General features: G+C 36.7%; 1 long non-coding RNA gene and 1 pseudogene across 2 annotated transcripts; one reads left to right on the top strand and one right to left on the bottom strand.

Moving 5' to 3' along the window:
• The first annotated feature begins 16,663 nt into the window (after window positions 1-16,663).
• On the top strand, window positions 16,664-20,138 carry LOC113273898. Of its 2 annotated transcripts, none has more exons than XR_003322658.1 (7): window positions 16,664-16,772; window positions 16,870-16,922; window positions 16,990-17,044; window positions 17,322-17,611; window positions 18,283-18,592; window positions 18,948-19,048; window positions 19,784-20,138. It is a non-coding gene; the product is annotated as an uncharacterized LOC113273898 (long non-coding RNA). The 2 variants fall into 2 exon arrangements; XR_003322657.1 differs by lacking the exon at window positions 19,784-20,138 and adding an exon at window positions 19,273-19,768 and having other exon boundaries at window positions 18,857-19,048.
• A 17,083-nt stretch (window positions 20,139-37,221) lies between these two features.
• Window positions 37,222-37,321, bottom strand: LOC113276688 (annotated as a pseudogene).
• Window positions 37,322-72,089: the final 34,768 nt, after the last annotated feature.

Below are 72,089 nucleotides of genomic sequence, written 5' to 3'. Positions count from 1 at the left end.
AAGAAGGTGATCCTAAAACCTATGCTGAGGCAATGAGTTCCAGAGATGCTAATTTATGGAAAGAGGCTTATAATGATGAAAAGCATTCACATTTGATAAATGGAACTTGGGTATACTGTAATTCACCTCCTGGTGCTAAGGCAATAGGATGTAAATGGATATTCAAGAGAAAGTTGAATGCAGATGGTACCATTTATAAATTTAAATCCAGATTGGTTGCTAAGGGTTATAAACAAATACATGGTATTGATTACTTTGATACATATGCTCCTGTTGCACGAATCACATCTATTCGTTGCTTGATCGCACTTGCTTCTTTTCATAAGAGAGTTGTGCATCAGATGGATGTCAAAACCGCTTTTCTAAATGGTGATTTAGAAGAAGAGATATATATGGAACAACCCGAAGGTTTCATATTACCAGGACAAGAGAAGAAAGTATGTAAGTTAGTGAAATCTCTCTATTTCTTGAAGCAAGCTCCCATGCAATAGCATGAGAAGTTTGACAAAGTGGCTTTGTCATATGGTTTTGTTGTGAATGATGCTGATAAATGTATCTATAGTAAACAAGATAAATCTGGATGTGTAATTTTTTGTTGTATGTTGATGACATGCTTATTTTTGGGTCTGACTTTTCTATTGTGGGAGATACTAATAAGTTTCTTAGTTCTAATTTTGAAATGAAAGATCTAGGGGAGGCTGATGTGATATTAGGTTTTAAAATCCTAAGAAAGGGAGATGAGTTGGTTTTAACCCAATCTCATTATATTGAGAAATTTCTCAAGAAATATGGTCATTTTGATGACAAACCAACCCCTAGCCCTCTAGATCCTAGTGTAAAATTAATGAAGAACACTGAAAGAGCTCATAAACAACTTGAGTATTCTAGTGTTGTTGGTAGTCTTATGTATGCTATGCATTGCACAAGACCGGAAATAGCCCAAGCAGTGGGAGTGCTATGTCGTTTCTCAAGTAACCCGGGAATTGAACATTGGAAAGCAATTTCAAGATTGTTGGCTTACTTGAAGGGAACCATAGATTATGATTTACGTTTCCAGAGTTATCCCGTTGTATTAGAAGGATATAGTGTTGCGAACTGGAACGATGTAGAATCCAAATCCAAGTCTACAAGTGGATGGATATTTACATTGGGAGGTGCTGCTGTGGCTTGGTGTTCCAAGAAGCAGACCTGCATTTCTGATTCAACAATGTTGTCAGAATTGATTGCACTTATAGATGCATGTAAGGAGGTAGAGTGGCTTAGAAACTTACTAGTAGAAATCCCATTATGGAAGAAGCCAACTCCTTTAGTCATGATTAACTGTGATAATCAGGCTACGATTTATAATGTCTCAAACAAGACTTATAATGGAAAGTCAAGACATGCTAGTCTTAGACATCATATTGTAAGACAATTACTCAAAAGGGGAGTAGTTGCAGTGAACTATATTGAATCGAAGAAGAACCTGGGAGATCCTTTTACAAAGTGTCTACCAAAGGATGTGTTTTCAATAAAGTGTAAGGAGATGGGACTCAGGTCTGTGAAAGAAGTTCGATCACCAATAACGGAAACCCAACTTATGTCTTGAAAAAATAGACTAAGTTCAATGTGGTACTAACAAGTTATTGAAGTGGTTATGGTACACTAAACTAAAACTTCACATTGTACTTCTAGTGTAGTGATTCTGCATGATCTTAAGGATGGATGAAAATCCTTAATAAGTCTAATTTTTATCACAAGGTGTCTCGCAGAAACACCTTCGAGACTTACCTATATGAGTATATGGAAATAAAGCCGTTTCATATGAGAATAAGACCGTTCTCAGAAAAGGACTCATGAATCCAGGAGAAAGCACATGGCCATTAATGTGCGAGCTATAGAATACACTACTATCGGAAATCAATATGTGTGGAGGTTCCGGTTTTATCACAAAGGGTACTTGGTTCAAGATTAAATTCATCATAGGACCTCGATAAAACTTTGAATATCTTACACTAAGTGAAGGTTCAAACCCAAAAGATACCTATCGTTTATGTATTGGTTCCAACGATGATGTTTTGTCTCAACTTAGCTTGAACTACGTTGGCTTGATCCCACTCGGGTACGTAGGCAGTCACTTGAGTGATGCAGCCACTCCAATTTCAAAACTTTTTATGCTTTGTTTTGTTTTTTTTTTTTGAAAATAAGGGGAGAATGTTGGATATTTTCAACAAACCCTTAATTTGTAGGCGCTACACAGAGTTTTGACCTTAATTTGTAGCAGAGTGCGAGACAACGTCTCGTAGGAATTTTTCTGTTTTAGGGTTTCTGGTGACAGTTAGAAAACCGATCAGAAACTTCGTTTTCCCAACATACACCATTGTTGGAAGAGATGTTTGTTCTCTCTGAAAAGATGCATGTTGGAGATGAAGAGTCATCTTCAACAGATGTGAAACTCTGTATAAACAGCGTCCTTGTTTTCATTCAAAACACATTAAAAAAAAATTCAAAAACTCTCTCTGTTTTCTCTCTAACAAGCATCATCAGAATCAAAACCTGTGTATTCTTGGTTGGGTCAAGGTTGTACAATCTATGAATCCAACATTGTTGTAGGGATTCAAGTGTCCTGACAGCAATATTCATTGACCTATTTGTACTCGTCAATTCAATTGGGAAGGGTCGAATAATTGTCGAAAAGAATCTATTTTAGAGCCTTGAACCCAGAAGACAACATTCTTTTCTTCACCCTGATTTAGTGTCAATTTTCCAACAAAGCATTACAAAATAGAGAAGAATTTAGACCCCAAGAATACTCCATAACGACCTTTAAGGACCGTGAAAGGTTAGGGGACGCTAGATGAAAAGCAGAGGCATTTATAATTCCTCTCTTGATAACATAACAATCCTCGTGAGAAATAGAAGAACGAATATTGACACCATCATATATTTAGATCCATGAACCAAAGACCATCACAGTGCGATCCTGCCAATCTTCTTCGGGATACTCGTCCATATCAATACCTCAACATCAGGTTCGAATACAGACTTAACACATGGATCTTAATTTGTAATTAACTCAACGTCAGCGTTAAAATTAGTGAACATTTGTAACAATCACTGTAAGTCTCATTGGCATGATTAACACTATATATCCAACCTACTATATTCCAAATCCATAGTTGTTTCTCTTGTGAGAATGTAATTTTCTCTTTACTTCATTTGCATTTGGCTTATTATCTCGAGTATTTATACTTGTGTGTGTTATATAATATTTCTAGTAGCTACACTTATGAAGGATGCTCCTCCAACTCTGGAAGTATTTGCATCGATTTCTTGTTAGTTTTAATATCATTATGCTTTGATTTTGTTTGCTTTAAGTGTCTGAGGTTTTTTGTAGTCGTATCAACCAAACAAGAAGAAAGGAGCTCGTTTCGACATAAAATGAACAAAGAAGTAGAACATTACAAGTGAATATTGATCAAGAACCAAACGAACTAATTCAAATACATGATTTCTACCAACTTGTAAAGAATTAAATTACGAGGACAATGCAAAAAGAATGAAGTCACCCTGAGTTCATATGAAGAAGTTATATATGGGTAAAACAACATTGTAAAAAACTTGAGTTTACAAAGATATGTTCGGCTAATAACTCATCATCTGGAGTCAACCGAACATGAATCCTAAATTTCAAGTGTTTGAAGTATATCCAGGAGAATATTCGACAAGGAATTAATTCAAAGGTGATAACCGAACTTAATAATGAATTTTAAATAAGAACATGGAGATGGACAACTAATAAGTAAAACACATAAGTAAAGTGAAGTTTTTGACGAAAAATACAATTTTACAGCAGGATGTTCGGCTCACAACTTCCCATCTCTTATGAGCAAAACCTGACACTCGTCTGGAGCAAAAATTAATTTTCAAGTCCGACTGGAAGGTCCATACACGGTTCAGCCGAACCTGACATCATTTTGGACATATTTGACGCGTTTGGCTCTACATTGAGGGTCCACAAGGATCCTAAATACCTATTTTCATGAGTACTACATAAGAATTCTTATCAATACTGATAATACGCGCACTATATACTTTACAAGAAGGAGAAAAAAAAGGGCTTGGAGTTGCGATTGATCATAACGATTTCTAAGGTTTGCTTATTTGATTTTTTTCATACTTTTCATGGATTTTGAGACACCCATGAGTAACTAAACCTTTATTACTGGTTAGAGGTGAAGTCCGAAAACATGTTTACTAATTGAAGTATTCATTTTCATATGTTCATAATCTCTATTATTTCGTCTTTGTTTTACCATTTATAACTTCATATATGAATGATTGCTAGTTTGTTTAAGTCGCGATTTAAATGAGAAATTTTTCATATCTAGAGTTAGACTAAAGTTTGAGATCCAAAATTGTAAAAGAACTATAGTCACAAGTAGCACGGTATAATTTCTAGCGATGGGATGTTACCATGCAATTATGTGTAGAATCATAACATATGTTAAATCCGTGTGGCTCTTGCGTCGGATTACTTAGAATACCATCAACTCATATAGCTTATTGGTTTCATTGGGTTAACCTGAGCGGTTCTTAGCCAAGTTATTTAGTGAAAATATTTAAAGAATGTATCTTGCGCCTTTGATGATAATAGGAGTTTTGTCGGAGAAGCCCTACAATATGATGCTCTAGGGTTATTAATATTGAGAAAAAAATGAATATTCAGGTTGAATCAGGCAATACATGTTGGAAGATAGAAGATAAAACCTTTAACCAGTATTTGTTACCTCTGATATTTGAGTTAATTTACTTGTTTTAGTACAACTTAGTTACAATCACAATCAAAAGCCTCATGTCTCCATAAGTAATCAAAATAAATTGACAACTCATACCTCCCTGATGAACGAACTTGTTCTTATTACTATACTTTAATCTATATTTGTGAAGTACATAACTTGAGAATAATTTTTACTTGGCGGATAACCGAACCAACCTATAATAGCATTAGTTCAATCTCTCCCTTTAGCACCATTACATAAAAATTGTCTTATATATTTATCAATATTTTTGATCACTCTTAGAGGAAACTTTATGAAATTCATGATGTAAACAGAAATATGGCCAGTAACACTAAATAGCTCTAACTGCAAAGTTACTAATATTAAGTTTCCACCCTTGTGTTTCGTGGTTAACTTGTCCACACGGTGTTAGCATACATATCTATACTTACTCTACCTCATTGAATAAGATTTCTAAGATGCATACTAGGTCAGAACTAAACTTAACACACATGGTTTGAACAAGATTTCAACCCTTCCTCTTGTTAAGGTTAGTAAACGTGACAATAAAGGACTTTTAAAGACTACACTCCTGCCAAGACCAGTTGTAAAATTATCAAAAATTATTCTAAAAAATCAATTGTAGAACTTGTCGAGAATTATTTTAATATTCGTAACATATCATAATCAGCAGAAAAACAATGAGAAACTTTAGAAGCCCCACTGAAAATATCATAATTTTTAGTTCTCACATTATGATCCAGAAGTCTAGAAAAAATCTCAAGACACAAAATAAAAAGATATGGGGACAAAGGATTATCTTGCCTTAGCTTCCTAATAACAAAATATAATATCTACCAACAACTAACAGCTGGAGAATTTCGGAGCTGAGATAGAACTCAGATTTAGTTGTTTAAAAGACCTAAGTTCTAGACCTGAGAACTCATCAAAACCAGGTAAAAAGCACGAGAAAGCTTGAGTTGTGGAACATGAATCTAAGACGAGATCTGAAGCTGTCAGAGATTGAGACCTAAAAATTGATAGTATAACGAAAGAAATTGGCTAAAAGTCCAGTAATACTAGGGGGAAAAGAGTGATCTATGTGGATCAAAGATGCCATCAGCACGTGAACATAAGGGATCCCTTATGTTCACACCTTTAGTGTGAGAATTATATTTGTATTATTGTACATATATCCAGAAAAGCTCATTTTGTAACCAGAAGATTTCATAATGTAAGAATTTACACTTTCAGTATTGTTTCTCTTCTGAAGATTTTTTTTGATTAGTTATTCTCGAACCAACATAATAATTTTGCAAGGATTCCTAACTGAAACTCTAATCAATCAACTGGATTCAGATGATTATGTTTAGGTTGGTGAATTGGACATAATGGATCCAACTAAAGAAAGTAGGATCAGATATTTTCCAAGGGATGTACAAAGGATGAATACATCTTCTGGGGACAAATGGGCCTACTAGGAAACTCATTAAACTATATAACATTTCTATCGTGAGGGAGGATCGGTTGATAAACTCCTTTTTTACGAGATCGGGATCGTTGAAGCCTTAAATTTGGACAACTAAGATACACTGTTAGATCTTGTAAAAAAAGAAAAGAGAGGTTGTGAATGGATCCTCTCTCTTCTATTAATATAAGATTTTTGAATTACATAGGCCTATTTTATTTCTGCAACACAGTGTAACATAACAGTTTTTAAAAATAACATAAAATGCGACCCATCATTTACCTTCCTAGTTTAATGTCTAGCCATTTTATTTGGGGCCTGCCGCTACGAGACAAAAATAGATATTTAAAAGTAAAATGGTAAATCCCTTATTCAATTATTTTACTTAATAGCTAATATATCCCTGACTAATTAGTGTTAGTTCGAGTGATTAATTGATGTTTAATCATGTTAACCAAGAAATCAACTAATCTTTCATCATCATCAAAACATGTAAAAAGTTTGATTTTTGTTTATCTTTTTGAAAAATCTCAACCCAGAAACGGTATATGTTCATGCATTTGTAAACGGATTCTAGGAATCGGTTTATAAGACTTAGAACATAGGCCGATGGTAAAATTTAACATTTTTTTCTGTGATTTTTCTTCGCTAGAACGGTTTACATAAATTCCCACGTAAACCGATTGTAAATCTGGGCATTTCTTCGACTATTTTGCTCATAACTACTTCGTCTGATGTCGGAGTGACCTCATTTTCTTTTGCGTTCAACTTGTATTTTCATGCTCTATGATATAAAGATAAAAATTTCAGGCTTTGTGCAAAAATTCAAACATGGTTAATGAATCGGTTGATATATGCATTAGTGTAAACCGATTGTGGTTGATGTTCATCATATCAACCCAGCATCGGTTTATGTAGGTGTACCATATCTTCTGATTTTGGAGAACATCAACAGTACAATCTGTTTATGTTAATGTCCATATCACTGATTCTGCTTGAGTTTCAGAAAAATTGATGAGAAATTTCAGAGATTCGTAGTTGAATCATTGATGAATCTCTCTCAAAAGGAACATATTAAAGGGATTTAACTCAATCACTTGTTTGTCGCCGAAAAATATTGTTTGAAAACCCAAAAATGGAGAATTGAATTGTAGTTTGTGATTAGGTTTTAGTTTTTGATTATCATGGAAATTGAAAAGAAATTTGGTTTTGATTAATGATTGTTAGTAAAAATGATTAAGGTATTATATTTGTTTAAGATAAATAGAATTATTAAAGGTTTATGTAGAGGGTAATTTAGTATTTTACACACTTTAGATACCCCTTATCCTTCTCTTTTGGATAAATGAAGAAATCTATAGGCCGTGAATAAACACACTACGCCCCAAACTAGGAAGGATTATTTACTTTCCCATATTTTATCTCATCAAATTTTTCCCCAAAAGCCTTAATTTCTTCTTTTGTAGAACCCGGTAAATTTAAATCACAGCATCACCCTTACTTGTGTTTCTAATTTCTAAACCCTTAATTACTTTGATGTGCCACATAACTTGGCAAATACACTGGCGCAATTGTTCAGTAAACTAGCGGACTAATTCAATGCTTGCTGGAGCCTGGAAGGTCACCCCGTGAAACATAGATGGAAATTCTAAATTTTTGATTGCAATACGGTAAGTAAGCAGACATAATTATTCATGTTCCACGAAAAACAATGATTATTCATCTGTCATTGCTTAGATAGCTAGATGACGAAGACCTCTACATCACTTTCTAATGATGCAAAATTGGAGTCATGCATTATGAGATGAATGAGCTATTAGCCAGCACCTTTGATTGCAAATTGTGGCATTTATGGTTCTCCCCGTACTTCTCTATCATACAGGCTACAGCGTCGATGCTGCTATGTCGACCATGGTTTATCACATTCCGAAATGCACACTCTTGGCAATCAGTTTAGCCTATTCCTTTTCTGATTTTACCCTGTATATCCTAATCCAAAGAGAACGCTGACGTGCTCCACTACGCGGGTTCAACTGAGAAATTTGGCATACATTTATTAGCCAAAAGAACGCTCCATCAGTCATCCATTCGAAGTCCTACGAAAATACTGTTGTCTGCACCTATATAACCCAGAATCTTGACAGGCGATTCGGCCAATACCGATTCGAGCGTTCATTCATTCATTCCTTCCCCAACTTCCCAATTTTTTGAATTCGTCATCCTACGCCTACAACCGAGGTTTTGATACAAAATTCGACATGATTCTGACATCCAGTCAACATATAGTATCTTTACGTCCGACATGTGATACGTGGATGTCAAAAGAATTCCTTTGTTTTACTAATTTATGAAAATATATCAAAAAGATATTCAGGCGAGCTGAAGCCTACTTTTGAGGCTTCGAGTTATCTACAGTCTGCTGATGAAATAAAAGTCATCTTATTCTAAACTGCCTACACGCATGCCACCGGCAAACACCCCCCCTTAAAGAGTCGAGATCAGGCCTAAATCCTAGTTGCCCAAACGGCCCGCTACAATGAAGGTGGACAACTTGGGATCAGTGGCAGAGCTTGGGATCAGTAGAGAGCTCGACCCCTGTCCAACTTGGACACAAGGCGTGATTGCTTGCATCATAAGGCATTGACAAGTAATAGTTGCATCATATGCAGTAAAAAAAAAGATTATACGAATGAAAGCTGCAAGTAATTATTTTAATTGGCATTGACAAAGAAAAAAAATGATTTAATTGGCATTGACAAAAAAAAATGATAACTAACGGAGAATAATAGCCCGGTTGACCAGGGGTCGAGCTCCCAAGTAACAGTTTAGGGGTTCGATTCTCGCAACTGATCGTGTCAAAAAAAAATTGATAGAAGGTGACAGTAGTGGATCCAGGATTTCATAAGAGAGGAAAAAAAAAGATCTGTTACACATGGAGGGTCTGTAGGCATAAGAAACACGATTACAACTAAATTACTTTGAGGGTTAATTCTATCCCAACTACATTCCAGCCCTAAGTCTGAGAGTATGCTAGTGTCTGTAGCGATTTAATATAGCGTGGTGCTCAAAGATGGATGAGCTTCTGAGATTTTTCAGCCGTTGTAGTTTTTCTCGTTAACAAAATTTCTGGTGTCTTGTATTTATCCTTTTCTGTATTATATTGTTTTACCTTTATAACGGGAGTAACATAAGTAGTACGTGAACCAATTTAGATAGTTTAAGTCCTTGTTAATTGAGATCAATAACAAGATAATTCGCATCCTGAAAGATAGATCTCAAATTTCATACGTGTTAAAATTCAGATCATTTTAATTCCCCAAGTTTCATACTTTTTGTATATTATTTAATTGGGAGATGTAAAATTCTCATGAGAGTCATTCAATTGTGCAACTCAAATCAAAATTTATGGATTTGAAAAAATCTTGTTTTTTCTTCTTTATCTTCATCTTCTTTCATCTCAAAATCCAACTGTAAGTCTACTTCACAATGACTAATTATAAACTTAATCATACTAATCTAGTAAATCATAAAAGAATATTCAATTAGCTAAATTAAACTAATTCATCAAGTGAAGGCATATTAGCCATTATGAACTATAAACTTAATCATACTAATCTAGTAAATCATAAAAGAATATTCAATTAGCTAAATTAAACTAATTCACCAATTGAGGACATTTTAGCCATTATTAAAAATATTTAGATACGGATTACAACCCTTAAAATAAGATTCTACACGCGCATGGTCTCTTTTATGGATTCTATTAGTCTAGTGACTATGGGTACTAGGAATTATTAGTTACTACTAGTTTTGATGATCCTTTTAATGGATGGTCCACCTATAAAAACTGGTTTAACCGCTAGTCTATTTTTTATGTTTTTGCGCCCAATTTTTTTTTAATTACAGGTCCATTACACAAGTGGAACTCTGTAAAGTTTTTCTTTCCTAAATGCCAAAACTACCCATTTTTCAAAAACCTAAAAAGAGAGAGAGAGATAGAATGAAAAAGTAAAACCTAAATCCCTAAATTGAACATCTTTTTTCTAATTTTCTTATTTGATTTTCTTCTTCTTCATGTTTGTTTGACCTTCGGTTGATAACCGTCGAAAAAGATTCAATAATGGATCCATGAAGAAGAAGTAGAAGAAGCAGATATACATTCACCAATTTAGGATTTTGATTTAGACTTTTTAATCTTCTTGTTCATATGGATCTGATATTCAACCCTAGAAGATGAGAGTTGACTCTTCAAACGATATGAGTCGACCTGATGCTATTTTCGTTGGAATTCAACAAATCACTTTTATTCCGATACATCTCAATATATATTGTTGAATCATACACAACAAAAAGGAATATAAGCGATATAAACATTTATGATGTGTATTCAAGCATGAATTAGGTTTCTACCCAATACATATTTCATGTTATTTTTATTCGTATTCAAGCTTCAACAAATCAATATGTAATAAGTAATAGGAGATATGTACTCTACGAGATGTTCTAATTAATATGAGATATGTATTGTAGGGTATGTACTGTGTAACAAGAGAAATGTACTATCGGATAAGTGTAGGATCATCATTTCTTCTTGTTTTCACTATTCTTTTGTTTTAGATCTGGGTTCCTTGGTATATTTTATTATGGTTTCAACGGATTTTTGTAATGATTTCAATGAGTCTAAGTTTTTCTCGGTTGATTTTCTTCTATTTTGTTGATGATAAATTAGGGAAGAGATGAGAGTGTCACTTTATCTCATCAAAACAAACCTTTTCTCTTCTCCGAACTTTCCGGGGCTTCTAAAAATGGCGATTTCCATTGTTGAACTCAGCCTTTTAATGGTGTCAATCCATGCGTTTGATTCATGGTAGAAGTGTGCTATTCTGAACTTCTCCGCCGTCCAAGGAAGGATCTCCCCTTGTGGCGTGGATTTATTGGGTAGTAGAGTTTTTCTTTCGGTCATTTGTTTTTAGTTTTTCCTATTTTTTATTTCATGAAGTTTTCTTCAATTGATCTTCGTTCAAAATCCTTTAGTTGTTCATGGGTTGTCAAAGGAAAACTGAGAGAGCTACAAGGTTGCAGAGTGATTCAAAGGTATGACTAATTGGATCTTATCACTTGAAAAGTCTTTTCATTGGGTTTTGCAGTCAACAAAGGATGGTGTTGCTTCTTTGTCTAAGATTATGCTAAAATGGTCGAGAAGATTTAATCAGGTGGTGATTCTAATCGAGCTATAGTCTAATTTGTTTGGTTTTTTCATAAAGATATCTAGAACTGAACCTACGAAATAAGCCAAATCAAGATTCATATGCATCCCAGGTGATAATCAAGGCTCCAGTTTGAAAAGATTTTGGTCCTCGGTGAGTCCTACTACATCATCTGTTAAAGATCATTCGTTTTCGCCTGGGGATATCCCTGCTTTGATGTCAAATGAGAAAAAAAAGAAGGTCGAGGTCATGGATATATATCATGCTTATACTTTGGGTGTTGCAGTTGAAGTCCTCAATTCGCATAAGGGTTGGAATTTCATTGCTAATGGAATTTCAAAAAGGTTTAATCTTCCTACTAAACTAGGTCTTCGTAGCATTAATGGACGGCTGGTTTTTTTTCTTAGCAGATAATGAATCAGTTCATAATTTTCTCAAGGAATCTATAACAATCACACTTGGTAAATCCACAATTATTCTGCGTCATTGGGTCCCTAAAGACTCTTATATTATTAAAGCTCATGATCCTGCTCAAAAAGGATGTTTAGCTAGAAATTAGAGGATTTCCTTTTCATTTTTGGGAAATGAATTCTTTTAAGGAAATTTGCAGTCCGTGAGGAAATATGGTGGAAATTCATCAATCCACTGAAAATTTCAATTTCATTAATTTCAAATTCTTTTGGATTTTCGGCGCTAAAAGGGTTGAATAAGGTTTGGCGTAAGGTTTCTGACAGAAGGATAGGGGATAACTCTATATCGTCTTCTGCATCTGGTCCTATTGGGCTTGATGGTAACCTTTACCCATGGATAATGGTGCGGAATATGAAGCAGGGTAAGGCTAAAGGCATGAGGGCGCAAAACCTAACCCATGTGGACTCTACAGGTCAAAACATGGATTTCGTGTGTGTGTGGCGGGGGGGGGGGGGGGGGGGGGGGGGGGGGGGGGGGGGGGGGGTGGTTGGTGGTGGTGGTGGTGGTGGTGGTGGGATGTCGGTCCATGACATGAACAAATCTAAGTCTCTGGATGTTTCCTCGAATGTAACATCTTGTAAAGAGTTTTTCCTTCTTTGCCATTAGATTTCTCCTCGAGTTCAGCGTATGCAGCTGCCCAAAAAAAAATTATCGATAAATGATATTTTTTCAACACCAATATTTCTTCTTCAGCTGCAATCTCTGATACTCACTCATCTTCTTTTGAAGAATTTGAGAATAATGAATTAAATAAAAAACTCGATCACCATATTGGTTTCAATACTACCATTGGGATCCCTTCTAATTTTCCGAACATGATGAGTATTTGCCGTGACCTGATTGTGAAGAATGCTTCAGCTGTAACTACAGATAACTTACAAGCTCAAGACGATGATGGGCTCGGTGCTTTTGACTCGGATTATGAAGCTGAAGATGTTGACGAATGTATTGAAGCTGTTAGAACCATTATAGAGGAACAATCTATTGAGGTAGTTGGTTTTAACCCAATTTCAGATTCTAGGGTTAGTCATAATTTACATGGATCATAAAATCATGTCTTGAAATATCAGAGGGTTGGGTCAGGATGAGAAAATTATTGCAATTAGGAATGCAATTAGGAAGAATAATGTAACAATTTGCACAATTCAAGAGTCAAAAAAAGAAATTGTTGTTGATTCACTTATTAGGTCTTTGTGGGGAAATTCCAATCGTAATTTCTTGTTTGTCCCTTCTGAGGGTGCTTCTGGAGGTATAATGGTGATGTGGACGGAAGGAGTATGCAGATGGAAGACTATATACTAAGGGCTTTTTCACTCACAATAAAATTCAAGAATTGTTCCGATTACTTTGTGTGGTATTTCACGTATGTTTATGGAACATCTGAGCATGGATACTACAGATAATATCGGCAAGAAATTTCTGATATTATGTTTTTATTTGATGACCCATGGGTAGTTGGAGGATATTTTATTGCAATTCTTTCTCAATCCGAGAGAAATATTTCTGGTGGTACTACAACTAGTAGAAATTATTTCAGAAGATTTGTTCGGTCCATGACATGAACAAATCTAAGTCTCTGGATGTTTCCTCGAATGTAACATCTTGTAAAGAGTTTTTTCCTTCTTTGCCATTAGATTTCTCCTCGAGTTCAGCGTATGCAGCTGCCCAAAAAAAAATATTATCGATAAATGATATTTCTTTCAACACCAATATTTCTTCTTCAGCTGCAATCTCTGATACTCACTCATCTTCTTTTGAAGAATTTGAGAATAATGAATTAAATAAAAAACTCGATCACCATATTGGTTTCAATACTACCATTGGGATCCCTTCTAATTTTCCGAACATGATGAGTATTTGCCGTGACCTGATTGTGAAGAATGCTTCAGCTGTAACTACAGATAACTTACAAGCTCAAGACGATGATGGGCTCGGTGCTTTTGACTCGGATTATGAAGCTGAAGATGTTGACGAATGTATTGAAGCTGGTGGGAATGTCGATCACCATATTGGTTTCAATACTACCATTGGGATCCCTTCTAATTTTCCGAACATGATGAGTATTTGCCGTGACCTGATTGTGAAGAATGCTTCAGCTGTAACTACAGATAACTTACAAGCTCAAGACGATGATGGGCTCGGTGCTTTTGACTCGGATTATGAAGCTGAAGATGTTGACGAATGTATTGAAGCTGTTAGAACCATTATAGAGGAACAATCTATTGAGGTAGTTGGTTTTAACCCAATTTCAGATTCTAGGGTTAGTCATAATTTACATGGATCATAAAATCATGTCTTGAAATATCAGAGGGTTGGGTCAGGATGAGAAAATTATTGCAATTAGGAATGCAATTAGGAAGAATAATGTAACAATTTGCACAATTCAAGAGTCAAAAAAAGAAATTGTTGTTGATTCACTTATTAGGTCTTTGTGGGGAAATTCCAATCGTAATTTCTTGTTTGTCCCTTCTGAGGGTGCTTCTGGAGGTATAATGGTGATGTGGACGGAAGGAGTATGCAGATGGAAGACTATATACTAAGGGCTTTTTCACTCACAATAAAATTCAAGAATTGTTCCGATTACTTTGTGTGGTATTTCACGTATGTTTATGGAACATCTGAGCATGGATACTACAGATAATATCGGCAAGAAATTTCTGATATTATGTTTTTATTTGATGACCCATGGGTAGTTGGAGGATATTTTATTGCAATTCTTTCTCAATCCGAGAGAAATATTTCTGGTGGTACTACAACTAGTAGAAATTATTTCAGAAGATTTGTTAGTAAGCATGAGCTGATGGACCTGCCTATGTCAGAGGGAAAATACACTTGGACTAACTCTCAACATCCACTTATTTTAGTCAGGTTGGATAGATTTTAGTCTTTGAAGAATGGCGTGCACATTGCCCTGCGCTCATGCAAATGAAGATAAAAAATACCTATCTCTTATCACTCTCCAATTCTCTTATCCTGCAACTCTGGTATGAAGTTCAAGGCCCCTTTCAGACTTGATAATTATTTGCTTCTCCATCCTTCTTTACTTCCAAATTTGAAGTTACGGTGGTCTAATTTGACTTTTATTGGAAAGCCTAGATTTATTTTTTTAAGAAGATGCAATCACTGAATTTGTTTATTAAAGCTTGGAAGAAATCAATGGGTGATTTGCAATTATAAGTGGATCATCTTGAGGAGTTTATTGAGTCTTGGGATATTATGGAAGAAGATGCTCAGTTGACTACTAATGATGTTATTGTCAGGGAGGAGGCTAAAGCAAAACATGCTTCCTAATCTTTAAATATTGAAAGGAAATGGGGTCAAAGGGCTAAAGAGTGATGGGCTAAAGATGTAGAGAAAGGTATTTACATCAAATGGCGTCTTATAAATATTGTTGTAGAAATATCATTAGTTTAAACATAGATGGTGAACTTTACTATGATAAAGTGAAAATTACAAAGGAAGCAACAAAATTTTATTCTAATCTTTTCACTGAAGATCACTTTATAAGGCCCGATTTTGAAGATATTGAGCTACCTACCATTTCTATATCTGAGAGCATATCTTTGCAAAGGCCCTTCTCTAAAGAAAAAGTGAAGCATATCATTTGGAACTTTGGCTCCAATAAGGCTCCGAGACCGGACGGTTTCACTATGGAGTTTTTTAAAGTTGTTTGGGAGGTAATTAAAATGGATTTGATGCAGGTTATTAAAGAATTTGAATCCATGGGTTCTCTTGATTGGAGAATCAATTGCACCATCCTTAAGTTGCTTCCAAAATGCACTGGCGTTGTATCTCTTCACAATCTTAGACCAATTAGTTTGATAGGATGGGTGTATAAGATTTTGTCAAAATTAATAGCAGATAAGATGGAGTTAGTTTTACCTTCATTAATCACTAATTTTCAAGGAGATTTCATCCACGAAAGGAAAATCGGTGATGGTATATTGATTGCAGCAGAATTAATTAATCTAAGGAAAAGAGAGAATAAGTATGACTTTGTTTGTAAGGTGGATTTTGCAAAGGCGTTTGACAACATCAACTGGAATTGTGTTGACATTGTTCTTCAAAGGTTTGGATTTGGAAATATATGGAGAGGATGGATAAAGTGGCGCATCTCTCAGGCAAGATTCTCTATCCTTGTTAATGGTGAAGCTACTTCTTGTTTCAAGAGTCAGAAAGTAATTAGACAAGGTGATCCTATATGATCTCCTTTCTTATTTATTATGGTGATGCTCTCGAAGATGATTCAAAAAGATGCTTCATTTGGTCTTCTGTTTGGTTTTAAAGTTGCTATAAATGTGTAGATGGGGAAAAACGATTTGGTGGTTTTTATGGAATTGAGGAGATGACCGTGCGGGGGAGACTCCTTGAACCGAGCAAATGCTTAACCCACTACACCAAATTCAAGGATTCGTAACGACTTCATTGTCGTTACAAAATTGTCGTTGCAAATGGCCGTTATGAAACATTCGTAACAGGCATAAGCCGTTACGAAGTTTTCAAAATTTCTTAACAGAGGCCAGCCGTTACGATTTTTTTATAGGCGTGCGAATCACACGCTTGGTCACACTTGGGTCGTAACACTTGGAGTTTTGAGGCATGCCATTCACATGCGTGATATATTTTTTCCACCCCACACTCGTTGAACTAGAGGATGTTTCCACCCTGTGTGCCATTCACATGTTTGCAATTCACAATCACCCATTTCTCCCCTTCTCTCGAATTTTCATCTCATTCTTCATTTTCTTTTTCTCTTTCTCTTTTTCTCCTCCTTCCTCTATTCTATTCCCTCTCAACTGTGTAAGGTTAATCATCTGATCTTTGAAGAACTTTGTAACGTTAATCGAGTTTAGGATTTCGGTCTGTGTAAGTCATTATCAGATTTTCGATTTTAGGTTTTCCTATCTGTTAAATCAGATTTTAGGGTTTTATCTAATATCTTTTTTTTTCGATTTCATTTTAGGGTTCGTCAGATCTGGAGCTTTGATTAACTGATTTTGAATCTCATCTTAGAAGGTATATGTTTCTATCTGTTGTCTGAGATTTTAGGGTTTCATTATTTCATCATCTCTTTTCTTTTCAGTGAAGAACAGCATCGAAAAAAAAAAGAGGTTCATCAACCAATTCCAACAATTGGGGTAAGTTTCATCTCTTCTGATTCTTTTAATTCGATTGTTTTTCAGATGGTATTGGATTATGTTCAGAAAATTTTCAAAAAATTATTTTAGGGTTTCAAAAACCTAACAACATTGAATTCACTTCGAATTCCTGATTGGATTTTTAATTTGATTTTTTTTCTAGGGGTCATGGTTCTCACTACTTCAGTTCACTTGTAGTTACTGTTTCTCTCTTTATAAATTGAATTTTTTTAGTACCCTTTCCTCAATTTCTAAAGTCTTTGTGTTGTTAATCTAGAGGAAGAGGTATTACAGAGAATGGATATATCAAAGTGAAGTCAGTGAAGTAAAGAAGTTACAAGGGAACATGAGATGTTTTAGAAATCAGTAAGAAGAGGGAACATGAGATGTTTTCTGTAACGGAATTTGAAAATCAGTATTAAGTTGGATTTCGGTGGTTGCCGGTGTCTGTAATAAGACAAGAAGTAGCTGCTGGGAAGGAATTTGATGGTGGACAACTGGGTGATTGTGGAATATTCAATGGGTTCCGGTTTCATGGATTTGGTCATCATCTCTGTGTTAAGTAAGGTAAATCCCTTTACTTTTATGAAACTGATACTTGAATGATATAAAGGTTGGCTACTATTTGATTATGTGGGATGTTTTTATCCATGAACTTTATTCAAGTTATCCTTGTTGTTAGTGACCTTGTACGGTAATAAGCTTGGTAGGAGTCTAATGTATTCATATTATGCTCATTCCTATATTACTGAAACGTGTATTTACATGGTCGAATATCCATTTGGTATTTGCTCCGGTAAATCTCTATGATCCTAACTGGTTTCCCTAGGCTATGAATTGCGGTAGACTTTGAGAATGAAATGTTTAACTTTTTATAAGAACCATCTAGTATATACTACTACTTGAACTCTTGGTTACACAGTATTCTCTTAGTATGTGTCGGATTCCATTTACATAACGTATAATGATTACATAAATCTTATGGGAAATGTTGATGGTAGCATGTTAAGGCCTGGACAAACAGGTGATGATGTTGCTTGTTGTTGTTCATTTTCTATTAATACATCAGTTGACCACTTATCCTTAATTAGTAAATATTTTAATTGGGGGGCAAGACTAGTAAATGTGCCAAGTTATTGGTAAATTGGTGGGTTGGTTGGTTTGGTAATATGAATTCGTGTGAGTTTGGATTTTGTATCGGGATACTACCAATACTAATGGTTCTGTTTGTATCTTAGTTTGCACTGTAAGGGATGTTGATCATTTGTGGTTGGTTCATCTTGCAAACTTGAAGAGGGAGACTGTGTTGACGCCACTTGGTTGAGGAGCTCTCTGACCAGTTTTTCGCCACCATCTGCATAACCACTTCACCTGCATACATCATCACAGTGACCACCAGTCTCCATCATCAACTTTCATTCACCACCACCATCACAGCAGGGCAAAGAAACAAAAGAATTGAAGAAAGCAGCTGATGCACTCCGCCAAAAGGAGAAAAACGGTGCTAAGGGGAGAAAATGGCGCCAAAATGTCAAGGCTGTTGAAAAGGTATGCACATGTATCACCACTTTTGATATGTGAGGGTTTTAGACTTTTCAGAGAGTTCCTTCTCGCAGAAATTTTTCTGTAAAGCGCTTCATAGATCTCTAGGTTGCTATTAGCTTTGTAGTACAAACTGTTCGGTTAGAGTTCTTTGTAATAACTGTACAACCCGAGGATTCTGTTCCTAAAAAATTGCCGAAGACTTTCCCCAGTCAGCCTTGATTTATTTTATTTTCGTTTGATCTTAAGATGTATATTTTATGGTCCCAGAGATTGTTCCCTTTTCATGACACTTGATTCCTGTTCATGCTGCAAATTGGATCTTCATACTTGATCTTATGAATGCATCATGTGATCTCAGATGGTATTAACTGCTGGTGCAACCCCTGCAGTTGAGATTCTTAGTTTCTGCCTGGCTGATACTGGAAATGCATTCCTTGTGCCTTCACCGTATTACCCGGGGTAAATTTCATATCTTCTTTTCCAATTTCTTGACTTTGGATTTACTTAGAAAGAGTAGCATACTGTATACCACTTTCCATGGCATGGAAAATGTAACTTAACTTAGACTTAAATTGAAACACAGTGCTTCACTTCATATTTAGCTTTGAACTTCTGTACGAAAAAAATCTTTAATGTGCACTAAATTTCTGCCATGTAACTGAAGCATGAAGACATTTTTGCAGGTTTGACAGGGATATAAAATATCCATCTTTTTTGTCCCGTTTCGAGAACTAAATTCTTTCTTTCCTTGAAGCTTCAGTAACTTATTTTGTTGTCTTTACATCTAGTATCTTTCTTGCACTTTTTCACTACACTTTTTTTGAAATAATAAGTATAATGATTATTCATATTGATGACAGTGGTATATGTACTAGACATTTCTCCACTTTTTCCTTTAGTGGTTTCATTCGTGCCGAGGTAATTGTTGTCATTGTGCTGTTAATTCTAATTGAGTTACTCTTCATTAAGCTTTGGGCTTGTGTAGGAAATGAAGGCCTGTACCATGCTTAAAAAATGGCTGTTGGACTTTCAGAGAAATATATATCCTATGTTTTTACTTGGTTTTGTTGTTGTTGCTGCTGTTAACTTGTTAGTTTGGCTAAGAAAGTGTTTGTGGACTGTTTTTCATTGAGCAATTTGCAATCCTTGCACCAGTTGGACGTAAATTTTTTTCTCTTTTTTGAATTGGCTCAGGTACCAACTCATTGCTTCTAGGTGTTGAGATGTAGTGTTAGAGCAGGTGAGGGGAAGTGTTGTAGATTTGAGACCGAAATGTTAAGCAAGAGAAGGCAGAGACTGTTATATGAGTTATGTGCTTGTTTTGTTTTATTCTTATGTGCTCTTAGTTGTAAACAGATGTTGTATGAGCTTTATACCGCATATAACTTGGTAATACTCTTAAGTTTCTAAGCAGATATTGTGTTCCTCAAAACTTAGGGATTCTGTTTAGTAGTTGTTGAAACTTGAAAGAATACAAGTTATTGTTGTTCATTGTGTAATAGAAATTGTATACATGGAATGAAAGACTTGTACAGGTAATTATTTTTTAGTTCTGGCATATTTCCGGCAGAGAATGAACAGCCAGTCATCCTTGACCTGGTCAATGTTGACTGGCAGTATTTTGTTGATGTTACAAATAAATTCGTAACGGCTTCATCCTGTTATGATCACGTGGTTACAAAAATTCGCAACGGCCCTCAGTTGTTACCACGTGGCAATTCGTAACGGCCATTATCTGTTCGAAAGCCGTTGAAACCCAAAATTCGTAACGGCTTTATTGTCGTTGCGAACAATAGTAATACCCTCTTTTGAAACAGGCGAGGACCGTTACAACCCCGATTCGTAACGGTTATATATTTTGTTTCTAATTCCAAAATTTGGTGTAGTGACCTCACACAGATGCACTGCAAGAAGGGAGTGCTTTAAGTTTGATAGATCAATCTGTAAGACTCCAGCCTAAACCAAGACAATGGCCGTTCCAGAGTCAATTCAGTCACAAGAGAGGATGGGTCGATCTGTAAGAGGGAAGCTAAGAAATGTGTGAGACCAATGGTGATCAAAGATTATGAGTGTGTTGTGTATTCCGCGTAAAGAAAATAAGATAAGTTCTGATTGATTGAATGCTGAGTTCTTAATCTCTTGTTTGTCTGCTTGACGAGAGATTGTCCGTTGTTTCAATCATGATTCAGAGACTTATTTATATTGATAGAATTGTAAACACCTTGATCCCACGAAGTGTGGAAGTTGTTGGATTCAAAGAGTGGGGAAGTGGAAATCGTGTTAAAACCAGTTGCTCATCGTGCGGAGACTTGGTTGATTTTCTACCCACTACTTTGCTAACTCCTTCAACTGATTGCACGACTTTCTCACATTCTCGTCGTGTGTATGAACATACGTGACGTAGACCGCCAGACCAAAACCCTAGTTAATATCCCCCATGTGACACGATTGATGTCTCGTGATTGTGGAGTCAGTTGCTGACTTTATAGAACGATGAGTCATTGCATTGCTGAGTCGAACGTGATTTGCAAATGTTCTGAAACTCATGAATTGAACATGTCTGTTGAGACAAAGGTATCAGATAAATGTTGACAACTTAAGGTGAGCAAATGTTGCTGAATCGTTGAATATTGATAGTTGAACCAATATTCCTTAGTCTGAGCAAATATTGCTCGTCTGAGCAAATGTTGCTCGTTTGATGAATTGTTGGTATCAGGATCAAATGAAAATGTTAATTTAAGATGCTGACATCTGAGCCGAGCATAATTATAAAAGTGTTGATCACGAGATCAACGTAAATTTATTAGTGTTTGAATCTTCTCAGAATTATGATTTTGCAGAGCTCTGGATTGGAAACCCTAATTTTTGATCAATTGATGATTTATTGAAAATCAACCACAGAATGAAGGAGGGACCGTCTACATGGGATAACGAGTCGACCATGTAACGCCCAGATTCTCAAATGAGCAAAATACCAAAGTCTCTTGAAGACCAGTTGGTGAAAAGATGATTAAATGCTGGTTTAATCCTTTATTATAATGGTGTTCGTCTCAGCTTTTAGGTGATGAAACCTATCTATGAAGATATGAGGGACCGGCCAAGAGGGCATGAGACCGACCTTTGGTGGTCGTGGGACCAGCTGATAGTCGTTTGAGCAAACTCCAAGTTGTTTGAGAAGAGTTTGAACCCAATATGAGCAATTGAGCAAATTAGGTCAAAATTATTAAAACATGTGGGACCGAATATTTGCAAGCCCTAGGGCCGGCCTTGGTCGGTCAAGGAGACATGCCCGTGTCACCATAATGTCCATGACCCAGTCCTGAGAGTTTCAATATTTTCTTATGAGCGTTTGAGCAACATTTTGAGAAAATATGAAGGATTCAGGGTTTTGCTGAGACTGAGGAATCTTCATGAGATGATGAAAAATAATTAATAAAATAGGGGATTGTAAGGTGTGGGACCATCCACGGCTAGGGCATGGCCGGCCTGCTAGCAAGCTCGGTCCCTCAACACCTTTCCTAAATTTATGTAATTTTAAGTATTTTCCCTGATGTGAAGGAAATACCATGAAACTGAGGGATTTCATGAGGTTAGGGAATTTCCATGAGATTATGGAAATAATAATAATAAAATACTGAGGCATGAAGTGTGGGACCAGCTACGGCCAAGGCATGGCCGGCCGGCCAATGAACAAGGTCCCATGACACTTTCCCTAATTTTATATTATTTTCATGATTTTAGGGAAATATCATGAAATCAAGGAGTTTGTTGAAACTAGGGAATTTCCTTGAAGTGAAGGAGTTTCCATGAGATGAGGGAAACAAATAATATTAAAATAATAAAACAAGGGCGTGTAGGACCGGACAATGAGCCCGGTCCCGTGAGTTTTTCCCTAATTTTATGTAATTTTCATGAAATGAGGGAAATATCATGAAATCAGGGAATTTTTATGGGATGAGGGAAATAATAACAAAATAATAAGGAATCATGAGGTGTGGGACCGGCCATGGATAGGGCACGACAGGCCGGCTAGTAGGCCCGGTCCCGTGACACTTTTCCTAATTTTATTATTTCTTTGAAACGAGGAAACACCATGAGACTGGGGAGTTTCCTTGAGAAGAAGGAGATTTGCTCAAATGAAGGGATTTTCATGAGATCAGGGAAAAATAATAAAATATGATAAAATATATAAGTGGGCATGGGACTGGCCACGGCGTGACCGACCGGCCGGTGGGCCCAGTCTCCTAGCGCCTTTGCTAATATTTTATTATTATTATTTTTCTTCCTATTTTGCATAGGTTCATCGTTCCTTCGTGTTTCGGAATTCTCGTTCGTGCATTCGGGTACTCGTTTGTGCAAATTGTTGAGTACACTTGCACCATTTTGGTCGGGGCTTACTCGATAGCTGCTCAGATGCCCGTTCGTTGAATATTTATTACTAACCCATGGAATTCTGCTAGGAAAACCATGAATTGAAGTAATGAAATATTATGAAGAACATAGAATGTTTCCAAATATTCAACTACTGAATTTAAAAATTATAAATAATTAATTAATGGCTCTATACTAGCAGGCATGCTGTCTATGAGCATTAATTATCTGAGAATTGAGCGATATGAGCTTGTTGAAGTGTCATATTTTCTTTACATAGTCAGGGAAAACATTGTTACATCCTGAAGACGTTATTCCTCTATACTAGCAGGTAAATCGTCTAGGAGTCGTCTAATCTTTCGATTCTATATAGAAGCAATTACTAAAATTTCTCAGTATTTATGAGATACATCGTTGCCTCAGCTGAGAGATTGCACACCTGTGTATACTCTGAGAGATAGTATTCTCAGTCAGAGATTCATGCGGCATGAGCTTTCATGCTTCAATGAGAGACATGAGCCTCAATACTCACCTGATTGTTGGATCAGGAGCATTACAATTATGGTTTTACGATTTTAACCCTTGTTGAAAATCCACTATCTATATCAAGTCCCCTGCTTAGTGAGGGACAGTCATGTTCCTCAGTCATCACTGGATAGTGATTTTCTAATTATAGATGAAGTAAGTAACTGAACTTAGTCGTAAGATAAGATGTTACCGTATTTTCGATTGCGTGAGAAAAACATGGCTTGAACGAAGATCCCAGTGGCATGATAGAGCGTTGTCCAACGACTCTAAATTGATGTAGGCCCGCTGATTTAGTGATGGAACCTTGGTCGGTTTAGGATTCACGGGTCCGGGCTCAACAAAAGAAATCCTTGTGAAATTAGGTTTTGGAAACAAAATTTGATATAAAAGGAATTAATCTTCTCCCTTTTTTTGTTTCTTCACCACGACTGACCACCAGCTTGCTCCTCCATCTCCCTCACGTCAGAGCAGAGAATACGACAGAAAAATTTTCGTCGGAGCTCCGTCGCTGTCTGACCGGCGCTCCTACCGTCCGGCCAACTTCCGGCACCGACCAAGTAAAAAAAAATTCTTTTTTTCAGAAGTTTGGTGATTTGTTCATGCTAAAATCATATACATGTGCATACATTTAGTGTGAGTTTTGTAGAAAAATCCTTATTTTATTAAACGTATGCTCGTTCGATCGTTAGTTCAAGAGACTAGCAATAATCCCTAACTTGAGAGATTTTTCTTTTGAAATAGAACTGTCTCCAGTGATAAAATTTTGTTTATGAGCTTTCATGGAAACCAAAACCTTTATCTTAAAAGGTGTAAACTTTTCACAAAACCGAAATAAACCTTCGTTTCAAAGAAAGACGATCGTACGAAGGAAAAAAGATTTTTTTTTATCAAACCGTGGAGTATCCACAATTTTTTTTTTGATAAAATCACGTGAGCATGGGCTCACGTCAATTTTTTTATTTTATTTTTTACGTGAGTTAATCACGTTTATTTATATATATATATATATATATATATATTCGAAAATCAAAGCCCGACTTTGAGCAATATCAACTGCAAACAATTATTTATGATGAAATATTTGTTTAGTTTTCATAATCCGATGATTAATGCTCGCATAATGGAAGTGTTCATGATTTTATGAAAATCTGAGTTTTGCTCGTCTTTTGTTGATTCGAAGAAAGGAGCGAGTTTTGAAGTGTTAACTCTTATATCGCAAATACTACTATTAGTAGAATCATAAACAGGTAAGAGTTGAGAGTTACCATTTTGTAGATGCTTGAATGATCATTTTATCATCATATTGCATGATTCCATCATATTGTCGAAGTTTGCATCTTATATGATATGTACTGAAGTAGAACGTTTTGTACACATTACAGTTGCCTCGCAAGGATGTCTGACTCCCAAGATGATGCCTCCAGAGATGACACATGTATGGATGAGACTTCCGTTGGTGAAGAAGAAGAAGAAACACCTGGAATCAAAAACGTTCCAAATATAGATGATGCATTCTTCGCGGTTCAGCAGGGAGCTGAAAAACGCTTCAAAACTCCAGCATTCCGTCTTCTGATAAATCCCAGAGAGGTTGTTCAGAAAAATTGATGACTCCTCGAGCAGCCATTCGATTTTGTCTTGAACGAGGACTTTTTCTTGCGTCAATTATAGAATTCAAGCTTTCTCGATGACCTTTAGAAAAATTCTCTGGATGGGAGAGACACATGCTGGGTTTTCCTCGTGTTAGACCCATGTTGGATAATGCATAGGTGACCAGGGCTATCCAAACATCTGGAGACTTGTTCATTTTTCATGACGCGAGAGGTATTGTAGCTCTTCTTGCTCGTTGGTGCATTCCAATTCATACTTTCGTATGCAGATGGGGAGAGTTTACCATCACTTTGGAGGATGTAGTTGGTTTGTTGCATCTCCCAATCACGGGTAACTTTTCTGGAAATCTTTCAGCAGAGGAGACAGTAGTTTCCAACATCTTGACAGCCGAGATGGAGAGAATTATTAAAGCGTCTGGCAAAGGTTGTTATCCCCACTGGTTAACACACTTGTGGTCGAGAGATACCCCTCTTTATAGACCCGTAGATGGTGTGTTATCTATTGCTGCTTTCTTGTGTTTATGGCTGTCCAGGGACGTATTTGAAGATACCAGAACTTTGCTAAAGCCGTTTGTAATTCCTTTTGCCATTAAGATGGCTCAAGGTGAACAACTTCCCATAGGTAGTCTATTCTTGGGTTCTTTGTACTCTAACCCAGCTCATTGGTTATAGACTCCAGCGTTTCGAATGGCTTTGTGAAGATTGAATGCTAAGACAATACGATGTTTCTCCAAGCCTTGATGTGGGAACTCTTCAAGAATTATGCACATATTCCTCGTAATACCTTACAAGAACTGAATGCTGCTGATGCTCGCCGTATTTTTCCTGAGAAGGACAATGTCAGGATTATGCGATGGTCTACAAAGCAACCTCAACCCAAGACACGTCTCATTGATGTGTTAGACAATGAATCTGAGTTTAATTTTCTCCCCTGGGTGTCAATTCCTTCTTATGTTTCTCAGTTGTCAACCTTCAATACTGAATAAAGCATGACTTTGAGATCTGGTGCTGACTTGAGTGATGGAGAGAGATCCTTCATGTTGAATTGTACTCCGGGTCATTTGATATCAACAATGTATGGAGATTTTTCAGTAGAAGAATACAACATCAATAGAGAAGCTCGTAAGATGGGTATGGATCAATGTGTTCCAACTTTTCGAAGGAGGAAACCATCAGTGGAACAACTTAAGACCTGTTTAGATCGCACACATGTGGAAGGAAGCTCTTACTGGTTCCCTTGTTCTAAACGAATTTCATATGTAACTCCAGGTTACATAGATTTCTTGGATCAACAGCTTGAGTGTTTACACGATTTCGTAATGGTTGGCCAACCTTTAGTAAAAGAGCCTCCTTCTGCTGAGATGATTGCTTCTCGACCAAGATTGAAACATATCTCTGGTGGAGACAAACGAAAGACATCTCCAGGGTGTTCATCGGTATGTATAGTTTGCGTAATCTTCCTAAAATTAAAATAATTGTCTTTTGATTATTGCATCAATTTCTTTTTGAAGGACGGTCGTACTGTGAGACCTCGAATTGAAGTAAATTCTCAGAAGCAGAAACAGTTGTTCACGGTGGAGAGGGAAGGAACAAGAATTGCAAGTTGTTTCCTAACACCATAAAGTCCCCAGTTGTTTCTTTGATGAGTCGTCAATAATTTTTCCACCGTGAACCTTTCCTATCCGTGTTATTAGGATCATAAAACCAATATTCGATATTTGGTTACATAATTTTGCTCCATCAAGTATTGACGACCTTCAATTCTCTGCTGCTGGGAAAACGGTTTCTGACTTGAGTGCTGAAGAAGAGAATGACATGAGTACTTCTTCATATAATCAAACATGATGCTTCGTAGATAAATGTAAATTGTTTCAGAATATATCCAGGAGGATGTCTCCATGGAAGTGGAGAGTACTGATGCTCGTTCATCTTCGGAGGATGGAGATAAAGAAAATTCCCAGGGTTCAAAATTGAATGGAAGTAATGATACTCTTGATACTGACACGGGCAATTCTGATTCCTTGAACGTTTCAGAGACCGCCCAAGTAAGTATTTCCTTTGAATTTTATCGATAAAAGCATAAAATTGTTAATTTATGAATGAATGAATGAGAATCCATGTGAATACACGAAAACTTTGCCGAAATACGTCACCAGAAAATTTAAAACTCAGTCTTTCAGCAAAAACGCCATAAAATATTCGTATGATGTCAGATTTTCGCGATCTATCCATGTATCTTCATGCCCAGAAAATTTCCCATATTTATCGAAGAAGCTTTTGAGGTTTTGAGCACATTTAGGGGTCGAAATCAGCGAAAAACTTCCTGGAGACTTTCAGAAATTTCTCAGCCGGTGTGTAGTTCGATGGTTGGACACATCTTTTCACTCTCTCATCCAGTAGCTATGAAATTTTGATATGTTGTAAAGAACATCCATACGAAGAGAATGGTATATAGCTAAACTTTAAATTCTGCAGAAATTACTTCCAGTTCGTCATCTTATGCAGGGCAGTGTGAATCTTTTCAGACGAGTTTGTTTCCAAAACGTGTTTTATGACTTCCACGTTATTTGCTCGTGTATTAAATGCATAATGATGAACTTTGATGATGTTAGACCACTTGTATTATGTATTTTATGATTCCATTTGGTTTCCATGTTTATATTGCTCTAATCTCATGTAATCTTCGTATTAGGTACTAAATGCCGAAGTTGAGAATAATGGAACGAATAATGATGATTCGAACAACCCTGTGGTTATTGATAAAGGCAAAACCACCCCTGAACTTCAAGTCCATGAGGGGATTGCTACCGAAACCATTAAGGATACTGAGACTTCAATTTTTGTTGCTCCAGTGGCGGAAGAAGCCGAACCACGAGTGGAAGAAACTGAAGAAACTATCGCCCTGACCGTAGAAGTTGCTCCAGTAATTGAGAATCGTATAGTGGTACATGAATACCCGAGTGAAGGGGTTGATTTTGATCCTTCATTTGATGCATCACTCCCATACCACGAACTAGTTGGTGGATTCAGCGTCCCTGTTGGATATACCGACTTGTACGAGAAAATATGGAGGAAATTTGGTCACATCATCGTCACCAGGATCCCAAGCGTGCTTATTATTTAACCATGAAAGTAAATGTTATCTTGCGTGTTATAAGTGATATATGCGCCAGGGCCAGAAATACTGTTACTCCAGATGTATTCTTTGATTGGGAGTTCAACTTGAAGAATTCTGAGAGATTTGGCTTCAACGTTAAATGGCTTCGTAAGAAGATAGATGCTATCAAGGATTCATGCGAGAACAACATACCATTTCCCAATGATGTTGTGAAGGAGAAGGAAGACAAGATTGCTAGGCTGACTGAGGAGTTGAACACGGAGAAGGCGTCTTTGCGAGACTTGAAGGATGCAGAGGAGCGAAAATATTTCTTTGCTGATTTTCTTTAATTTATTTTTCATAATCTCTTGAACTTCTGAACTTATGAGAGATGTGAGATTTTATTTCTTGGTTTTGGATAAGTAGATGATTGAGGATTTTCTTTGGATTTGATAGAGATTTTCTTTAAGTAAACTGAACTGAACTTTGATAAATTGCTGAATTCAAATACTGAATGCAAGTATTGCAAACATTTTGTAGGAATTGAAATAAAATGAAAGAAAATCCTAAGTTCCAAATCCAGACATCATGAATGTTCAAACGTTCAATAACTCAAATATCCAATGATCTCAGGCGTCAAATGCTTTGAGCCAACTCTCGTGTATCACTGGCACGATGCTTCCATCCATGTTGATTAGCCTGTAGTATCCTCCAGCTATGGATTTAGCAACCATAAGAGGTCCTTCCCAATTAGAGTTCCTTGCGGAATGAAGGTTGCGCTTAGCTGCTTTAAGAACTAAATCTCCTTCATGAAATTTGTTAGGCTTGATCGTTCGCGCCTTGAATATATTCTGTTGATTCGAAATTCCTCGTGCGATGGGATTTGATGGCTGTGGCACATAGGGACGCTCATGCAAAGGGGAGTATCCAGAGTACCGTCTGTCGTGCTGAGCCATGTCTTCAACAATAAACCTTCTGATGGAGTGCTCAATTTGGAAAGGCTCCGTGTTCAACCATTTGGTGTAATATTGCTGAGATGAGGTCATCCATTCATAGAATTTTGCAATAGCTAAGTTTTTGGTAGGACGAAGCCCTCGGACCCAAGCAGTATAGTTAAAAACTGACAAAATGGACGCATTAGGAGGAATAAGACTTGCCTGAGCGCGAAACCTTTTGACGAAAGCATTTGCACTTTCTTCCGGCTTTTGTGTCAGTTCCATTAAAGCTTTGACATGCTCAAATGGTGGAGCATCTTCTGTTTCTTCCGAATCAGAGCTTTCTTCAACGGTGAAATGTGCGATTGAAGGTGTTGGAGTTACCTTTCCATCATGAATTTACGTACGTCCAAGGATCATATCATATTCTATATCTTCCCGGATTATGTAAAATTTGATCTCTATCCAGGTTGAGCCCACCTTTATCTTGAGAGTAATGTAGCCATAAGCGTCTCTGGGCGTCCCTTCATGATCCATAATTGAGGTTGGAGCATGGATGGCTTCACGTCGAGTGATACCCGCAACTATGAGAGTTTTTAGAGGGATAACATCGACAGTAGTGCCGACATCAATCAACGCTCGATTGAACTCATTTTCTTTGAGATCGACTGTGGTGAGAAGTCCCCAGTCATACATTTCTTTGTCCGTTACTGAAGACTCAGGGAGCATCTCCTGGATCACCAAACGCTTTCCTGACAAGATGTGGTTTAGTGCAGCAAACATGACTTTCCTTTGAGCCTTTGATAGGTACAACAATTCACAGGCATGTTCAATTAAGGATTGAACTACTTCCTTGACAGGTGGTTCAGAGAGAGTGAAAGTTCTGAATGGGAGGGGGTATCTGTGTACTCCCTAAGTCCCCAATTTAATCTCTCCTGATTCAACCTTTTCCCTGAATATGTATTTCAAAACTCTGCAGTCACTTGTGGGATGATTGACGAATCTGTGGAAGCGGAAAACGAGGACTTTCCATGTCCTCTTCAGTTGGTTCTTTCTTGACATATGGAAACTTGATTGCACCATCTTGGATCCAGACATCCAGGAGTTCGATCACCTCTTCAATGGAAAAGGGGAAGTCAGGTGCTTCTTGATTAGTTCATGTGCGTTGGTCAGGGTCTTGTGCATCTTGCTTATCCTTCCTTTGTGTTTTTGGAGGAGCTGAGGTATGCTTGCGTGGCTCGGCTTTCTGTTTGCTCCATTCTGCGATAACATTTGTGGAGGGTTGGAGATTCTACTGCTTGTTTATTAAACGTTTTCTACCTCGATTTTCTCGTGGTTCTTCAGTTTTTGTAGCCTTAGCCCTTTCTAGTAAAGCGGATGCGGTATTTGCCGATCTCTTAGCTTCTTCATGAAGTTCTGAAAAGGTCTGGAAGCGTAGATTTTCCAGTAAATTTCTGTAGACCGGTATCATTCCATTGATGCACAAGTCCACAAGTTGCTACTCCGTGACATTTCGATCATGACAATCCAGGGTTTGAACCCTAAACCTTTTCACATAATCATTTGGATGTTCGTTGCTTCTTTGAAACATCCTTCCGAGGTCAGAGAGAGTGATTTGCTCTGAAACGAAGAAATATTTTATGTAGAAAGCATTAATCATTTCTCCCCAACTTTTGATAGTTCCTGGTGCGATGTTGTTGTACCAGGTGTATGCTCTGCCTTTCAAAGATTTTGAAAATTCCTTGAGGCGGACAACATGGTTACGTTTATGTTCACCCAAAGCTTCCAGAAACCAAGAAACATGTTCTCGAGCATTCCATGTTCCATCATAAAGGGTGAACGTTGGAGAAACATAACCTTTTGGCAGAGGAATCCTTTGTGTAGCGACAGGGTATGGGGGTTGGTGACGGTGAACAGAAGAGGACGTCTTATCATTTACATGATCTTCCAAGAGGCGCTCCAAGTCTTCACGGGTGATGAAACTAGTCGGTTCCTTCGATTCTGCAGCTTTAACTTTAGGAACCTCCTCCCCATCTACTTTATGGATCGGAGTGACTTCAGGATCAGCGTCCGAAGTTGTTTCTTTAGCTTTTCCTTTCTACTGAGTTTTTTCTGACACCTTGTCTGTAACAGTCTTGAGATAATTGAATAATTCCTTCTGAGTGGCATCCATATCAGTCTGATTCTTAGAAAGAGTTTCCTGCACTTTCATGAGATCACCTATGGTAGGCGTATTTTCTCTAACTTCCTCAGGATTCCGTCCAAAGAGAGGATGATTTCCAGCGTTGGGCTGAGGAGGAGTAACGTCGCCACCATTGTCAGAAGCAGAAATAGTTTCTGGAATACCATCCTTGTTATTGTTGCTAGTGCTAATGTCATTTGCATTCGTAACTAACCCAGACCTAAGACCAGCCATCTTGTGAAAATATGAGATTGAAACCGAGAGAATGATTTTCCACTGTGGTCGTCAATCTGTAGATGGGGGAAAACGATTTGCTGGTATTTACGGAATTGAGGAGATGACCGTGCGGAGGAGACTCCTTGAACCGAGCAAATGCTTAACCTCACACAGATGCACTGCAAGAAGGGAGTGCTTTAAGTTTGAGAGATCAATCTGTAGGACTCCGGCCTAAACCAAGACAATGACCATTCCAGAGTCAATTCGGTCACAAGAGAGGATGGGTTGATCTGTAGGAGGGAAGATTAGAAATGTGTGAGATCAATGGTGATCAAAGATTGTGAGTGTGTTGTGTATTCTGTGTAAAGAAAATAAAATAAGTTCTGATTGATTGAACGCTGAGTTCTTAATCTCTTGTTTGTCTGCTTGACGAGAGATTGTCCGTTGTTTCAATCATGGTTCAGAGACTTATTTATATTGCTAGAATTGTAAACACCTTGATCCCAAGAAGTGTGACAGTTGTTGGAGTCAAAGAGTGGGGAAGAGGAAATCGTGTTAAAACCAGTTGCTCATCGTGCGGAGACTTGGTTGATTTTCTACCCACTACTTTGCTAACTCCTCCTGCTCACATTCTCGTCATGTGTATGAACACACGTGCCGTAGACCGTCATACCAAAATCCTATTTAATATCCCCCATGTGACACGATTTATGTCTCGTGATTGTGGAGTCAGTTGCTGACTTTATAGAACGATGAGTCCTTGTATTGCTGAGTCGAACGTGATTTGCAAATGTTCTGAGACTCATGAATTGAACATGTATGTTAAGACAAAGGTATCGGATAAATGTTGATAACTTAAGGTGAGAAAATGCTGCTGAATCGTTGAATATTAATAGTTGAACCAATATTCCTTAGTCTGAGCAAATATTTCTAGTCTGATCAAATGTTGCTCGTTTGATGAATTGTTGGTATCAGGATCAAATGAAATTGTTAATTTAAGATGCTGACATCCGAGCGTAATTATTAAAGTGTTGATCACGGGATCAACGTAAAATTATTAGTGTTTGAATCTGCTCAGAATTATGCTTTTGCAGAGCTCTGGATTCGAAACCCTAATTTTTGACCAATTGATGATTTATTGAAAATCAACCACAGAGTGAAGGAGGGACCGGCTACACAGGATGACGAGTCGACCATATAACACGCAGATTCTCAAATGAGCAAAATACCAAAGTCTCTTGAAGACCAGTTGGTGAAAAGATGATTAAATGCTGGTTTAATCCTTTATTAAAATGGTGCTCGTCTCATCTTTAGGTGATGAAACCTAATTATGAAGTGATGAGGGACCGTCCAAGAGGGAATGAGACCGACCCTTGGTGGTCGTGGAACCAGCTGATAGTCGTTTGAGCAAACTCCAAGTTGTTTGAGAAGAGTTTTGACCCAATATGAGCAATTGAGCAAATTAGGTCAAAATTATTAAAACATGTGGGACCTGATATTTGCAAGCCCTAGGGACATCCTTGGTCGGTCAAGGAGACATGCCCGCGTCACCATAATGTCCGTGTCTCAGTCCTGAGAGTTTCGATATTTTCTGATGCGCGTTTGAGCAACATTTTGAGAAAATATGGAGGATCCAGGGTTTTGTTGAGACTGAGGAATCTTCATGAGATGATGAAAAATAATTAATAAAATAGGGGATTGTAAGGTGTGGGACCGGCCACGGCTAGGGCATGGCCGTCCGTCCAATGAGCCCGGTCCCGTGAGTTTTTCCCTAATTTTATGTAATTTTCATGAGTTGAGGGAAATATCATGAAATCAGGGAATTTTCATGGGATGAGTAAAATAATAACAAAATAATAAGGAATCATGAGGTGTGGGACCGGCCACGGCTAGGGCACGGCTGGCCGGCTGGTAGGCCCGGTCCCATGACACTTTTCCTAATTTTATTATTTCTTTGATACGAGGAAACACCATGAGACTGGTGAGTTTCCTTGAGACGAAGGAGATTTGCTCAAATGAAGGGATTTTCATGAGATCAGGAAAAAATAATAAAATATATAATTGGGCGTGGGACTGGCCACGGCGTGACCGACCGGACGGTGGGCCCAGTCCCCTAGCGCCTTTGCTAATATTTTATTATTATTATTATTTTTCTTCCTATTTTGCATAGGTTCATCGTTCCTTCGTGTTTTGGAATTCTCGTTCGTGCATTCGGGTACTCGTTTGTGCATTATTGTTGAGTACACTTGCACCATTTTGGTCGGGGCTTACTCGATAGCTGCTCAGATGCCCGTTCGTTGAATATTTATTACTAACCCATGGAATTCTGATGGGAAAACCATGAATTGAAGTAATGAAATATTATGAAGAACATAGAATGTCTCCAAATATTCAGCTAATGAATTTAAAGATTATAAATAATTAACTGATGGCTCTATACTAGCAGAATGCTGTCTAAGAGCATTAATTATCTGAGAATTGAGCGATATGAGCTTGTTGAAGCGTCATATTTTCTTTACATAGTCAGGAAAAACATTGTTACATCCTGAAGACGTTATTGCTCTATACTAGCAGGTAAGTCGTCTAGCAGTCGTTCTAATCTTTCGATTCTATATAGAAGCAATTACTGAAATTGCTCAGTATTTATGAGAAACGTTGTTGCCTCAGCTGAGAGACTACACATCTGTGTATACTCTGAGAGATAGTATTCTCAGTCAGAGATTCATGCGGCATGATCTTTCATGCTTCGATGAGATACATGGGCCTCAATACTCATCTGATTTCTGGATCAGGAGCATTACAATTATGATTTTACGATTTTAACCCTCGTTGAAAATCCACCATCTACAAAATGGTTCTGTTATCAATGATCTCCATCTCGCAGACGGTTTAATAGTTTTAATTGATGACACGGAGGATCAGATCTCGATTTTGAAGTATATTTTGTTTGCTTTTCAACTTGTTTCTGGTTTAAAGGTTAATCTCATTAAAAGGCGGTGTGGTTGGTATAGGGGATAACCATAATGGACTTTCTTGTGCTGATTCTTTCTGTTGTCAGTTAGTTGAGTTTCCCATCAATTATCTTGGAATCCCTCATGGCAGTAAATTAAAATCCAAATCTGTTTGGGGCGTGTTGATTCATAGATGCCGCCAGAAGCTAAGCATTTGGAGAAGAAGATACCTTTCTAAAGGTCAGCGTCTTATCATGATAATTAGTGTTCTTGCGGCTATCCACTCTATTATTTTTCTCTGTTTTGAAATGTCGATGACAGTGGTGAAGGAAATAGAGAAAATAATGCAAAATTTTCTTTGGATGAGAGAAATAGGCTCTTTGGCGACAGATTATTTATGCAAAATTTGGAGGTAATCCTGATTCTTTTTTTCCTAATGCTTCTAAAAAAAATCTGTGGGACGGAATTCTTAAATCAATGGATTATGTTAAGCAAGCACGTCTCTTACAGTGCATAATGGTAGGAGCATTCACGTTTGGTCTGATAAGTGGATTGGTGAAATTAGTCTTAAGGTTAGTTACCAATTAATCTATAAACTATCAAGGTGTAAGTCTTCCTCTGTTAAAGATATGCTTACTACTCAAGGATCTTGGAATTTTTAATTTCAAAAGGAATTTGAATGAAGCTGAAATTTGGTGAAGTGCCTCATCTTATTCAATTATTATAGAGTTTTGCTACTAAAATCCACAATTGTTTAGAAAATGATGTTGGAAGGTGGTGTTTTGGTCAAGATTTTTATGTAGGTAACTGTTGCAGTTCTATGGATGTGGATGGGTTCATTACATTTCCGTATAAACAGGTATGGAACACAAAAATTCCTTTGAAAGTCTTTTTTCTTGTATAAACTTTATGTCATCAAGGAGATCTAAACTCATATCAGTGCATTTTGTGTGATGATGGTCAAGAAACTGAAAGCCATATTTTTTTTCATTGTGATGAGACTAGGAAGGTTTTGAGATACTTCCTTAATAGTTTTGGAGTAAGTTGGGTTTTCTCAGAAAGTATTAAAGCTAAAATTTGGGAATGGCCAAATAAGAAGAGTAACAATATGGTGAAGAAAATTTGGGGTATCTTGTCTTTTGCAATTTGATGGACATGCGCACAACGATATGTTTGAAACTAGAATAAAAGCATTAATCAACTAATTATTTATGTGAAGTGTACGTTGTTTAATTGGAGCATCCATTCTAAGCTTTTTGGGAATTACTCTGGGTACTTTTATTTGTAATTGGGAAGCTTGGAGCTAAAGATTAAAGCAAAAAGAACTGAAAAGAAGACAATTTTATTTTAGAAAATTTTAGTTTAGGGTTTGTTTATTTTATTTTATTTAAAAAAAAAACGGTATTAGGGTTTATTATTTTTGTAATTTTTTTTTAATGGACTTTTGGACTTTGGGACATTATTTTTTTTATTACCCTACGGAAGGGTACTTTAAATATAAATTGTTTGCAGAGAAGGAGGACAATTACGATATTTTCTCTGCACCTTGGGTTCGTACACTAGACATCGGAGTCAGTGGACCGAGTCGACTACAACCGATTCATCCCCCGTCTGGAACGGGAGGTAAGATTCTAAACACTCGCGAATCCCCTGTCAGCGATTTACTGGACTCCTTCGTATGCATATATGTTGAGGACTGAATACGGACATTTATTTTTCTAGTAAAGGGCAAGGCCTGGCCATACAAGATAAGGGTTCGGATTTCATCACCGTTCTCTTCTTGCCCGCTTTAGGAACACGTAACCTACGCGAACCTAAGCCTAAAATTTTGACTAGAACGAGACCGATAGGGTAACGAGCTTAACAGGAAAGTCATTCGAAAAATATTGGTTACTCTTTTAAGCATACTTCGAAGTTCTTGACGGTTTCTGTAAGTTGAATGCGTGACTGCGCCGCCTTGTAATACCGGTGAGGCCTTGGGTATCAAAGCTCCACCGAGCTTCCCTCGCCTCTATTCAACTTACGTTAACTCGGATTGATTCCAGAGGGGTTTGCTTAAATTGTAACGAATTCCCGTTCGAAGGATTAGAAGCTGGTCTAGAAACAATCTAAGTGGAGCCATCATGCTTTTTGTTTGCTAGAAATCAATAGGTTTGATTTGGTTGAGTTGGCCTTGTCTGTGTTTGCTTACCCTTCCAATTTAGCAAATTCTATTGTATGCCAGAACGTAAAAGAGACGCACTAGGTATATTTGTTAAAGAGAAACCTAGTAGTTCGAAGCGTCTCGATTACCTTAATATAGAAAGTCCGACTTTTGAAGAGTCTGTTTTTGAACGTCCTTTGACTGAGGAGAGAATCCATGTTGCTCCGATAGCGCCAGAAATGGCAACTTTGAAAGCTTTGTTGAATCCAACTAGGACTACCCGTCCTTCGTGTATTAAGTTAGCTGAACGGAGGCACCCTATGAACTGAAACCTGGGACCTTACATATGCTCACAATCTTTTTAGGGAAAGAAAATGAAAACCCTTATTACCATGTTAAGGATTTTGAGGAAATTTGTAGTACTCTAAGAATTAGAGGCTTAGATGATGATGCTTTGAAACTTAGGTTATTCCCATTTTCCCTGAAAGATAAGGCCAAGTCGTGGTTGTATAGTTTGGACTCCGAGTCAATTGAGACATATGAACAACTTACATCTGCCTTTTTCAATAAGTTTTCCCCTAGGCACAAAACATCGTCTATTAAGACGCAAATATGCACATTTTCACAACAAGAGGGAGAATCTTTATATAGGTATTTGGAAAGGTTCAATGATTTATTATCCCAGTGTCCTCATCATGGTTTAGAAAAGGTTAGGCTAGTTCAGATCCTTTATGAGGGTTTAGATTATTCCACAACGACCATGGTTGAGTCTCTATGCACTGGTGGATTTGAAAAAAACTGTTGATGCGGCGATGGAATTTTTTAATGAAATCGCCGAAAAAACCCAGCAATGGGAAAATAGTAGGGCACCCCAGAAAAAATTCTTTTAAGTAGAGGAAACGTTAATAGGGTAGAAGGAGGCTATGAATCAGATGCCAAAATTGCTGCTATAGCAAAAAGGTTAGAAGCCTTAGAAGTGGGCCAGACTAGTTAGAGTGGAGCCTTTTTGGGAAGGCCAGAATATTGAAGAGCAGGCCAATGCTCTTTATAATAACACTAGATTTGATAACCGTCAAAAGATTGACCCATATTCAGAAACCTATAATCCTGGTTGGAGAAACCATCCGAACCTTTCGTGGTCTAAGGGCCAAAGTCAAGGTCAGTTTAGTAATTCTAATATCCCCCAGGTTTTGGCTATACTAAGAATCCTTCAGGACTAGCTCAGTTTCAGAATCAGTCAGATAAGAAAATCCTAAGTTTAGAGGAATCTCTCGCCTTGTTAACTCAGCAAACTGCAAAATTTCAGTTATCCGTAGAACAGAGTCTACAAGCTAGTAACAGGATAGGACAAGAAAATAGTCAGGCTATTTCCGAGTTAAAAACCCAGGTTGGTCTGATAAGTGATTCTTTGAGAGAAAAAGGTAAGTTTCCTAGTCAAACACAACCCAACCCTAGAGGAGTTCATGAATTAGGTGCAAAACCATCGAATCAATTGAATGCTGTTAGAACCCTTAGAAGTGGTAGAGTTGTAGACAATAAGGTAACCATGCCCGATAGTGAACATTGTAGTTCACCCCTCAGGATCTCACCTCTCAGGACCAGTAGCTGAAGAGACTGATAAAGTTTTGATGATGTGAATTCGGTTCCTGAAAGGTCTGATTTTAGGCCTAGAGCCCCATTTCCTCAGCTATTAGTACCAACAAAGAAGGAATCGAACTTTAATGACATAGTGGAGGTTTTTAAGCAAGTTACCATAACCTTCCCTTATTAGATGCAATTAGGAAAATTCCTGCTTATGCCAAGTTCCTTAAGGATATGTGTACGCGAAAGCGAAAACTTAGCGTCCATAAGAAAGCCTTTTTAGCTAGTCACGTAAGTTCAATCATTCAGAACACCACAACTCCAAAGTACAAAGACCCAGGTTCTCCTACCATTGCTTGCACAATAGGTAACTTCCGGGTAGAAAAAGATTTACTTGACTTAGGAGCCAGTGTGAACTTACTCCATTCCATGTATACTTACAGCTAGGACTTGGTGAAATGAAACCTACTCAGATGACACTGCAGTTAGCTGATAGGTCTGTTAAAATCCCTCGAGGTGTTATCGAGGATGTTCTTATTGAGGTCGACAAGTTTATTTATCCAGTGGATTTCGTGGTCCTAGATACCCAACCTGTCCCTGACCAGAGAACCAATACCTGTGATTTTAGGTCGCCCATTTTTAGCTACGTCTAATGCGATCATTAACTGTCGAAATGGTGTGATGAGTTTATCTTTTGGTAATATGACTATGGAGATGAACATTTTTAATGTCAGTAAGAAACCTCATGAGCTAGATGACACATGTGTTGAGGAGGTGAACATGATAGAAGCCTTAGTTCAGAGTCATTACCAAACATCTTGTCTGAAGACCCATTAGAAAGTTGTCTATCCCATTTTGGTTTAGATTTTGACGACGATAGCACTATTGAACAGGTGAATGCTCTATTAGATTCTACCCCTGTGTTAGACACTGATAGATGGAAAGCTAGGTTCGAACCGTTACCAGTTTCTGAGACTACCCTAATTCCTTCTTTAGAAGAGCCCCCAAAGTTGGACCTTAAACCACTACCCGATACTCTAAAGTTGTGTTTTTAGGCCCATCTGAGACTTTACCTGTGATTGTAGCTTCCAATTTGGATAGTGATCAGGAAAGTAGGCTAGTAAATGTACTTCAAGACAATAAGGAAGCTTTAGGTGGACTATAGCAGACATTAAGGGTATAAGTCCTACTGTGTGTATGCATCAGATTCATTTAGAGGAAGACTCCAAACCTTCTAGGGAGATGCAACGTCGACTGAACCCTAACATGAAAGAGGTAGTTCGAAAATAGGTGCTTAAGTTGTTAGATGCGGGTATTATTTACCCAATTTCAGACAGTAAGTGGGTCAGCCCTGTTCAGGTTGTCCCCAAGAAATCAGGTATCACTGTAGTCCAGAATGATAATAATGAATTAATCCCAACCCGAGTGACCACGGGATGGCGTGTGTGTATTGACTATAGGAAATTGAACAAGGTCACAAGGAAGGATCACTTTCCCCTTCCTTTTATCGACCAAATGCTAGAGAGATTAGCTAGACATAGTCACTATTGCTTCTTAGATGGCTACTCCGGTTATAATCAGATCGTTATTGCCCCAGAAGACCAAGAGAAAACTACTTTTGCATGTCTGTTATAGTTTTTCGATTGCGGTAAATAAGAGTTCGATGCTCGGATTTGAAAAGATTTTTAAAACAAAAATATATACACAATATTTGTCACAGGATCAAGAGATATTGGGACTCAGGATTTCACCAATTCTTATACTCATGCGATTCAATTATTAATTCTAGACAATTAAAGCTTATACTGATAACAAATATCGACTCTTACTTTGCCAAAAATAGATTTTGTAAGTATTATATGTAAATCATAAGCATGATGCATCAAGAATCTCATGGATTAAGCATACATCATCAGAAAAAATCACAAATAATCAATAAAAATCATAATTCCATTCATAATAGTGCGAATAGTCATAAAAGAATTAAATAAAAATTACTCATGCATAAAGAATGGTTTCTTCCATCATCCCAGCATTGGGGTTTAGCTATTCATATTAATCATACACTCAAAATATTAATTCAAAGATCAAAGTGTGATTAAAAGAGTCAAAAGTTATAAAACAGTGGTTCTGTGACCAACAAAATACATCCAGAAAGAAACGATACCAGGGAGCTGCAGTAAAACAACGACACTCCGCTGCTGCTGTTGACGCTGCAGAAAATAAGGCTGCTCTGTGCAGTCCGTTCTTCGTGTTCTTCAAGGTCCTCTAATGGCAGCAGCAGCAGCAGGTGTGAATTGTTGTTAATCCTTCTTCTTCGCTCCTCTACGTCCCAAACCTTCCCCAAACTCTTGATAACCTTTCTAAGACTCGAAGCAACCTCTTTTATACACAACAGGACCAACAAATCTTCACGAAACCTTTTGGTTTATCTCTTTTTTTCTTTGCCAGCAAGTCACGATAATTTTCTGTGTGCGGCTTCTGTTGATTACGTAATCTTCCCAAACTCTTTATAGGATATAGTAGAATCTATATGAAGGTATATCTACACTTTAGTCACGCTGGGACTCCAAGTTCGACTTCAAACAGGACCCGATATCACATCCTTCCCTGTTTAGCTCTCTTCCCCTTTCACGGCTTGTTCATCCCAAGTTACTCGATCCAAACACATTCACGGACCCTGTTTAGCTCTAGGAAGCCCATCCCAAAAATTCCCAGTGATTGAATCACTGTAAAACTCTTCGAAAATTCTAACCCTAACTTCCAGGCGAGAAAGCTTCTTTTCCCGCCAGAATTTCTAATTTGAAACGTGAAGAAGGTGACCTTCCCCTATCCAGTCTCGGTGTCCCTTTAGCACATGCCTAGAAATGGGTTACCCCTTATCCAAAGCGAGAGTCCGGATAGCAAATGTCCTCCCTGGTGCCTTTAACAACTTTTCGAGCCAATTTCGCTCCAAAAGCTTATTTCTCCAAAAACACCTACAAAGAGATAAAATAGCCAAATAAGTATAAAATCGAGCACTAACAATATATACAATTGAGATTATATAAGACTCAAAAATGTGCCTATCAAAATACCCCCAAACTTATTATTTGCTAGTCCTCGAGCAAATCAAATAGAAAATAAAATCCTAACTCACTGTCGCAGGCATCGTCGATTGCATTTAGCGTATGCAATAAGCCTTTAAACCCCTAGGTGTCCCTAGTGGCCGAGTTATAGTCTCGGGAGGGCTTACTAGAGATATACCCACAAAACCTTAATACTCCAGACCCTAGCTATCTACAACGAACCTTGGAAGGCACTAAAGAATCTCCTTGGTTGGCATACTTATTGACTACAAGAGGAAGTACCCTGATGCGAAATTCCAATTGATGTACACGAGTTTGCACTCAAGCATACTAAAATTCATATAAAGTGACAGAGCTCTACTCAATAGTTGCACTGGACATCATATTCGGAGTCAAAACTAATCACATGGATAGATCAAGAAGATGGATATAGAAAAACATAGATGGTTTTGATGTTTACTAAGTGAACGGCGTTTCCCATATCTGTCTGAAGGCCTCCGCCAAAATGAACCTATCCTAATGGATTGAGATACTAGTCTGACTATATCAACACACTGGCATATACAAGGGTACCAGTGGTCGATAACCTAACTCTAGGTCAACACAACTGGCATATACAAGGGTACCAGTGGTCGACTTTATTGAATTTATTCCTTTTGGTCAAATGGTCTGGTCAAATTTTTTTTTTCCAACTTTTTTTTTCAACTTTTTTTTTTTTGTATCTCAATCACTCTAATTCACCAGCATTGGTAACAACTTGAATCGTGGGCCCCACCTATCACTTAGAGAAACATGTTTAAAAACAAAATACAAATAAAAAAAAGTGAAAAGGACTCAACGAGATATGGTGAAACTATCATGTTATTTCTAACACCTGAGCTCTGTGCTTTTATGAATAGACTCTTTAGATGTTTCCATCTAATCAGATTGGTTCCTCAACTCCTACAACCAAAATGCTTCCATCCACTTAGATTGTTAGTGCATCCTAATAGCATAAATTTCTAGGCTCTGGAGTTTATTTATTCATACTGCAACTAAAAAGTTTCTCCCATACCCCCAAACTTAAATCTAACATTGTCCTCAATGTTCTAAAGATAAATTAAAAGCATGAACAAGGAGAAACTGTTACCATTTGAAGCAAAAGAGTAAGGAAAGATATTACCGTGTTGCATGAGATTGGGTTACCTCCCAAGAAGTGCTAAGTTTAAAGTCTTCAGCCAGACTTAGGAAAGATTAGTCACCTCGAATCATATAGTAACAGTCGAAATAACTGTGGGTCTTCAAAACCAAATAGAGATGACCAAAGGAAACTGCAGTAACCAAGAAAATGAACAAGACTAGCCCTTACCTAGTTTCCTGATTAAGATATCTATATCTAATTGTGGTTCAGGTTCAGGTTCTATAAAAGGGTCTAAATATATTTCTTAGGCTGCAACTCCTCAAAATTGAGATCCGAATTATTAGGTCCTAGAGTCTGTAAATACTCAAATAAGAACTTAGAAGCACATAATAATAACCTAAATAATTGAGGATCCTCTAAGTCAATCAGGTTTGACTTACATAATTGACCAATGAGAGTAGTGGTCATTCTTAAGAAAATGTGTCGATTCTAATTTCCTAAAGCATTTAGGTTTAGTCTCACAACTTAATATTCGACACATTTGGAATATAAACGTTCCCACAGTTGGAAGAAAACTATTTGGTGGGAAAACAAAGTCAATCTGGGGATCATAGCCTGGGCAAACCACATCAACCAGAGGATGGGTTTCTAACGACTGAACTTCTTCTGGACATCATTAGGTTCGGGAAAGTATGAAGGTAATCTTGTAAAATTGTCGAGGCAGAGATATCAAGTCCTAAGTGAGGGACTTTCTGAGAGTTAAAGGTAAGGCACTAGGAAGGTGATAATCACCCCCAAACTTAGAGTTTTCAGTGTCTCTAGATAGACTAGTCAAATCTCCCTAATTTCTAGATCATCAGATTCTTGAAAATGGTCAATTGATTCTTCTAATTTATTATCAGGTAGTGCATCTTTACTCATCTCTACGGGTCTATCTTCTTCATTAAGATTATTGTTTCTAAGTCGCTAGACTCTAAAACAACATTTTCAGAATAAACCCGTTCCTCTAAACCACTATCGGCTTCGTAATCAAAGGAAATACTACATCGTCTAAAACGGTGGTATTCCTAATCAAATCCTCGTCCTCTTGAATAGGTGAATAATCATAAAATTATTTGGATTTGAAGTAGAAATAATATAATCACTATAAAGCTCAATTGGATTACTAGATTCCTGATCACTATGCCTACATATTTCAGATTCTTCATCACTACTATCCTCATCATCATAATAGTACGAAGATGATTGAACCTTATCTAAATAAGTAGTGTTACCAATTATAACCTCGTTATCTTGATTATGTGAAAAACTATCTTCATTCTCAAGGGTATTATTGGATACACTATATTGGCAATTCAAGTTATTTTGAGCAATACTTTCGTTCGTCTCTAACTCAAGTCTACGTGTCGACTCAGCTATCCTCTCAAGGGTCTCTTCCAAAGAAAGTTCCCTTAGTGTAGGATCTAAGTTTTGAGTTAATCTATTGAGGATATCTTCTACAGATTCAGTTGTTGTTGCAGTTCTTTCGTCCATAACTACGTTATTCACCTCATCTAATTTATACGTCGATTCAGCTAACTGACGTGATGACTCAGCTAAATTCCTGAGAGTCTCTTCTAGAGAAGGAATAGGAACTGAAGGATCATAATAAGGACTACTTTTCAATAGTTTGATTGTATCCTCTAGAGACGAAGAACTAGTACTATAATCTTCTTGCTCGTATGACTGATGCACGTGTGGATAGTAATTGGGCTCACCATGGTATGACCCATAACCTTCAAAAGGTTGGCGTTCCCAACCACTATTCACACTATGGTCATAATAATGTCCATATTGTTCAGTTGGATAATTATATTCATTCTGATGGATATTATAAACCAGTTTGACATTTTAACTGCAAGGGAATTCTAAACAAGCACAAAGAAGGCTGACTCGACCACGACAAGCCTATTTTATCTAGCAAACAAAAATCATGATGGCTCCACTTAGATTGTTTCTAGACCAGCTTATATCTCTCGAAGGGGAATTCGTTACAGTTTAAGCAACCCCTCTGGATCAATCCGAGCTAATGTGAGATGAAACTGAGGCGAGGGAAGCTCAATGGAGCTTTGATACCCAAGGCCTCACCGGCGTTACAATGCAGCTTGTTTCAACTCCCAGAAGTCATCATGAACTTTGAAATTGCTTAAAAGGTAACCAATATCCTTCGAAAAAGTTTCCTAACAAGCTCGATACCCTATAGGTCTCTTTCTAATCAGATTTTAAAGCTTGGGTTCGCGTTAGGTTTTGTTTTCCTAAGACGGGCAAGAAGGAAACGGTGATGAAATCCGAGTCCTTATCTTGATTTGGCCAGGCCTTGCCCTTTACTAGGAAATTAAAAACAGTCCAAATTCGTCCTCAATCAATGAATCACCTTAAGGAATACAGTAACTCGCTTACAGGAGATTCTCGAGTGTTTCGATGGACTTACCTCCCGTACCAGACGGGGGATGAACCGTTGAAGTCGACTCGAGCCACGACTCCTATGTCATGTACGAACCCGAGGGGCCGAGACGATATTGTAATCGTCGTCCTTCCCTGCAAACAGTTTAATTATATTTTTTTATTAATAATAAGACCCTTCCGTAGGGTTAAAAAAAATAAAAATAAAAAAAATGTCCAAAAGTCCAGAATAAAGTCCAAATAAAAAGTCCAAAAATTACAAAAATTATGAAAAATAAAGCCTATTTACAAATTCTAACAAAAATAAATAAAAGCTATATACAAAAAAATAAATATAATAAAAATTAAATCCTAAAAAAAAAAATTATGTCTTTTTTTTCTTCTCTTTTAGCTTTTAGCTTTAAGCTTTTTGTTCCCAAGTCCTTAGTATTCCACTTCGAACCTGTAAATCAAAGATACAAAAAGAAACGTAAAAAGGAACAAATAATAGTAAAAAAAAAAAAACCTAAAAACAAATCTATAAACAAGTCCGCGTCGGCGGCGCCATTTTGTTATAGTTTTTCGATTGCGGTAAATAAGAGTTCGATGCTCAGACTTGAAAAGATTTTTAAAACAAAAATATATACACAATATTTGTCACAGGATCAAGAGATACTGGGACTCAGGATTTCACCAATTCTTATACTCATGCGATTCAATTATTAATTCTAGACAAGTAAAGCTTATATTGATAACAAATATCGACTCTTACTTTGCCAAAAATAGATTTTGTAAGTATTATATGTAAATCATAAGCATGATGCATCAAGAATCTCATGGATTAAGCATACATCATCAGACAAAATCACAAATAATCAATAAAAAACATAATTCCATTCATAATAGTGCATATAGTCATAAAAGAATTAAATAAAAATTACTCATGCATAAAGAATGGTTTCTTCCATCATCCCAGTATTGGGGTTTAGCTATTCATATTAATCATACACTCAAAATATTAATTCAAAGATCAAAGTGTGATTAAAAGAGTCAAAAGTTATAAAACAGTGGTTCTGTGACCAACAAAATACGTCCAGAAAGAAACGATACCAAGGAGCTGCAGTAAAACAACGACACTCCGCTGGTGATGTTGACGCTGCAGAAAATAAGACTGCTCTGTGTAGTCCGTTCTTCGTGTTCTTCAAGGTCCTCTAATGGCAGCAGCAGCAGCAGGTGTGAATTGATGTTAATCCTTCTTCTTCGCTCCTCTGCGTCCCAAAAACCTTCCCCAAACTCTTGATAACCTTTCTAAGACTCGAAGCAACCTCTTTTATACACAACAGGACCAAAAAATCTTCACGAAACCTTTTGGTTTATCTCTTTTTTTCTTTGGCAGCAAGTCACGATAATTTTCTGTGTGCGGCTTCTGTTGATTCCGTACTCTTCCCAAACTCTTTATAGGATATAGTAGAATCTATATGAAGGTATATCTACACTTTAGTCACGCTGGGACTCCAAGTTCGACTTCAAACAGGACCCGATATCACATCCTTCCCTGTTTAGCTCTCTTCCCCTTTCACGGCTTGTTCAGCCCAAGTTACTCAATCCAAACACATTCACGGACCATGTTTAGCTCTAGGAAGCCCATCCCAACAATTCCCAGTTATTGAATCACTGTAAAACTCTTCAAAAATTCTAACCCTAACTGCCAGGCAAGAAAGCTTCTTTTCCCGCCAGAATTTCTAATTTGAAACGTGAAGAAGGTGACCTCCCCCTATCCAGTCTCGGTGTCCCTTTAGCACATGCCTAGAAATGGGTTACCCCTTATCCAAAGCGAGAGTACGGATAGCAAATGTCCTCCCTGGCGCCTTTAACAACTTTTCGAGCCAATTTCGCTCCAAAAGCTTATTTCTCCAAAAACAACTACAAAGAGATAAAATAGCCAAATAAGTATAAAATCGAGCACTAACAATATGTACAATTGAGATTATATAAGACTAAAAAATGTGCCTAAAAAAAATATAAAAAAATTCTTTTTATTTTAAAAAAAATAAAAAGATGTATATAGATTTATTTTTAGTTTTTTAATTTTTTTTTATTTTTTTAAAAAAAAAATTCTTTTTATTTTAGAAAAAATAAAAAGATGTATATAGATTTATTTTTAGGTATATTAACTTTTTTTATTTTTTATTTTTAAAATAAAAAGAAATTTTCTTTTTTTTTATTGCCCCTGAAGACCAAGAGAAAACTACTTTTACCTGTCCCTTTGGTACCTTTGCGTATAGACGCATGCCTTTCGGGCTATGTAATGCCCCTGCAACTTTTCAGCGTTGTATGATGAGCATATTTTCTGATATGGTATAACGGTTCTTAGAGGTCTTTATGGATGATTTTTCAGTGTTTGGTTCATCTTTCGATGAGTGCTTGCATCATTTGACATTAGTGTTGACTAGGTGTAAGGAAAAAAATTTAATGCTTAATTGGGAAAAATGCCATTTCATGGTTAAATTAGGAATTGTGTTAGGGAACATCGTCTCTTCAAAGGGTATAGAGGTAGACAAATCCAAAGTTGACCTTATTAAGACTTTACAGGTCCCAAAAACCGTAAAAGATATTAGGTCATTCCTAGGGCATGCAGGTTTTTACCGTCGATTTATTAAGGATTTTATCTTGATTTCTAGACCTCTTTGCAATTTGCTTGCAAAAGATGTTAAGTTTGTCTTTGATGATGCTTGTTTAGAGGCTTTTGAGAAGCTTAAAACTTTACTCACTACTGCCCCGATAGTCCAGGCACCTAACTGGAACCTACCCTTTGAGATTATGTGTGATTCTTCAAATTATGCTATAGGCGTCGTTTTAGGACAACGAGAAAACAAATTACTTCATGTGATTTATTATGCTAGCAAAACTCTGAATGATGCCCAAATGAACTACACAACTACCGAGAAGGAACTTTTAGCCATCGTGTTTGCCTTGGATAAGTTTAGGTCCTACCTATTAGGTTCTAAGATCATAATCTATACAGATCATGCAGCTTTGAAATACCTTTTATCTAAGAAGGATACCAAACCTAGATTGATTAGATGGATCCTATTGTTATAGGAATTTTCCCCAAACATTAGAGACAAAAAGGGTGCAGAAAATGTAGTAGCAGACCACTTGTCTAGGCTAGTTGTTAGTTTCCCTAGTGATTCCCTTCCTATAATGGATAGCTTTCCTGATGAACAATTGTTCTCTGTTTCCCAATCACCTTGGTATGCAAATATAGTGAATTATCTTGTTACTGGTCGAACCCCTCAACATTGGGGTAAGCAAGATCGTTCTAAGTTTTTAGTCGAGGTTAAGCATTTCTTTTGGGACGATCCTTATCTGTTTAAGTATTGTCCGGACCAGATTATTAAGAGATGTGTATCTGAGAGTGACCAGTCTAGTATTATCTTCTTTTGTCATGAACATGCATGTGGGGGTCATTTTAGTGCTAAGAAGAATGCTGCTAAGATTTTACACTGTGGATTTTACTGGCCCTCGTTGTTTAAAGATTCCCATAGTCATTGTGTTTCTTGTGAGCGTTGCCAGAAGTTCGGAACCATTTCCCGTAGAAATATGATGCCTTTGAACCCTATTTTAGTGATTGAGGTCTTTGATGTGTGGGGCATTGATTTTACGGGTCCATTTCCTATTTCGTTTTGTTATCTTTACATACTTGTCGCTGTAGGCTATGTGTCTAAGTGGGTTGAGGCGGTTCCATGTAAAACGAATGACCACAGGGTCGTAGTCCAGTTTTTGAAAGAGAATATACTTACACGTTTTGGTACGCCGCGAGCTATAATTAGTGATGGAGGTTCACACTTTTGTAATAGACTTTTTTTTAATTTTTAATGAAACAATTAGGTATTACCCATATAGTAGCAACCCCATATCACCCTCAGACTAGTGGTCAGGTAGAGGTTTCCAATAGGGAAACTAAACGTATTCTAGAGAAAACAGTTAATCCAAATAGGAAAGACTGGTCGTCGAGGCTTACTGATGCCTTATGGGCTTACCGTACTGCGTTTAAGACACCCATTGGAATGTCACCTTATCGTTTAGTATTTGGCAAGGCATGTCACCTGCCTGTTGAGTAAGAGAATCGAGCTTATTGGGCTATTAAGAACTTAAAATTTTCACTTGACAAGGCAGGAGCTCAAAGAAATCTCCAGCTCAATGAGTTGGACGAGATTCGTAGAGATGCATACGATAGTGCTACGGAGTATAAGAACAAAATGAAACTTGTGCATGATAGGAATATTTTACGAAAGTCATTTTCTCCAGGTCAAAAAGTTGCACTCTCGACGGACCAGTCCTTTTGTGGTCCGTACTGTTTTTTATCATGGCGCTGTTGAGATTGAGACACCATATGGTAGTAGTTCTTCGAAGGTTAACGGTCAGCGATTGAAGCCCTTTTTAGAGCCTTTTCCTACAGGTGACGTTGAGGAGGTCCCTCTGGAGGACCCTGTTTACCTTGATTGACCATCGAGGCGATTTGTATGTTGTATATTATTTTTGTAGGTTTTTGGTTACACTTCACCCATGTACTATCTTTCTGACTTCTCTCTTTACTATTTCCTCTTGATACTTATATTTTTTGTATTGTTCTTTAATTAGAAACATTAAGGACAATGTTAGATTTAGGTGTGGGGGTGGGGTAGAACTTTTTGTTACCTTTTCGTTGCAATAAATAAACTCCAGAGCCTAGAAATTTATCCTTATTAAGGATGGCACTACTCAATCTAAGTGGATGGAAGCATTTTGGTTGTAGGAGTTGAGGGACCAATCTGATTATATGGAAACATCTAAAAAGTCTATTCATAAAAGCACAGAGCTCAGGTGTTAGAAATAACATGGTAGTTTCGCCATATCTCATTGAGTCCTTTTCACTTCTATTTTTATTTTGTTTTGTTTTTAAACTATGTTTCTCTAAGTGATTAGGTGGGGCTCACGATTCAAGTTGTTACCAATGTTTCTCTAAGCTCAGCTGGTCATCCCCGTTCCCCAAAGTTTAATGCGCTCCAGGAGGTCACAGGTTCGAGTCCCCAATGGCGTAATATTGTAGGAATTAACATGGAAGGTAGTGTTAGTTTGCCCCCCTTGTGACACAATCTCAGCCCCCCTCCCGCCGTTTCGGCTCCCTTGGCTAGGTTACATATGAGGCTCGCTGGTATATTAGCACAGCAACTTGTTCAATTAATGTAATAGTATGTCGTTGGAGCTTAGCTTGTTAGGCTTCCAACTAGTTTCATGTAATAATATCCATCCAATAATATAATAAAAAAAAAAAAGAGAGAGAAAAATTGAGACCATACCATCAGACCAACTAGTTTTCAGTGTGTTGATATTAGTCAGACCGGTATCTCAGTCCATTAGGATAGGTTCATTTTGGCGGAGGCCTTCAGACAGATATGAGAAACACCGGTCACCTAGTAAACATCAAAACCATCTATGTTTTTCTATATCCATCTTCTTGATTTATCCATGTGATTAGTTTTGACTCCGGATATTGATGTCCATAGTGCGACTATCTGAGTAGAGCTCTGTCACTTCATATGAATTTTAGTATGCTTGAGTGCAAACTCGTGTACAACAATTGGAATTTCGCATCAGGGTACTTCCTCCTGTAGTCAATAAGTATGCCAACCAAGTAGATTCTTTAGTGCCTTCCAAGGTTCTGTGTAGATAGCTAGGGTATGGAGTATAAAGGTTTTGTGGGTATACCTCTGGTAAGCCCTCCGGAGACAACACTCTGCCACTAGGGACACCTAGGAGTTTAAAGGCTTATTGCATACGCTAAATGCAATCGACGATGCCTGCGACAGTGAGTTAGGATTTTATTTCTATTTTATTTTTGCTCGAGAACTAGCAAATAATAGGTTTGGGGGTATTTGATAGAAACATTTTTGTGTCCGATTTGCCTCGATTCTATATATTGTTAGGGCTCATTTTTGTACTTATTATGGTGTTTTATTTATTTGTAGGTATTTTTTGCCAATAAACATTTTTGGAAAAAATTGGCTCGAAAAGTTGTCGGAAAGCACCCGGAGGACATTTGCTACTCGGACTCTCACTTTGGATAAGGGGTAACCTAATTACTAAGGGGAATCCCATTTCCAGACAGTTGCTAATAGCACCCCTACCCTGGATAAGGGGCAACCATCTTCAACATTTCAAAAACCAAGTTTTGGCGGGAAAATAGGTGCAGTGAAGAACAGTTTTGGCAATCGTGATTTGGAGGAGTTTGAGGTCGATTAAACCTCTGATTTTCATAGGATAGACTCCTTATGGGTCTAGGAATCTGATATTGGTGTTTAAATCGATTAGACTGGGCTCAATCGACGGATTTTTCTCACAACATAAAATATGGAAAGTCACGTGTGTGACATGTTTTAGGGAATTTTAGAGAGATTAAAGTGCTGTAAACTTTCCCAAATATTTGTATCTATCTAAGGAAGAGTTTAGAATAAAAAGGAAAGCTCAGAAACGCGTAGAAATTCTAAAACAAGAAATTGCCGCAACTTGGCCGTGAAGAGAAGGAAAGAGATTTTGGAAGATTTGGGAGAGATTTAATCGGTATTTTTGATATAAATAGATGTCTTGGGTCATATAGAAGAGGTGTCGAGAGTTTGGGAACCTAAGGAGAGCCAGAGAAGAAGAAATCAGAGCTTTACAAAACTCTGTTTCTGCTGCTGCTGCTGCTGAAGAGGAAGAACGCGAAGAACATTACGCACGGGAAACAGTCGCAGAACAGTGTCGTTGTTTAACAACTGAAAAACATTAAGTTGTGCAGGGCAGTCGTATTCTAGGGTCTTAAAATCAGCGACAAAGCAACAGTAATTACAACAGTTTTCTGTAACAGCTGTTTTGCAACACCAATACATTGTTGCAAACAGTCTGTGTTATTACTTTTCACTCTTTTAATCATCTTTTGAGCAACAAACACATATTTTGAGATCATGATTAATATGAGGAGCTAAACCCCATTGTTGAGGCGATAGAGGAAGCTATTTTTCCAACAAAAAGTGGTATATTCTATTTTATCTTTTTATTTGCAATAATTATATGATTATTTGCCTTGAACTATTATTGAATATGATTTTTATTTGAGTGATTGTGATCTATTTTGATGGAGTATGCTTAGTTTTAAGACTTTTGATGCTTCATACTTGGTATTTACAATTACTACTTTTGAAAATCTACTTGTTGCAATATTTTAGAATCAAATTAAACGAGAAAATTGCATAAATATAAGTATTGGTTTAATCACTTTGAACTTGGAAAATAGTGGAATATTAGCCTCAGTGTTTCTTTTAGTATTGATATCATCTTTGATTGAGTTTGCTATAATTTTTAGTGAGTTTTTTATTTTAATATTAGAATTTAAGTCTAATTAATATCCTTCACAAGTCCGAGAATCGAACCACTTTTACCACTATCTACAAATCAAATCAGTATCCCTTAGCTTCCAAAGTTCTGAGTTAAATCAGATTCTTCTTCATAACAAGTGGACACCTAACTTTACTCAACTTTCTAACCATACCATCATACATCTTGAGTCTAATACTACAAATTTGGATCACCCTACAGGTGTGATTATTTTGCCTTCGTACTTGTCCATCAAACTCCTCTAAGATTGGGGACCATTCCTAATGAGGACATTTATAATAAGTGAAAAAGCGGGGGTACAACAACCACACCCAATATTTCAATTAGCAATCTGTATGGACTAACTCCAATATACTTTAAAGAGAATCAACTAGACTCAATCTTAATAAAGTATATCAAATAGTTCTAATATATCTATTTCACAATGTAATCAACAAATCGAACAGATAGAAATCTGTGAGCCTGATTATTATGTGAAATAACTTGAACGGTACCAAATACCAATGTTCAAGTGTCAATCAATGTAAATCAACAACCAAAGGTTGGATATTCTAATTGATTGATCTTAACGCACAACCTGTGATATTTCAATTATATAAAAAAATATAATGCGGAAAAAAATAACACAGACACCAGAATTTTGTTAACGAGGAAACCGCAAATGCAGAAAAACCCCGGGACCTAGTCCAGATTGAACACACATTGTATTAATCCACTACAGACACTAGCCTACTCCAAACTAACTTAGGTCTGGACTGTAGTTGAACCTCAATCAATCTCACACTGATCCAAGGTACAGTTGCGCTCCTTACGTCTCTGATCCCAGCAGGATACTACGCACTTGATTCCCTTAGCTGATCTCACCCACAACTAAGAGTTGCTACGACCCAAAGTAAAAGACTTTAATAAACAAATCTGTATCACAATGAAAAGTCTACGATAATAGATAAATCTGTCTCCCACAGAAATACCTACAAGTTTTTTTCCGTCTTTTGATAAATCAAGGTAAACAGGAACCAATTGATAACCCGGACTTATATTCCCGAAGAATAGCCTAGTATTATCAATAAACCTAACAATAATCTTAATCGAATCGGCGAAAGAAGATATTGTGGAATCACAAACGATGAGACGAAGATGTTTTGTGACTACTTTGTTATCTTGCCTATCGGAGATAACAATCTCAAGCCAATCGTTACGAACGACTGTACTCAACACAATAGAATAAGCAAGATCAGATCATACAACTACAAGAAAGTAGTATCGGTCTGGCTTTACAATCCCAATGAAGTATTCAAGTCGTTAACCTACAGGGTCTCGAGAAGAAACCTAAGGTTAAAGGAGAATCGACTCTAGCTTATACAACTAGTATCACGCAGGAGGTGTAGGGATTAGGTTTCCCAGTTGCTAGAGTTCTCCCTTATATAGTCTTTCAAATCAGGGTTCCCAATCAATGTTATCTTAGTAACAAAGCATTCAATATTCACCGTTAGATGAAAACCTGATTAGATTCAAACTAATATCTTTCAACCATTGGATCGAAAACTTAGCTTGTTAGACATAAATGAAATGCACGATTTTAGGTTTGTGTAACCGTACCCAAATATGTACACTTGTTGGTTCAACAGTAGTTAACCAAATGGTTAGCCATATGAGCACTTTCATATCAACCATATTCTTCTTCACCATAACAAGTTCAAATGACTCAAATGAACTAGTTAGAGAGTTTTTCAATTGTATAAATCTTATATAACTATACAAGACACAATCGAAGCAAAAACGATTTGATTCACTCGAATCGATTCATGAACTTTATAGCCATGGTTTGCAACTTGCATTCCTTAGTTAATATAAATATAAGTTCACAAATAATCGTCTTTAGATATAACCAACTCAAGTACGCGGACTTAGTTCGCGGACTTTAAGTTCCCGGAAGGAGTTCACAAACTCCAGCAGATATTCTCGGGATGAGAACCTCCGCCAGTTCGTGGATTAGGTTTGCGGACAGAGTTCACGGCTCTTGTTCCGGTTTTCCTGATCAACAAAGTACGCATACTTTGGTTCAAGGAATAAGGACTTATACATATATGTGTTGCCACACAATGCTTATATCCAACAATGGTTATATAATCTAAACTCTCATTTCAATCATTGAAACATTCTTAGAGGACGTTATATAGTTGTTATTCACAAACCATTTTTGTCAAAGCCATTTTCAAAGTGATTGAAACATAACATGACTTTCATCACTAGGTAAAGATGAACTTGGCCAAAGCGAAAGCTTACCAACACATATTTCGATAAATAGATAAGCGAGATAAACTCGGCTCGAAATAGAAAATGTGTATAATCAAAGTCTATATAGCAAAATGACTTTTGGCTCAATATAGGAGATAGAGTAGATAGACTTTTGAGTGATACATAAGTTCAAGTCTCCATATACCTTTTAGTCGATGAAGTTCCACCAGTTCCTTGAATAGTTCTTCGTCTTGTATGATGATCGCCGTGGAGTTCTTGAGCTCAACTACACTTTTTATCCTAGTCCGAGACTTAGCTATAGTAGACTAGAAATCAAGACTTATAGTTTTGATCACTAAAATTGACAAACATGCTTGAGATAGCAACGCATGCGAGCTCGACCGAGCAGTGCTATAACAATCTCCCCCTTTGTCAATTTTAGTGACAAAACTATCAATACATATGGAATACAAAAATAAATGAATAAACTTTTGTAACTCCTATTCCACATGCCTAATCTTCAACATTACTCGAAATCTTCGTCACTTCTAAGTACTCCAATGATCCCAAAGTTTGTAAGTTCAGCATCATCGTTGTTGAAAATCCATAGTTATAACAATGAGAAAACAAATATTCTCAATCATTGTTATACAGTGTCATAGTATTATATACAACTTCAAAGTTCAATTGTATCACAACTTCAACAACAATACTGTGGTGATATGTATCACTCCCTCTTAGTCGATACTTCATCTCACATGGAAGCCGCTCCCCCTTACATAATGATCCGAAAACCATATGTATTTGTAGTGTGAACTACATATTAATTATCCCCCTTTTTGTCAATAAAATTGACAAAGGTACGAAAACGGGATCCTAATGAAATTTCCAAAAGAGACATTTCATGGCCAAAAGAAAGCACATATCAACTTGTTTAGATGCAATCATAAAGCCGAAGCTAAATGCTTTCATAAAGGAGTTTATAACGATACAAGATAACTCCTATAATATTCCACAACTGCACTCCTCACAAATATTTGGAAATTAAGCACAAGTTCAATTAAGAATTGTCCCCCATAATATGTCATTCCCGAAAGAACAACAAGAGCGACCTAAATTTCAAAAGAAAAGAAGGATTTCTTTGGACATAACAAATCACATACAAATATGAATTCAATCCAAAAATACCCAATTAGATTAGTCACAAGAGGACCCATAATTAATCTAATCGTAAATATACAACCAAATTAACCACAAAAAGTGATGAATTTAATTGATCATGATCGACATAAGAGAACTTACGGAGCCTCACAATATAACATAAAAATATGGATCAGGGAAGATCAATACTGCGAAATATACAAGGATTCATTCTATTTTCCATCACTATTCGCACAATGACATACAATAGACAAAACACTTTTCAACAAAAGATTTTAACCTATCTTCCATCAATAAATGACATAATAGTCTTAACTTTTGTATTTGTCAAAAGTTCATTCATTCTTTTATCAATACATGCATATCGACATATGAAAGACTTAACTTTTGACAAGGTATGGGACAATCACAGTTCACGGACGCAAACACACATATACCATAAAAAATTGCAATATATAAAACCATAAAGATTAATACTGCAAAAAAATCATTTTCCAAACAATTTTAGAATTTAAACAAATAAACCTAAAAATATGAAGATGAAAACATTGGACATAGCTATGTGTAATCACAATAATGGCTATTCCAAACTCTAGTTATTCTTCTAAACAAAACAAGAAAATAAAATTCTTATCCGAAGATTTACTAGACAAATAAAATCAACAAGCTAAAAAATGAAACAGACTCCTATGCCAAAGACGAACATGAACTGAAGTCAAATAAACGATTATGGATCCTCATGAGTCTTGAGATCTTTGAGCTTGTGATTGACAGCATCCTTTGCATCTTCAGAGAAGAGATTCTCTTTGATAATATCATTGATGTGATATTTTATGAGACCAAGGTTAGAGGTAACCTTTTTCAACTTAGTTTTTAACACATCAAGACTTTTCAGAGTATCAACGAGCTGCAGTTTTGACTCCGTAAAGTATTTAAGAAAATCATGAACCACCTCAGTAGAAAATATATCCTTCTTCTCAACATCCTCATGAGTATAGGCATAGTAAGATGAGGCATTAGGATAATCATCTTCTACTATGGTTCTTTTCTTCCTTCCCTTGGACTCGAAACCAAAACCTTTCTGTTAGAGCATTGCTCGGTCGAACTCGCATGCGTTTCTATCTCAAGCATGTTTTTCAATCTTAGTGATCAAAACTATAAGTCTTGATTTCTAGTCTACTATAGCTAAGGTCTCGGACTAGGATAGAAAGTGTAGTTGAGCTCAAGAACTCCATGGAAATCATCATACAAAACGAAGGACTACTCAAGGAACTGGTGGATCTCCATCGACTAAAAGGTATATGGAGACTTGAACTTATCTATCACTCAAAAGTTTATTTATCTCTTATCTTGAGACAAAAGTAGTTTTTCTATATAGACTTAGGTTATACACATTTGGTATTTCGACCCGAGTTTACCTCGCCTATCTATTTCTCAAAATATGTGTTGGTAAAGCTTTCACTTTAGCCAAGTTTATCTTTACCTAGACGAAAGTCATGTTATGTTTAAATCACTTTGAAAATTGCTCTGCAAAAAAACTGGTTTGTGAATAACAACTATATAACGTCCTCTGAGAATGTTTCAATGATTGAAATGAGAGTTTAGACTATATAACCATTTGGAGGATATAAGCATTATTGTGGAAACACATATATGTATAAGTCCTTATTGCTTGAACCGAAGTTTGCGAACTTTATTGATCAAGTGAACCGAAGAAGTTTGTGAGCTCAGTCCACGAACTCAGTCCGCGAACCCAGTCTGCGAATTGGCGAAGTTCTCAAACCCGAGAATTTCTGCTGGAGTTTGTGAACTCCATCTTGGAACTTAAGTCCGTGAACCAAGTACGCGAACTTGAGTAGGTTACGTCTAGTGAACTTATCTTTATAAACTAAGGAATGCAATTGCAAACCTTGGCTATAGAGTTCATGAACCGATTCATGTGAATCAAATCGTTTTTGCTTCAATTGTGTCTTATGTAGTACATAAGATTTCCTTGCAATTGAACAACTCTCTAACTAGTTCATTTGAGTCATTTGAACTAGTTATGGTGAAGAAGAATATGGTTGATATGAAAGTGATCATATGGCTAACCATTTGGTTAACTATTGTTGAACCAAGTAATGTACAAGTTTGGGTACGGTTACACAAGCCCAAGAACGTGCATTTCATTTATGTATAACAAGCTATGTTTTTTATCTAACAGTTGATAAATATTATCTTGAATCTAAATCAGGTTTTCATCTAATGGTGAATGTTGAATGCTTTGTTACTAAGCTAGCATTGATTGCAAACCCTGATTTGAAAGACTATATAAGGGATAAATCTAGCAACTGGGAAACCTAATCCCCACACATTATGTGTGGTACTAGTTATGCTAAGCTAAGGTTTATTCTCCTTTAACCTTTGGTTTCTTCTTATAAAACAGGTTAACGACTTAAAGACTTCATTGGGATTGTGAAGCCAGACCGATACTACTTTTCTTGTAGATGTGTGATATGATCTTGTTGTTTCTATCGTACGAGTACAATTGTAATAATTGGCTTGAGATTTCTATCTCCGATAGGAAAGATAAAAAGTAATCACAAACATCTTCGTCTCATCGTTTGTGATTCCAAAATATCTTTTTTCGCTGCGTCGATTAACACTATTATGAGGTGATTGATAATACTAGGCTGTTTTTCGGGAATATAAGTCCGGATTATCAATTGGTTCCTGTTCACCTTGATTTATCAAAAGACGGAACAAAAATCGTAGGTATATTCATGGGAGACGGATTTATCTATTACCATAGACTTTTCTGTGTGGTACAGATTTGTTTTATTAAAGTCTTCGACTTTGGGTCGTAGAAACTCTTAGTTGTGGGTGAGATCAGCTAAGGGAATCTAGTACGTAGCATCCTGCTGGGATCAGAGACGTAGGAGCATAACTATACCTTGGACCAGTGTGAGATTGGTTGGGGTTCAACTACTGTCCAGACCGAAGTTAGTTTGGAGTAGGCTAGTGTCTGTAGCGGATTAACACAGTGTGTGTTCAATCTGGACTAGGTCCCGAGGTTTTTCTACATTTGCGGTTTCCTCGTTAATAAAACTCTGGTGTCTGTTTTATTTCTTTTCCGTATTATATTTGTTTATATAATTAAAATAATACAGGTTGTGCGTTGTTCAATCAATTAGAATATCCGACCTTTTGGTTGTTGATTTAAATTGATTGATACTTGGATATTGGTCTTTGGTACCATCCAAGTTATCTCTCTTTGATAAAGACTCGCAGGTTTCTATTTGTTTGAGTATAGATCAAATCGAGAGATTGAGATATAAACTCTTTGATGTACTTTTCTATTGATTGAGTCTAACTGTCTAGTTGATTCTCTAGAAAGTATATTGGAGTTTATCCATACATTTTTCTAAGCGAAGTATTGGGTGTGGTTGTTAGACCCCCGCTTTTTCAATTGGTATCAGAGCAGGCAAACACGTTTAAGACCTTATAAGTCCGTGTTTGTAGCGATCTGACTCTATGGACATGAGTAGTATGTCTGATAAACGCGTCACCAGAAATAAAAGTTCAGTCTCGTCTATTTCTATTAAAGAGAAAGATTCTTCAATCTGAAAGATAGACGAACCTTGTGTTCAAACAAGACAGAAAGGCTCCGACATGTGTTCTTTCGATTACCCTTCAAAAGAGTTTAATTCTCTATATGAACGGGAAATAGCTAAAGAGAGTGAGTTGATTCTAAATCTTGCTAGAATCCAAGCTGATAGATTTAATCGGTTAAAACATCATGTTGAAATTCTCATTGGTGTAGTAAGAGACTGTAAATTCAAAGAAGATACTGAAGATTATTCTTCGTGTATGTCTCTTGAGGCTAGCCTCAAAAAGGATGCTTTGGAAATAGAACATCGCCTGAGTAAACTCTCTATTCAAGGATGCTCTAAGCAGTCTAATATACCAAGTACTTCTGCTACAACGGAAAGTGTTACAGCTCCAAAAGTAAAATCAGAATCCTTTCAACTTAGAAAAGATGTGTCTGAAATCCCCATTGATCAAGGATGTTCCACATCACATGGAAGGAAGAAATCTCCTAACGAGATTGTTAAGACTACTTTGTCTAATAACTCTTGTGATCAGAAAGTATGCCTCTTTTGCAATGCAAAAGGCTCTGATAAACAAAAGAGAAACTCTAGGTTGAATAAAAACCCCTTGGTTGAACTTCATCACACGTTAGATTTAATTCTTAAAGGTATAACTGACATTCGTATGACTAAACCAGTTGGTTTACGTACCTACACTGTGTTTGCTACCAGTAAAGTCAGTTCAATGAGTTCCTCAAATGTTCTAAAGCAGAATATAAGTCTTAAAAAGAATTGTCTAAGGAAAGATCAAGTCGTTTCCTCTGGAGACAACGTTACCCTTGATGTGAAAGAAATTCCAGGAGAAAGAAGAAAAACCGAAGATATGAGAAATAACCTGATAGAGATAATTAAAGGGTATAAAGATATTGTCGACAGGTTGTCATCCTCCTCAAGTCAAAATTCTTCGGGTAAGAACTCAAACTATGTCTCGTATTTTGATGACAGTAAGTTTTATGATAATTTCTCACATCAAAAGGGATCTCTTTCTAGACGAAGAAGAAAAAAGAGACTCGGTCATAAACACAACTCTTTTAATGAGATAAAGGCTCATACTTGTGCTAATTAATCACAAGAGTTAAGAACTTGCTCATAAAAAATCATGTTGAGCAAGATGTGTAATAATCAGGTATACTATGGTAATTTTGTATTCTTTTTAGTTGAGCTATCTTCTTATCGTCTATGGCTAAACTAGTTTGCAGACAATATTGCCTAAAAGGTATTTATGTGTCTAGTATTGTTTCTCTCTTTGTAATTCTTATTTCCTGCTATACTTGTGCTCTAAACTTCTTCACCAAGGTCATGGAATTTATTGATCCATGTATGAGTCTCTCATGTAGCAAAAGTTTTTGTTGTTTTATTCTTTGAGGGCCATGTTGTGTTCATATGTGTACACGGTTACCATCACGGGTCAATAGTTTGTAAACCCTAAAAAATTCCTTCCCTAAGAAACCATAAATACCAAACCTCTGAGTCACGTTTTCTTACTCTAGGTTATCTTGTTTTGTCAAGAAATGTCTTCCTCTTCACGAGCTTGTGGTTTTTCTAAAGGCCTTCTTGCTAAAGGTATTGGTTTTGAGTCCAAAAGGAGGAAGAAAAGAACCCTTGTTGAAGATGATCATCCCAATGCTTCGTGTTACTATGCCTACTCGCATGAGGATATTGAGAATGGGGATATGATATCTGCTGAAGTGGTTCATGACTTTCTTAAATATTACAAGGAAGAAAAACTGCAACTTGATGATACCTTGAAAAGTATTGACGTGTTAAAAACTGAGTTGGAAAAGGTTACATCTGAAATTGGTCTCATGAAAGCACAAATTAAATACCTTCTCAATGAAGACATCTTTTCTAAAGTTGTAGTAGCTTCTATCGATCACAAGTTCAACGATCTCAAAACTCATGAGGATCCAGAACTTTCTATATGACTTGAGTTTGTGTTCGGATTTGGCATCGAAGTGTTCTTGGTTTAGTCTGTTTTAATTTAGTGTTCCTAGTAAATCTTCTATTTTTCTTGTTTTACTTAGAAGAATAACTAGAGTTTGGAATATCCATTATTGTGATTACACATAGCTATGTCCAACGTTTTCATCTTCATGTTTTTATATTTATTGGTTTAAATTCTAAATTTGTTTGGAAGATGATTTTTGCAGTATTAATCTTTATGGTTTCATATATTGCAATATTGTTATGGGATATGTGCGTTTACGTCCGTGAACTTGATTGTCCCATACTTTGTCAAAAGTAAAGTCGTTCGTGAGTTGATATGTATGTATTGATGAAAGAATGAATTGACTTTTGACAAATACAAAAGTTAAGCCTATTATGTCAATTTTTGATGGAAGATAGGTTAAAATCTTTTGTGTTCAAGGATTATGTCTATTGGATGTCATTGTGCAAATGGTGATGGAAAATAGAATGAGTCCTTAATTATTCCACGGTATTAGGTCGATCTCCGATCCATAATTTGTGTACATACTGTGTTGTTCCATAAGGTGTCTTATGTTGAGCTCTATCGACTGAGTCATTGTTTTGGAATAGTTGTTGTTCCATGAGATACTCTGTGTCAAGCATGACCAATTAAATTGATTACTTTTGTGATTAGTTTGATTGTGTATTTCGATTAGAATAATTATGGGTTTTCTCGTGATTAATCTAATTGAGTGTTTTTAAGTCTCCATAAGTTTACTTGTGTTGAGTATTTCCAATTAAGTAAATCATGGGTTCTCTTATGATTAATTTAATTGAGTATTTTGGATTCAAATTCATACTTGTATGTAATTTGTTATGTCCAAAGAAATCCTTTTTTTTCTTTTTGAAACTAAGGTCGCTCTTGTTGTTCTTTTGGGAATGACATATTATGGTGGAGAGTTCTTTTGAACTTGTGCTTAATTTCCAAATCTTTGTGGGGAGTGCGGCTGTAGAATATTTTAGAGGTTATATTGTATCTTAATAAACTCCTTGATGAATGCATTTAGCTTCGGCTTTATGATTGCATCTAAATAAGATGATATATGCTTTCTTTTGGTCATGAAATGTCTCTTTCGGAAATTTCATTAGGATCTCGTTCTTGTACCTTTGCCAATTTTATTGACAAAAAGGGGGAGAATTAATATGTAGTTCACACTACAAATACATATGGTTTTCGGATCACTATGTAAGGGGGAGTGGTTTCCATGTGAGATGGAGTATTGACTAAGGGGGAGTGACATATCATCATAGTATTGTTGTTAAAGTTGTGATACAATTGAACTTTGACACCGTCTAATGATACTATGACACTGTATAACAATGATTGAGAACTCTTGTTTTCTCGTTGTTATAGCTATGAATTTTGAACAACGATGATGCTAAACTTACAACCTTTGGGATCATTGGAGTACTTGGGAGTGACGAAGATTTCAAGTAATGTTGAAGATTAGACATGTGGAATAGGAGCTACAAAATTTTATTTATATATTTTTTCTATTCCATATGTATTGATAGTTTTGTCACTAAAATTGACAAAGGGGGAGATTGTTAGAGCATTGCTCGGTCGAACTCGCATGCATTTCTATCTCAAGCATGTTTTTCAATGTTAGTGATCAAAACTATAAGTCTTGATTTCTAGTCTACTATAGCTAAGGTCTCAGACTAGGATAGAAAGTGTAGTTGAGCTCAAGAACTCCATGGAAATCATCATACAAGACGAAGGACTACTCAAGGAACTGGTGGATCTTCATTGACTAAAAGGTATGTGAAGACTTGAACTTATCTATCACTCAAAAGTCTATTTATCTCCTATCTTGAGACAAAAGTCGTTTTGCTATATAGACTAAGATTATACACATTTGGTATTTCGAGCTGAGTTTACCTCGCCTATCTATTTATCGAAATATGTGTTGGTAAATCTTTCGATTTAGCCAAGTTCATCTTTACCTAGTGACGAAAGTCATGTTATGTTTCAATCACTTTGAAAATTGCTCTGACGAAAAATGGTTTGTGAATAACAACTATATAACGTCCTCTGAGAATATTTCAATGATTGAAATAAGAGTTTAGACTATATAACCATTTGGAGGATATAAGCATTATTATGGAAACACATATATGTATAAGTCCTTATTGCTTGAACCGAAGTTTGCGAACTTTGTTGATCAAGTGAACCGGAGAAATGCGTGAGCTCCGTCCGCGAACTGGCGAAGTTCTCAAACCCGAGAATTTCTGTTGGAGTTTGTGAACTCCATCCGGGAACTTAAGTCTGCGAACCTAGACCGCGAACTTGATTAGGTTATGTATAAAAACGATGTTTAGTGAACTTATCTTTATGAACTAAGGAATGCAATTGCAAACCGTGGCTATAAAGTTCATGAACCGATTCATGTGAATCAAATCGTTTTTGCTTCAATTGTGTCTTATGTTGTACATAAGATTTCCTTGCAATTGAAAAACTCTCTAACTAGTTCATTTGAGTCATTTGAACTAGTTATGGTGAAGAAGAATATGTTTGATATGAAAGTGATCATATGGCTAACCATTTGGTTAACTATTGTTGAACCAACTAATGTACAAGTTTGGGCACGGTTACACAAGACCGGGATGGTGAATTTCATTTGTGTATAACAAGCTATGTTTTCGATCTAACGGTTGATAAATATTAGCTTGAATCTAAATCAGGTTTTCATCTAACGGTAAATATTGAATACTTTGTTACTAAGCTAACATTGATTGCAAACCCTAATTTGAAAGACTATATAAGGGAAAACTCTAGCAACTGGGAAACCTAATTCCCACACATTCTGTGTGATACTAGTTCTGCAAAGCTAGAGTCGATTCTCCTTTAACCTTTGGTTTCTTCTTCTAAACCAGGTTAACGACTTAAAGACTTCATTGGTATTGTAAAGCCAGACCGGTACTACTTTTCTTGTAGTTGTGTGATCTGATCTTGTTGTTTCTGTCTTACGAGTACAATTGTAATAATTGGCTTGAGATTTCTATCTCCGATAGGCAATATAAAAAGTAATCACAAACATCTCCGTCTCATCGTTTGTGATTCCACAATATCTTTTTTCGCTGTGTCGATTAAGACTATTGTGAGGTGATTGATAATACCAGGCTGTTCTTCGGGAATATAGGTCCGGATTACCAATTGGTTCCTGTTCACCTTGATTTATCAAAAGACGGAACAAAACTCGTAGGTATATTCGTGGGAGACGGATTTATCTATTACCATAGACTTTTATGTGTGATACAGATTTGTTTATTAAAGTCTTCGACTTTGGGTCGTAGCAACTCTTAGTTGTGGGTGAGATCAGCTAAAGGAATCAAGTACGTAGTATCCTGCTGGGATCAGAGACGTAGGAGCATAACTGTACCTTGGATCAGTGTGAGATTGGTTGGGGTTCAACTACAGTCCAGACCGAAGTTAGTTTGGAGTAGGCTAGTGTCTGTAGCGTCTTAATACAGTGTGTGTTCAATCTGGACTAGGTCCCGAGGTTTTTATGCATTTGCAGTTTCCTCGTTAACAAAATTCTGATGTCTGTGTTATTTCTTTTCCGCATTATATTTGTTTATATAATTGAAATAATACAGGTTGTGTGTTGTTTAATCAATTAGAATATCCGACGTTTTGGTTGTTGATTTAAATTGATTGATACTTGGATATTGGTCTTTGGTACCATCCAAGTTATCTCTCTTTGATAAATACTCGAAGATTTCTATTTGCTTGAGTATAGATCTAATCGAGAGATTGAGATATAAACTCTTTGATATACTTTTCTATCGATTGAGTTTAAATTTCTAGTTGATTCTCTAGAAAGTATATTAGCGTTTGTCCATACATATTGCTAAGAAAAATATTGGGTGTGGTTGTTAGACCCCTGCTTTTTCACTTTCTCAAGAAATCCCCTTGAAAAATCACCATAGAAGATGAAGAAGAAGACATTCTTGATAACCCAGAAAATAACCTAGAGTATGCGTACGTGACTTACGTAACTCAATAGGTCGGGTACTTAAAAGATTTCTTAGGGAATGAATTCTAAGGTTTCCTTAATTGATTCGCGCCAGTCACACAGGTAACCTGTACGAGATCAATCTCGACCCAAAAGAAAAACAAGAGTCGTACGCACACGACTTTGCAGAAAACTCTTTGTAATATGAATAAATCATAATGACTCCAAAAAAAAATCTCAAAAGAGAAGCAATTTTAGAGTGCATGAGTCGCACCTTATTTAACCAAACAATCAAAAAGAGCAAAAAAAAAATTTACCACAGCAAACACAAATACTTGTGCAAGTATTTTGCAAAGATACTCATGCTAAATATGATAAGAAAATAACTTGAGGATCCGAGAATACTATTGACACAAGTATACCTGAGCATATCTCTCAACCAATATTTTGTGTGAGAGATTTCAACCTTGTGATCAATTGCCACAAGTATGAGCTTTTAGCTCATCAAATGAATATTGTTTTTGGTTAGACCATTTTTTTCTGTACTTTGGAAGAGGACTCTTATGATGTGAAAAATTATCATAAAATTTACTATCATCAAAGTATGACACATAGTAAGGATTTTTACCTGAAGAGTATTGTCTAGATGGAGTACACAGTTTGTTGATGATTTCCTTATATCCCTCAATAATCAATCTTAGGTTGTCATCCATCTGCTCATATATGCATTCTTCACTTGATAAATGATTCACATCAGGATTAATATTATCTCCATTTCTGATAGGAGAGAGAACAGAAGTTCTTCTTGGACGATATTTGTTAACAGGTCTATTATGCTTTTGTGGATTTGAGGAGCTCATCGAACTGACCTTCCTTGTATGAAACACAGGATGTGAACTAAAACCAGTTGGTTTAGACATACAAATGTTAGTTACACCTTTAAGAATTAAATATAAGGTGTGTTGAAGTTGAATCAACGATTTGTTTTTCTACTTGGATTTTCCTTTTTGCACTATATGCCCTTTTGAATCACAAAAAAGGCACACTTTTCTGATCATGGGAGTGATTAGAGATTTCAGACCTAACATTATCGTTTGGAGATTTCTTTCTTCCAACTGATGTGTGAATCCCCTGCACATTAGTTTGAGTTGGAAGAGAATCGGAAATTACTTCTGAAACTGGAGCTCTTTCAGTTTGAGTAGAAGTAGATGGTATAAAAGACTTTTCAGAACATCCTTGAATCTAAAGCATCCTTTTTAAGTTTTGCCTCAAGTAAGATACGAGTTGATCGAACTTCAGGATTTTCCTTATAAGAAGCCTTTTCACTGGAGCCACAGTCTTTTACTAAACCAAGAAGGTTATTGACATGTTTTCTTAACTGTTTGAATCTGTCAGATTGAATTCTAACAAGATTTAGAATTAAGTTACTCTCTCTATATGTTTCCTCTTGAACGACAGAGTCAGATTCATTAGAAAAACACATGTCAGTGTTAGTCTGTTTCATTTGAACACAAGGTTCGTCTATAACAGAGATTGAGGGATCTTTCTCATTGATAGACTTAATAGAAACATAGTCTTTATTTCTGGCAACGCGTTTATCATAGATAGTACTCTTGTCCATAGAGTCAGATCTCTACAAACACAGACTTGTAAGGTCTTTAAACGAGTTTGCCTGCTCTGATACCAATTGAAAAAGCCTGGGTACAACAACCACACCTAATATTTCGATTAGCAATCTGTATGGACTAACTCCAATATACTTTCAAGAGAATCAACTAGACTCAATCTTAATAAAGTATATCAAAGAGTACTAATATCTCTATTTCACAGTGTAATCCGCAAATCAAACAGATAGAAATCTGTGAGCCTGATTATTATGTGAACTAACTTGAACGGTACCAAAGACCAATGTTCAAGTGTCAATCAATGTAAATCAACAACCAAAGGTTGGATATTCTAATTGATTGATCTTAAAGCACAACTTGTGATATTTCAATTATATAACAAAATATAATGCGGAAAAGAAATAACACAGACACCAGAATTTTGTTAACGAGGAAACCGCAAATGCAGAAAAACCCCGGGACCTAGTCCAGATTGAACACACATTGTATTAATCCACTACAGACACTAGCCTACTACAAACTAACTTCGGCATGGACTGTAGTTGAACCCCAATCAATCTCACACTGATCCAAGGTACAGTTGCGCTCCTTATGTCTCTGATCCCAGCAGGATATACGCACTTGATTCCCTTAGATGATCTCACCCACAACTAAGAGTTGCTACGACCCAAAGTCTAAGACTTTAATAAACAAATTTGTATCACACAGAAAAGTCTACGATAATAGATAAATCTGTCTCCCACAGAAATACCTACAAGTTTTGTTCCGTATTTTTATAAATCAAGATGAACATGAACCAATTGATAACCCGGACTTATATTCCCGAAGAACAGCCTAGTATTATCAATCACCTCATAATAATCTTAATCGACGCAACGAAAGAAGATATTGTGGAATCACAAACGATGAGACGAAGATGTTTGTTACTACTTTTATATCTTGCCTATCGGAGATAACAATATCAAGCCAATCGTTACGATTGTACTCAACACGATATAATCATAAAGATCAGATCACACAACTACAAGAAAGTAGTATCGGTCTGTCTTCACAATCCCAATGAAGTCTTCAAGTCGTTAACCTACAGGGTCTCGAGAAGCAACCCGAGGTTAAAGGAGAATCGACTCTTGCTTATACAACTAGTATCACACATGAGGTGTGGGGATTAGGTTTCCCAGTTTCTAGAGTTCTCCCTTATATAATTTTTCAAATCAGGGTTTGCAATCAATGTTAGCTTAGTAACAAACAATTCAATATTCATCGTTAGATGAAAACCTGATTAGATTCAAGCTAATATCTTTCAACCGTTGGATCGAAAACTTAGATTGTTACACACAAATGAAATGCACGATTTTAGGTTTGTGTAACCGTGCCCAAACATGTACATTTGTCGGTTCAACAGTAGTTAACCAAATGGTTAGCCATATGAGCACTTTCATATCAACCATATTCTTCTTCACCGTAAACAGTTCAAATGACTCAAATGAACTAGTTAGAGAGTTGTTCAATTGTATAAATCTTATATAACTATAAAAGACACAATCAAAGCAAAAACGATTTGATTCACTCGAATCGATTCACGAACTTTATAGCCACGGTTTGCAACCTGCATTCCTTAGTTAATATAAATATAAGTTCACAAATAATCGTCTTTAGATATAACCAACTCAAGTACGCGGACTTAAGTTCCCGGAAGGAGTTCACAAACTCCAGCAGATATTCTCGGATGAGAACCTCCGCCAGTTCACGGACAGATTTCACAGCTCTTGTTCCGGTTTTCCTAATCAACAAAGTACGCATACTTTGGTTCAAGGAATAAGGACTTATACATATACGTGTTGCCACACAATGCTTATATCCAACAATGGTTATATAATCTAACTCTCATTTCAATCATTGAAACATTCTTAGAGAACGTTATATAGTTGTTATTCACAAACCATTTTTCGTCAAATCCATTTTCAAAGTGATTGAAACACAACATGACTTTCGTCACTAGGTAAAGATGAACTTGGACAAAGAGAAAGATTACCAACACATATTTCGAGAAATAGATAAGCGAGATAAACTCGGCTCGAAATAGCAAATGTGTATAATCAAAGTCTATATAACAAAATGACTTTTGTCTCAAGATAGGAGATAAAGTAGATAGACTTTGGAGTGATAGATAAGTTCAAGTCTCCACATACCTTTTATTCAATGAATTTCCACCAGTTCCTTGAATAGTTCTTCGTCTTATATGATGATCGCCATGGAGTTCTTGAGCTCAACTACACTCTCTATCCTAGTCCGAGACTTAGATATAGTAGACTAGAAATCAAGACTTATAGTTTTGATCACTAACATTGACAAACATGCTTGAGATAGCAACGCATGCGAGTTCGACCGAGCAGTGCTCTAACAATAAGTAGCACCTAGAATCTGGTAACCTTGTACTATCTATTAGATACAAGATGATGGTGTCACGGTCATTGAGAAATCTGAAGCTTCATTTGAATCTTCACTTGCCTTAAAAATGTTCACCTATGTTTTTCTTGGTATCTCTTTCTCTATCTTTATGCTTGGCATAATCCTGAGCCCAATATCCAAAGTCATGACACCACGCATACTCATCATTATGCAAACGCACTCTTGACTTTCAACGCCCTCTACCTTTGCCACGATCACCAAATTACTTCATCTTGTTTGTCGAACGACCTCTTGCAATAAGCACATCTCTGTCATCTTCGATTGCAAGGTTTTCATGGTCCAATTTCCTGAGCTCTTCACTAGGTGATGTTGTAGTGACTTCTTCGTACATTAGCTTCGCATTGTCGTGCATTAGTGCTTTAATCACGGGACATACCTGTCAGGAAAAGAATTTACCAGACATAACGCATGTTCCTTGTCGGCGACCGTCTCATCACAGTTAATCAATTTAGCAAGAAGTTTATCAAACAGATCTAGGTGGTTAGTTAGAGTTGCACCATTCTTCATGTTATAACGATACAAATTTCTCTTTAAGAGGTATCCTATCCGCCACATTCTTCATAAGTATTCGTTTTCTAACTTTTCCTGAAGCTCCTTAAATGAAATCTCGTGCTGATAATCAACTCTTACCGTCGTTTCTAAGCACCCACGAATATAACCAACGAAAAATTTATTCAGCTTGTTCTATTGTCTGTCAGTCATATCATCTGGCCGACTTCTAGAGCTTCTTCTAGGTCGAGATGAACAAGCACCTCAATTACGTATGTTTTCCATAAACCAAAATTATTGGTTACAGTGAACTTATCAACCTTCAGTTGTGATCTATATATGGTTTCATAACTTAGATATTAAGTTCCAAGACTTTAAGATTAAGAAAACTAATTAAGAGTTATTTTAAATCTTGACTGACTATGTTAAGTTATCTCAAAATCAAAGTCACCGACTAAGTTTTGGTTCCCGACCTATAACTAACACCGGTTTCAGGTGGATTAGGTGATGTAACAAATTATCTGGCGAGGCAATGTCAGTGATTTGAGTATAGGTGAAAGGGAAATTCAAAATCTTTTGGGATGAGCATTAGGTTTTTATGGCAAGATGCGGTAGAGAATTATGTTCTTTGCCTTTGGAGATTTCTTTCATTCATAGCTAGAGAGAGAGATTTCTCATATGTAAGGCCAAGCACTATGATGTGCCATTTCTCTTAGCTATAGCTTATTTGAAGCTAAAGGAAATGAGTCTCAGGGCAACCTCTCTATGGTGTTGTTCCATCCTTAGCTATACTGCACGGAATCTTAGTTTCCGCGTAAATAGTATTGAACAGAAATTGAGTTTCCGTTTTTATTTTTTATTTTGCCAAATTTTTCCGGTAGGAGTATTTGCGTAGTTAAAAGATAATTATTAAGAGAAAAAAAGGAGATATAATAGGTAAGAAAATGTGTTTTAGTAATTTAAAAAAAAAAAAAAAAGAGGAAAGTGTTAGTGTAAAACTTGGAAAATCAGAAACGGATACTTAGTTTCCGTGTAAAAAGTCACGGGAACTCAGTTTCCATAAAGTAATAAAACATGTGATTCCCCTACTTTAATGAGCTTATCAAATGTGATCAACTTTGAAATATAGCTAAAGAATATCGCTACAATTAAACTACACGGAAGACCGTATTAGTTGGATTTCACCTACAGATAAGTTATAGTGAAAGAGAATCCTTCACCATACTGCTAGGCCTAAGAAAGAAGAGGATTGACTTTGAACGGCAGGGGTTTTTGTTTTGTATCAGGGAAGCCCACAACCATTAACAACAAAATCTAAAACAGGACTAATGGGCCCTCTTGTAATCTCTGTGATTACTTTTTCTCGCTATTGATCGAGAATTATTTGATCAAAGCAAAAAAAAAACTTTGTATTACGAAACTAGTCCTTTCCTTTTCCAACTATATCGAAGGATCAAAATGCAGATACACTTGATAATCTTGTATTGGTGGTTCTGGCTTTCTGGGTAAAATAATGTCAGATTTTATACAAAAGTAAATGTGAACATAACATACCCACAGGCCGCAGGTAAATAACATCACAAAACACAACGTCTCGTGTGGATTCCATGAGAGGAAAAATATAGAACGAATCACATTACACGCCTGCATGTATGATTCATATGACGTAACGTAAGAAATGCGAAGTATAGCTAGCTACAGAAGAACAAGCTCAAAACAGACTCCCTTACTCTATGATTCAAACCGGTTTCAAGCATACATATTACATACAACCAAAATCGAAGAGAAACCCGAACATTAAAATCTAAAACTAGTCTCTAACTTTCTATCTCTAGCTTGATTTTTCTATACATACATGTATATATAGATGTTCTTTCTCTAGCTAAATATATAGATGCTCTTTCTCTAGCTAATACATATGTATACATCATCTGTAGTAAAACTCGACCTCTACTCCATTGAAGCGCATAAGTGGAAGGTTACTGGTGCCATAAATCATCATCTTCCCAAACAACTTCATTAATCAACAAAACTAACTGCTGCTCTCCATCTCTATCCCAAACAGGATGCCAAATTGAACTTGCCCACAACATCTGTTCATCCACTATGTTACTACTCCAACAATTCTGATGATCAAGAAGCCATTCATCAACATTTTCCTCCCAAGGATTCAAACCCATCACCCGATTCACCCCTAACTTCTCCTCGCCATTACTACAACTACTAAACACACAAGGTTCATGATCACCCATACAGCTCATTGCATCTTCAACCTTACTAGTACTACTACCTAGTCCCATTCCCATCACCATTTCATTTTTTTTCT

This window comes from Papaver somniferum, chromosome 4, assembly GCF_003573695.1.
Source record: "Papaver somniferum cultivar HN1 chromosome 4, ASM357369v1, whole genome shotgun sequence".
Taxonomy (NCBI): Eukaryota; Viridiplantae; Streptophyta; class Magnoliopsida; order Ranunculales; family Papaveraceae; genus Papaver; species Papaver somniferum.
The sequence above is the reverse complement of the archived record's forward strand: the minus strand, read 5'-3'. Positions and strand labels throughout refer to the sequence as shown.